The sequence below is a fragment of the Microcaecilia unicolor genome, chromosome 1 (genome assembly GCF_901765095.1).
Source record: "Microcaecilia unicolor chromosome 1, aMicUni1.1, whole genome shotgun sequence".
NCBI lineage: Eukaryota > Metazoa > Chordata > Amphibia > Gymnophiona > Siphonopidae > Microcaecilia > Microcaecilia unicolor.
The window spans coordinates 490,794,162-490,866,250 of NC_044031.1; the positions used below are offsets into that span (position 1 = coordinate 490,794,162).

The 72,089-nt window shown below is 42.5% G+C and overlaps 1 protein-coding gene across 1 annotated transcript; it reads right to left on the bottom strand.

The window, feature by feature from the left end:
* Positions 1 to 12,556: 12,556 nt before the first annotated feature.
* Positions 12,557 to 60,230, bottom strand: ALKAL1 (ALK and LTK ligand 1). Its single transcript, XM_030190141.1, has 4 exons — positions 59,939 to 60,230; positions 19,542 to 19,592; positions 17,499 to 17,579; positions 12,557 to 12,621 (listed from the first exon to the last, which is right to left on the bottom strand). The coding sequence occupies exons 1-4, from the start codon at positions 60,228 to 60,230 to the stop codon at positions 12,557 to 12,559; spliced, it is 489 nt and encodes a 162-aa protein (XP_030046001.1).
* Between the last annotated feature and the right edge of the window lie 11,859 nt (positions 60,231 to 72,089).

Below are 72,089 nucleotides of genomic sequence, written 5' to 3' on the forward strand. Positions count from 1 at the left end.
ATTCTGTTTTCTTCAGATTTCTTTCAAATAATTCCTAATAATCTATTAACTCTTTTGCCCAGTGCCACACACACTGAGGATTTCAATATATTACCCACAATGACTCCAAGATTCTTTTTCTAGGTGGAGACATCTAATAACGAACACAGCTTCATGTACCTATAGTTAGGATTATTATTATCGTTTTGTGATGCATCATGAACAGCACATTTCTTTTTTTACTTGTCTCATCTCAAAGGATGAGCAAGGTATATATGCTACCTTACTCTGCAATTCTACAGGATGCAGTCATTTATATAGGGTACTTCCTTCTGCAGTAAACCATAATACCAAGTCATACCGCACATGCTACAAATACCCTCATCAGGATGGGAACTCACCAGACCCTACCAACAGTCATATAGGGCCCCTTAGGCGCCTACGCACGCCCAACGTGTGCCAAAATGGACTTACCGCCTGACTACCGCGTGGCTGTTGTGGTAATTTCATTTTTGGCATGCGTCTGATATGCACGTCTAAAAATATTTTTTATTTTCTGGCGAGCGTAGTGGATGCATGCCAAGTGGCATGTGACACACGTAGGTCATTACCTCCCAAATTCTTTACCACTAAGTCTATGGTTGGCATTAAGGTCAGAGACCCAAAATGGAAACGTGGCAATTTTGATTTTGCCGCATATCCATTTTCGGGGGGAAAAAAGAGGGCTTTTTTTACAGGCGCACAAAAATGATTCTGCGTGTGCCCAAAACTTTGCCTACACTACCGCAAGCCACTTTTCAGTGCGCCTTTGTAAAAGGGCCCCATAATTTATATTTTGACTTGTCCCACTAGCCATTCTTAACACAAAATTGCCCATGTCTTCTCCAATGTCAACTAATGCTACAATGCTAACCCAAGCCTAAGTGTTAAGCTTCACCCTGTTCTATGGTTTCAGTGTTTATTTTTATAACATTATTTTGTATAATGTTTATTGTCATAATGTTTTGTTATGATGTAGCCGCATTGAAGCAAACATGTTTTGGATAATGTGGGGTACAAAAAACAAATAAATGAAAATGAAATGAAATATGATATGAAAACTACCATCCAAAATGACTTGGATTGGGAATTGCAGGAAGTGTTAAGTAATTTAGAATTTTTCGTTTTAATGTAAATTTTAGGCCTGGATGTTGAGCTGTTTGGGATGAATGTGTCTTTTCTTTTATATTCCTTTAGAATAGGCTCAAATACTTAATAATGTACGGGGATAATGAAATCAATCAAAATGAAAATTCCCAACAAAAAAAAACCATCCGTAGAATCATGTCTATAGTTGCAGAGCCACAGTCAATCACCAGACAGTCCCAAAAACCTCAAAAATTTTTCTTTTAATATTTTGTGGACCCTCAGAACAGCATGTTTCATATTTAAGAGTCAACTCGCTCATCGAGTACCTCAAATCTTCACTGGTCCTCTTTTTTGAAGCAAAACAGCAAAAGTAGAGGCTGACAAATGCGGAAACCAATAGGGAGATAATATCAAAAGCCAGTTTATTCAGAATATTCATATCAATATCAAGGACCCGACACGGTCCGTGTTTCGGCGCCAAAGCGCCTGCCTCAGGGGGTCACAATCAACTTTCTCTGAGAAGCTGATAGGCTTGAATTCCTTTATGTATGCAAGTTAATCCACAGAGAGAACAAAAGAACAGCCAACCGATCACCAAACACCATGTGGCACATGGTGTTTGCTGATCGGTTGGCTGTTCTTTTGTTCTCTCTGTGGATTAACCGTGTCGGGTCCTTGATATTGATATGAATATTCTGAATAAACTGGCTTTTGATATTATCTCCCTATTGGTTTGCGCATTTGTCAGCCTCTACTTTTGCTGTTTTGCTTTGACTTTCCGTGGAGGCTCTTCCTGTCTTCTTGGATTTCCTCTTTTTTTGAAACCATAATAATTTTTAAACATTGCTTTTCAAAATGAAAGAAAATCAAGTTTACTTAGCTTTTGAAACAAAAAATGGACACACTGCTGACATGGCCAAGATTCACTGATTTCTTCAGGGAAGCAGTCCGTTAGCAAATTTAGGGCCCTGTTTACAAAGTTGCTGTGAAAAACCAGTTATAGGCTGGTAAAATGTGTTAGATATTTTTTTGTTTTAATTATGTCCTGAAGTGTATTTCTCCTATTTGGCCAGCAGGTAGTGTTTCTTTGCTGTAAAGCTGTTATAGAGAACTGAGGAGCCCTTTTACTATGCCATGTAGGAGCCTACACTTGCCCAACACGCATCAATTTGAAGTTACCACCCGGCTACCGCATGGCCCTTTCGGTAATTTCATTTTTGATACCCATCTGTTACGTGTGCCGGAAAATAATTTTTATTTTCTGGCACGTGGCAGAAACCGGGCGGTAATCATCATTCTATGCATGTAGATGACTACCAAGAGGTTAACGCGTGAGACCTTACTGCTAAGTCAATGGCTGGCAGTAAGGTCTCAGACCCAAAATGGACGCGTGCCAATTTTTATTTTGCTGCACATTCATTTTCAGCAAAAATTTTTAAAAAGGACTTTTTTACAGGTGCACTGAAAAATAGATCTGCGCACGCCCAAAACATGCGCCTATACTAGCATAGTCCATTTTTCATCGCACCTTAGTAAAAGGTCCCCTGAATGTTCTTTTTTTTTTAACACAAGCAGGAAGCAAGCAGCAGTATACTTTTAAAACTTGTTGACTGGACTCTGATTGGCCTGGAGTTTGAAAATTATACAGCATCACTGGCTGTTGCTTCAGTCTTAACCTGGGAGAAAAGAGAGACAGATCTCTTTGCTGAGGCTTGGTGAATTATATGTCCTGATCTTCCCAGGTACTGTTTAGACAGTATACAAATGTTTAGTTACTGTTATAATTGATCCATATTTCAGTTAAATACATAGTAACGTGGAAGGGCATAATCCAACAGCGCCGGCCATCTATATGGCCGGCCATCTTCGGGGCCGGCTCTGCAAAGGGGCGGAGCCAACCATATTTTTGTAAAAAGATGGCCGGCCATCTTTTCTTTCGATAATACAGTTGGGGCTGGCTAAATCTCAACATTTAGGTCAAATGTTGAGATCGCCGGGTTTAGAGATGGCCGGCTTTGGTTTTCGGCCATAATGGAAACCGGGCCCGGCAATCTCAAATCCCACGAAATGCAAGCCCTTTGGTCGTGGAAGGAGCCAGCATTTGTAGTGCACTGGTCCACCTCACAAGCCAGGACACCAACCAGGCACCCTAGGGGGCACTGCAGTGGACTTCACAAATTGCTCCCTGGTGCATACCTCCCCTACCTTGGGTGCTGAGCCCCCCAATTCCTCCACAAAACCCACTCCCCACAACTCTACACCACTACCATAGCCCTTAGGAATCAAGGGGGCACCTACATGTGGGTACAGTGGGTTTGGGGGGGTTTGGGAGGGCTCAACATTTACCACCACAAGTGTAACAGGTGGGGGGGGGGTTGGGCCTGGGTCCACCTGCCTGAAGTGCACTGCACCCACTACATACTGCTCTAGGGACCTGCATATTGCTTTCATGGAGCTGGGTATGACATTTGAGGCTGGCATACAGGCTGGCAAAAAAAATGTTGTTTTTATTTTTTTAGGGTGGGAGGGGGTTGGTGACCACTGGGGGAGTAAGGGGAGGTGATCCCCGATTCCCTCCGGTGGTCATCTGGTCAATTGGGGCACTTTTTTGAGACTTGGTCCTAAAAATAAATAGACCAAGTGCAGCCGGCGAAATGCTCGTCAGAGTGAGCCATCTTTTTTCCATTATCGGGCGAAGCCAGCCATCTTGTAACCACGCCCCCATCCCGCCTTCTGTACCCTGCCTTGAAGTTTGGCCGGCTCCGCGACGGAAAGCAGTTGGCACCGGCCAAAATCGGCTTTCGATTATACCGGGTTCAGGAGATCGCCGTCCATCTCTCGATTTCTGTCGGAAGATGGCCGGCGATCTCCTTCGAAAATAAGCTGGATAGTAACATAGTAAGTGACGGCAGAAAAGACCTGTATGGTCCATCCAGTCTGCCCAACAAGATAAACTCATATGCTACTTTATATGTATACCTGACCTTGATTTGTATCTGCCATTTTCAGGGCACAGACCATAGAAGTCTGCCCAGCACTAGCCCTGCCTCCTAACCACTAGCCCCACCTTCTAACCACCGGTGCTGCCACCCAATCTCTGCTAAGCTTCTGAGGATCAATTTCTTCTAACAGGATTCCTTTATGTTTATCCCACACTTTTTGAATTCAGTTACCGTTTTCATCTCCATCACCTTCCTCGGGTGGGCATTCCAAGTATCCACCACTCTCTCCATGAAAAAATACTTCCTGATATTTTTCTTAAGTTTGCCCCCCTTCAACCTCATTTCATGTCCTCTAGTTCTACCCGCCTTGCCATCTCCAGAAAGATTCGTTTGCAGATTAATACCTTTCAAATATTATCTGTTATTGTTTGCTGATTACACTTTTTCTGTTTCACTGTCCAATATTTTTATAAGAATAAAGTCCAGTGGCATAGCCAAGGGTGGGCCTAGGCCCACTCACTTTGGGCTCAGGCCCACCCAGTAGCAGCACACCTATGATGTGACTGGCAGGGATTCCCAAGCCCCTCCAGCTGAAAACTCTCAAGACTGTTCCTCCTTCATACCTTGTAAATAGCAGATCTTTGCCTGCAGCAGCAGCAGCAGCAACTGATATACATACTCACAACGGCCCCACAGCCTTCTCTCTAACGTATTCCCACATGTGCGAAACAGGAAGTTGGTTAAGTGGGAAGGCTGTGGAGCAAACATGAACAGTGTGTATTAGTTGATGCTTGCTGCAGGCAAAGATCTGCTATTTACAAGGTATGCGGGAGAGGGGGGATGTATGAAAGACCATATGGCATGCAGGTGAGAGAAGGAGAGACCAAATCACCTGTGGGATGGGGCGGGGTTCTTCTGCCCACCCATCTTGGGCCCAGGCCCACCCAAAATTGGGTGTCTGGCTACGCCCCTGGAATAAACATAATTGTTTTTACACCCTGCTTGTCTGGACTGATTAAGAATCATAGTGGTTTGTGTGTTGGGTCTGTGGATGCTTCCTAGGAACTGTGGGACCATTGGAAGTGTGGTCCCAGTAACCTAGAAATCACTGGGGATAATTTGAGAGCGGGAGACTCACCCAGAGGCAGTTGTGACTCAGTCGGTGGGAGGAGGGTACAAGTGTAGAGCACAAGCAGCAGGTGCAGATGGACCTGAGCTGTGCTGGGGATAGACCCTCTAAGTGGCCATGGGGAAACCCTAGGCGGGTGGTTAAGCATTTCATGACAGGCGCGCTAGCATTTGTTAGCGCACGCTAACTGTGTAGGTGCCCATTGGAATATTGTGGGTACCTACACTGCATGCGCTATTTTTTAGCATGTGCTAACAAATGCTAGCATGACTTTATAAATAGGGCCCTTAGTTTACTTTCTTCACATCTCCAAAACATCTGAGAGTTCACAAAATATTAAAAGAAAAATTGTTGAGGTTTTTGAGGCTCTGATGATTGACTATGGTTCTGCAACTAAAGAGATGATTATATAAATGTTTTGTTGCTGGGAATTTCATTTTGATTGTTTTCTATTATGTTGGCATTCTTTTCTTTTAACTTTTTTGTAAACCAAAGTTTTTTCACATCTATTTTTTGCTACCAACCAAATCAACATCACTCAGTCTCTCACTGATAAAGATGGCGGCGGTGTTTTTTATCAGCTGATTTATATGAGAGATTTAAATAGTCAGCCAATCAGGACCCATTACCTATATCAGCGTCATCCATTCTAATTCAAGGTTCAGTCGCCTCGGGGTAACGGTATTCAGTGTGACGATCCAAAATTGTTCTCTGTAATTTAGTTTCTGGTTTACATCCAAGCACACTGAAACTATACTTCATACCAAAGATACACAAGGATTTAACTCAGGGGCGTATCTGGAATCCGGCGGTAGGGGGGGCCAGAGCCAGAGAGGGGGAGCACATTTTTGCCTCCCCCCCGCCGCCGCCGCCGCCTCTCTCCACCCCCTCCCCGCCGTCAACCCTCCCCCGTTGCTTACTTTTGCTGGTGGGGGGCCCCAACCCCCGCCAGCCGAGGTCCGACCCGCAATCTCCATATTTCGTCTTCCTCCGTGGCCATGTGCTTCAAGGAAGTAACGCTGCAGTGCTGATTGGTTGAATCCAGTTCGGGTCTGACGTCGCAGCTTTTTGCTTTGTCACACACTAATTTTCCCATTAGCACATGCCCTTTAGTAAGTGAGCCCCTAATGCTACCTATTTTGTAGGCAATAAGGACTTGTGCGCTAATCCCATGCTAACCGGTTAGTGCAAGGCAGTTAAGCTGCGCTAACTGATTAGCACAGAACATGCCTACTCTCTGCCCCGACCCACCCCCAGTGCTAAGAAATAAATGGCCCCTTTTACCAAGCTGTGGCAAAAGGGGGCCGGTTCTGATGTTGTCTGTGTTTTACACGCGTGCCAAGGGCCCCCCTTTTACCACAGTGGTAAAAGGGAAGTCTCGATGTCCTGCAGGAAGTGGCTGTGCAGCAAGTAAAGCACTTGCCGTGTGGCCATTTCGAGGGGGAGCCCTTACTGCCACTCATGAGGTGGCGGTTAAGGGCTCCTGCGTTAACCCGGCGGTAACCGGGGCACCGTGTGGCACTGCCTGATTACCACTGGGTACACTCCAGCGCAACACAAATAAATAAATTTTTGTAGCACCTGAAATGACAGTGTGCTAGGGGTGGGAAGCACCTCTGGGCTGCTGCAGTAGACTGGCAGCACTTCCTGTGTAGTGAGCAGTAAGCCTGCATTGGGCTTACCACCACTTAGTAAAAGGAGCCCAAAGTTTATTTTTAAACTCATGGGAAGCGTATGTAGAGTGCAAAATTACCTCAGGGTACCAGAGAGGGACATAATCGAACAGGGTGCCCAAGTTTTCCTGAGGGTGTCCTCGCAGGATGTCCTCATGAAGGGGTGGGGAAACCCGTATTATCAAAACAAGATGGGCGTCCATCTTTCATTTCGATAATTCGGTCAGGGACGCCCAAATCTCCACATTTAGGTCGACCTTAGAGCTGGTCATCTTTAGAGATGGTCGTCCCTGGTTTTCAGCGATAATGGAAACTGAGGACGCCCATCTCAGAAATGACCAAATGCAAGCCATTGTTCATGGGAGGAGCCAGCATTCGTAGTGCACTGGTCCCCCTCACATGCCAGGACACCAACCGGGGCAACTTAGGGGGCACTGCAGGGACTTCAGAAATTGCTCCCAGGTGCATAGCTCCCTTACCTTGGGTGCTGAGCCCCCCAAAACCCACTCCCCACAACTGTACAACACTACCATAGCACTAAGGGGTGAAGGGGGCACCTACAAGTGGGTACAATAGGTTTCTGATGGATTTTGAAGAGCTCACATTTACCAGCACAAGTGTAACAGGTATGGGGGGGGGGGGGCCTGGGTCCTCCTGCCTGAAGTGCACTGCACCCACTAAAACTGCTCCAGGGGCCTGCATACTGCTGTCAGGGAGCTGGGTATGGACATTTGAGGCTTTCATAGAGGCTGGCAAAAAATATTTTTAAAGTTATTTTTAGGGTGGGAGGGGGTTAGTGACCACTGGGGGAGTAAAGGGAGGTCATACCCGATTCCCTCCAGTGGTCATCTGGTCAGTTTGGACACCTTTTTGAGGCTTGGTTGCAAGAAACAAAATGGACCAAGTAAAGTCAGCCAAGTGCTCGTCAGGGACGCCCTTCTTTTTTCCATTATGGGCTGAGGATGCCCATGTGTTAAGCATGCCCCAGTCCCGCATTCACTATACTTCCGACACGCCCCTGGGAACTTTGGTCATCTCCGCGATGGAAAGCAGTTGGGGATGCCCAAAATCAGCTTTCGATTATACCGATTTGGGTAACCCTGTGAAAAGGACGCCCATCTTCCGATTTGTGTCGAAAGATGGGCGTCCTCTTTCGAAAATGAGCCTGATAGACACCATATAAAGAATACCAGTACCAACCAGGATGTCACCTATGTGGGTCAGCACTTTACAAAACCAGAACACTGTACCAGTGATTTTATGGTAAGAATACTGAAAGGGAACTTTAAACAATACTGGAACGTAAGATATTTGAAGTCTGAATGATTCAATATTTTGACACCCACTAGACAGGAATTAAAGATTTTGGTTTTCTAGCCCATTATAAACCATAAAATTGTACTGCTTTGTCACCCTCCTATCTCCATGCATACCTCCCTGTCCCTCATCCACCCAGCTCTCCCTGTCTCTCACCTAACCCACCCTCATCCTGTTAGAATGTCACTGAAATGCTTTGATGTTTCACTTATATATACTGTCATCTACCAACATTTGCTTATTTCCGATCTGACAAAGAAGGGCTACCTTCGAAAGCTAATCAAAAAATGTATTAAGTTATGTCCAATAAAAAAGGTATCATCTTATTTTCTTTTCCATGTTTATTTTGTTTTATTTATATTGATACCTTTGATCATATGGGATTTGATTGTCATTGTGGAGTGATTTCATTATGTTTTTGTCTTATTTTGTATAGTGTTGTTTATATATTATATATGTATTTATGGAAAACCACTTAGTTACAGGTGGTATATAAAGTTTTAAGATAAATAAATAAATAAATGAAATGTGCTTAATATACTGTAACAGGTCAAAATGTAGCTAGTTTAGGGGCCCTTTTACTAACCTATGGTAAGGCTAAAATGCACTACTGCAGGGTGCGCTCAGATGTCCCGCGGTAGTTTTGGAATCGGTGCAGGGCATGTTTGGGGGCAGAGAGTGAGTGTAGCTATGCTAATTGGTTAATGTGCAAGCATTGTGTGAGCCCTTTCCACCTTCAAAATAGGTGGTGGCGAGGGTTCACACACTAATGGCCACATGCCAATGGGGATGTTAGCATGTAGCCACTATTAGAAAAGTAGAAAAAGCTGCCTTTTATTAGCAGCATTAAAAGTGGCCTTGGCGCGTGGGAAAGGCCCGCATTTGGGCTACCGCAGGCCACTTTCTAGCGCTGCTTGGTAAAAGGGCCCCTTAATCAAAAACCCTCTTTTCAGTCATATTAACTGATTTAACTGCCCACTGTTCGTCGGCTTCCAGTTTTCAATCAGCTGTTTATCGTTAAAAATACCAGAGAGTGAACGGATCGCTGCACCAGTTGTCTCGGGAGCTGGAGTAGACGGATGAAGAGAGCAGATTTCAACTCCATTCCCACCATACAAAATGAACATGGTTTGTGCAGACGATTCACATTTCTTCTTACAAAAAATCACCTTTATAAATGTAAAAGTTCTAATCGTGGCAAGCTTATATCAACTGGACTGGATGGATATTACAATAGCATCCAATTATGGAATGCCTTGCCAAAAGCTGTCAAAACCACTCAAAACCATCTCAGCTTCAAGAAATTACTTAAGACCAGCCTATCCCGGAAAGCCTACCCCAAGGATTCAACATAAAACCTAAAGTCCTTCAAAACAGCATGTTCATGGACCATTTTGGACTCTTATCTTTACCCTTTTTCCTTCTTACCCTGTTCCTTCTATCCTATCTGATTACCACAATTTTATTGTATTTGTATAACCACTGGACTGGCGATAGCCTTTTCAGTACATTGTAAGCCACTTTGAGCCTGCAAACATGTGGGAAAATGTGGGGTATAAATGTGCTAAGTAAATAAATAAAAATATTAGAGCTTTGTTTACGCATAAATGATTTGCTCCAGAAAAAAAACAATAAATACGTAAGCATATCGTCTTCATATTTTTTATTCCACCTGTACTGCATTGCAGTTTTCCAGTCTTTTTTTTTTCTTTGTATTATTTGCAATCCTATCTGTAAGTGCCAGAACTAAAGTCATTGATGAGAACCCAGGATAGCAATACACATGTTTCTGAAAGTGAAGGGCAGTTTAGGACTGTTCCACCAGATGTGTAATTTCATATCATTACCAAAGTTTTATAATGCTGTATCGAATACTTTGTACTGATAAGAAAGCACCCAACTGTTCAGCATTCAGTACAGAGGCTTGTGCATTTCAAGTTAGTGTAAACAATGGGCATAACAGCCTTGGCACAAAACAACAAACAGAACACCTGTGAAGTAAAACAGAACAAGAGACTCAGCAGGAAAAATAAAGTAACTTAACTCCCTGCAAATGATTAGAACATTTAATTCATATACCACTAGTAATTATTATATACAATGTAGTAAATAAATAATTGGCTTATGGAGTTCTAGGCAAACACATTCATAAATTAAAACATGACTTTTATCAGAGAAATATGGAATGTTCAACATACAGGAAAATAAAAACGCAGCTCTGCAAAATAATGCTGTACATCCAAAAAGTACAGTTGTCTTGGGAAACTTTTCAAGGCACTTTCATGGCAAATCAAAATTCTGGCCTTCTTAGACTTAATCTGAAAAATAAAATAGCATACAAGGATAAGCTTATATTTAAGTACAATAGTGATGACAATTTTAAAAAGGAGCCAAAACATGGTCCTGTGACAGGTTCTTTTGCTTTCTAATAAACGACATTCTTGAGAGTCCATCATATACATGTGTAAGTGTGATCATTTGGAACACTCATCTATTAACCTTACTGTTTGACCTTCTTGTGCATTTTTACAATAGCACGTTGGTCACTGTACAAATTCCAATTTCTTTTGTTTCAGATTCAAAGCTAACTAGGCAGAAGTAAAGATTTAGGAGTGTAGTTATCAACGTGGGTGACCATTAAGACATGCTATTTTACTGTTAACTCCAGTTATTAGTAACTCCGTAGCCCTTCTATTAAAGGGTGTTACTCCCTAATGCATTTAATGCGAGGGAAACAGGCTATTGCAAAATGTGTTACAACATTTTGCGGTATTTTGCCTGTTTGTGCACTGTAAGCACATGTTAACTATTTTTATGTCATGGGCAGAGAGTGGGCATTCTCACATTATCCAGCTAGCATATTCACATTAGCATATAGTAAGGGGTAGCTCCCAAAAATCAGCACCAAAAATTTAACACGCTTAGCGTGATTCTATAAAGAGTATGTGCCAGAGGTTGAATTGGGGGGGAGATGGTCAAAGCCAAAAGTGGATGAGCACAAAACCTTGATTCACCACCCCTTGCTGTCTGCCCCTGCCCTGCTCTCTATACCCCCCTTCCTGTGACCCCCCCCCCCCCCAATTCAAACTGAAAATACCTGCACTGGAAGAGATCCCCAAGACCTGCCAGCTGAAGAGGTCTTCCTCCAACAGTCAGAAACTCCTAAGACTCACAGTTGGTGACACTTTACAAGGGCCACCACCATGCTGGCCCCCTCCCTATAGATGCTTAGGTTTCATGTATGTGTGAAAACTAAGCATGGGGGGAGGGCAGCAGTGGCCCATGGAAAGTGACCTATGGGAGTTTCTGGCGCCCAGAGGAGACCTCTTCCACTGGCAGGGCTGGGGATCCCCACCAGCTATTGCAATGGAGTGTGCCACAATTTTGAGGGGGCCTGAGTTCAAAGTGGAGGGGTACAGGTCTCCCAGCCATCCCCCGCCCCACCATGGCTATGTTGCTGCTGCGGGGTTATGTACTGGCTCAAAAAGTGCTTTGCCAGGGTTTTAGATTAAGGATTAATTCTCCTTAACCCTCTGTTTATTTCTGTCTCTAAAATGAAAAGCAATAAAAATGACAGCCTCTGTATTAATTGGCACCACTTTTATGTATAGATTTGTAAAATTAGCAAAACTGCCACTTCCACATGGAAGCTGCCAAATTTATGCTGCTCATTTTTTCATGTATATTTGCAAAGTGTCTTCTTCCACTGCACATGCAAGTAAACACGTTTCCTCCTGCACATCCAAAATATATAGCAAAACCCCTCTAAGCTGGGCAGGATCTTCCGCCTACAGTCCTGCCAGTGTGAGTGTGTGTGTGTGTGGGGGGGGGGGGGGGGGGGGGAGGTGGAGGAGGGTGTTTCACTATGACATTTTCAATAGTGAGGGGCAGGCAAATTTTTCCAGACTCCAAACCTACCTGTTCCTAATGATTGAAAATACAATATTGAAGCACCACCTGCACTGCCAACAATGTAAATGAAGGACTCTCTCTCTAAGTTTAGAGGGAACAGTGACATCTCAATCCCAGTCTCAACGTTCTAGGTAAAGTTAGCTTTTTAATCTCCAAGGGCCCCTATCAAGCCACACCAGTGTCTTCCGGTGCAATAATGCCGACAAAGAACATTCACTTTGAATAGGCTCTGTCGTCACTGCCATGTGGGAACCGCTAGCACAGCTTGATAAAAGAGGCCCTTAATTCATGAGTAATTTATCATTACTCAAGTCCCTGCACCCAGAGCAACAGTAGCATTGTATTCTAGTATGTGTCCTCAGCATTCCGTCTCCTTACCTCACAGTAATGACAAAATCAACAGAATATTAATCAAACCTTGAATGCAGATGAGAGACAAATGAAAACAAATTAGATCTACTTACATATACGGCCTTCTAGGGCTGTGTACACAATGGACTCATTGCTAGCCTCGTTAGCAATCTCGCACATCTTTTGTAATCTGTAACAAAACATTAAAGGGGATATAATTAACCTTACTCCATCTGTTAACAATGAGCTTTCAATTGCACAGCAAAATATGCTTTCATTACAGGACAATGAATCATGGGTCTTTTTCTCAGCTATTTATCAGTTTATACATTTAAATACATCTCAGTTTTTAATGGTAAATTGTTTTAGAGCTTTTGTTTTTAATATAAAACCTTCAATAAAATTGTTATTTTTACGTTGCATCAATGGAATAAGCTTTTGATAAATTTATAGCATGCCACATGGACATGTTTGAAAGATAAGTGTTCTCTCAAACTTATTCTAATCACCATATTCCCGCACATCAATGTGTAAGAGTTGTACTTGGATGCAAGATTTATATCTATTGTTATTTTATTGAGGATATTATAACATGTACAACTGAGAAGGTTTTTGGCCAATGATGAACAGAGAACACGCATGAGGTTCATTTAAGCTCCGATGGAGGAATACTGTCCAGGAGCTCTATGAGGCCTTTTTTCCTTCTTATAATAAAGACCGGGAGAATTGTTGATTAGTACAAACTTTTTTCATACAGTGGAAATTTTTTCAGGTCATCAATAAATAAATCAAGGTACTGTGGGTACAATTCCTGTTCTTTCTCTATTACTAGTAAAAAAAAAGGCCCATTTCTGACAGCAATGAAACTGGTGCTAGCAAGGTGTTCCTCGGAGTGTGTGTGGAAAATTTTTCTTCTCTGGGCCAGGGGAACCCAGCATTCACCCTGCCTTTCAAAACTGGTAACAGGAAAAAAGAAATAAAAATGCTGTAGTCCACTCAGAGTCAGTGCTCCGTGCAGCTGTAGGATGTAGAAGGGAAAGAGGCTGTGCTTCAAGGGCGATTGTGATACTTAATGGGGAGAAGTTTGCCAAAGGGAGAGGGGGCTTCGTCTTCAGTTTCATTTTCTGTGTGTTTACCTTTCCGAAGATCGGCTGAGAAGTGGAGCTAGCTAAGGCTTCATATTTTTTTGAACTTGCTGTGTGCAGGTTTAGAGAACACAGAAATGCACAGGATGGGTAGGCTCACCCGGTGTAACGTGGACTGGTTAGGAAAGGGATACGCTGAAGACCTCCAGGTTAAAACAGCTGACATTGGACGGAGAGGGGGGAGTGGCGGCGATCTGTGCTGGAGGGTTGAGTAGCGGGTGGGGCAATGGGATTCGCGGAGTGTCATAGCCCCACCCTTGACATCATCACGTTGTGATGCAAGGGCGGGGCAGACAGTCATGGGGAAAAATTCCAATCTACACCACCATGCAAGCGGAAGTTGCATCTTCATTAGAATGTTGGGGTTGCAAATTATGTGCGGAAGGGGCGTGGCTGAGGGTGGGTCTATGAGTGACAGTGAGTGGTGCTGACAGCCTCAACAGTGCAGGGCTTCAGTGTTTCCCTGCCACAGAGTGAGCTTCAGAATGTTTGAGGTGAGAATTATTTATATAGATATGGGGGGTGGGGTGGTGGGAGTTGTATTTTTTTAAAACTTTTGGTAGAAAACAGCTGAAGGGATGCTCTGAGGTTCAGAAGGGGGATTAGTAATATATCCACCATGTCCAAGAATCATGACTGCATTTCCTTGGTGACAAAAAGAGCAGAGCAGTGGGGGAAAGAAGCAAGTGACATGAGAAAGCCTTGCCACTTGTCTGAAGGTCATCCCAATAAAGGATGAATAGGCAGGTAGGGGTATGCTCAGCCTTAGATTAGAACAACTGTCCAGTACTGGACGCCTGTAAAGCTTGCTAAAGTAAACCACAGTACATCAAATCTGTGTTGGTCTTGTCAGTCTGAAGTGGTTCACTAGATCATTTGCTTTTTTCCTGTTGTAACTTGCAGTCATACTGGCGTTCGGTTTGGGACACTATTCAGAAGCTATTTGAAATTCAAGATGCTCTGTCCTTCAAAATACTAATCCTTAAGGCTTCCACCCCTGGCCTGTCAATTCCGCTAAAATATGTTAAACTGTTCAATTTAATGATTTCATGTGCTCTTCATCTGATTATTTTTCCAATGCAAAACAATCAGCTTGTTTCGTTTCATGAATGGTGGAACTTGTTGTGTTCATATAGGCGTTATGAGGAAATAGCTGCTGTAAAATTTGGTCATATTTCGTAAAGCATGGTCACTGTTAGACAGCTATGTAGCTTTGTAAGATGGAATTAATTCCTTTGAAGTATGCTGCATACACTGTTTTGCTTTACTTCTTACCAACCCACTGTTTGTTGTTTTCAGTTTAACGATTTTTGTGTTTCACTTTAACATTGTATGTTGATGTATGTTCCTATAAGCATGTACTATTCTAAAATTAATAAATAAAGTTTGGAAAAAAAAACAGCTATCCAGAAGTTCTCAGGCTCCTAGCCACTCAGGATAGATACAAAGTCTGGAAACAAGTGGGCAAATGTCAGCAAAAGAATCAGGAGAAAAGAGATGTCATAATCAAACCACCCATCCACACATATACAAACTAGTGCACAAGAGTGGCATGAGTTAGTGAAATAGATTCATTGAAATTCATCTGATGAATTCAAGCCAAACCAGCTTCCTTATAGAAGGCTGAAGTCCATCTGTGCCCAATCACCTGTAGAGACTGATAGCCCTGGATTTTCAGTACTTGGCCACACCTCATCATCATCTGTCTTTTACAGTGGGCCACAGCAACCAGTACTTCTCTCCCATTAATGGTCCCCTAACTATAAACTCTAGCCTGTTTGCTTTCAAAGTAGATGGCCACCACCCATGGAACTAAGGGAGTAATTCTTAAAGAAGCCACCTGGATCAAAGAACCAACTATATCCTTCTTTTGAAGCCCCACCAGAGCATGACAATAATCCAAAGAAGACAGTACTAAAGATATGTAACCATCCTCAAAGCTTGAAATAATGATAGGGATGAAGACCCAGAACCCATTGTAACATTCCATGTGATTTTTTCACTGACATGGGATTCCATAATAAAAACTGTTCTGTCATACTAATTCTCATATTTTTCATGGCACATGATCATTTTCACAATAGAATCCATACCATCCCCTAGAACCTTGCCTATTCTTAATACCTCTGTTTTTCCAGGATTTACAATCAAACCACTCCTCTTAAATCAACTCACCAGCTCATTAAACATAACCAGGCATTACCTAGAGCTTCACCACTCCCCTTTCCTAATGGTGCCATCAAGTTGATATCACATCCATAGATATGCCCTTCCAAACCAAAATTCCTGATAAGACATCCCAAAAATTAATAGTATAAGCAGAAATCAAATTCTAGAACAAGAAACATCATGCAACTTGTATTCAATGTGTCAGATATAAATTGTTATTTGGGGAACCTTCTGAGGTGGACAATTCAAGGTGAGCACAGAAGTCACCCACTATCACTCCATGCCAGCTTTGTCTTCATCGATCACCACAAGATGAGAAGTGCTCAAACTCATCAGTGCAACTAATTTTCGAGATTATAAATTCCATAAATATTGCAGCAATTATCCATAATCTTCTTATAAATTGAGTACTTAGATTTACTCAGGGCCCCTTTTACTAAGCTGCATAGGTGCTTACGAGTGCCAGAATGGACTTACCGTCCACTACTGCATGACTCTTGCATAATCTCATTTTTGGCGCAAGTCCGATATGTGCATCTGAAAAATATTTTTTATTTTCTGCTGCGCATAGCAAACATGCGCCAAGTGGCATCTGATGCACATAGGTCATTACCGCCCAAATTCTTTACCGCTAGGACTATGGCTGCCAGTAAGGTCTGAGACCCAAACTAATGCACAGCAATTTTGATTTGCCGCACGTCCGTTTTCAGAGGGGGGGGGGAGAGGGCTTTTTACAGGTGCGCTGAAAAATGAACCTGCGTGTGCCCAAAACCCGTGCCTACACTACTGCAAGCCATTTTTCAGTGCACCTTTGTAAAAGGACCCCTCAATTTGGACCAGATTCTAAATATGGCACCTAAAACATCCGCACGGAAACATTTTCACCTAAGAGTATTCTGGTATATAGAATACGCTTAGTTGATATGTTGGTGCCTAAAACTACTTGCTTCCATTTACACCAATGAAAACATGGTGTAAATTCCTGCATGTAGATTTACGTGCATTGGGCCATATTCTATAATTGTGTGTGTAAATTTCAGAATGCCCATGAAATGCCCATTTCCCCATCCATAATTACCTCCCTTTTTTGCCTGCACGCATTAGAATTTAGGCGGTTCATTACAGACTACATTTAGCAAGTTCTGCATGCAGATTCTAATTATTGCCAATTAGTGCTCATTATCGCTTAAGTACTGTTATCAACACTGGATTAGCTGGTTAAGCCAATTATGTTTTGAGCATTGTTATAGAATACGCCTGGATTTCCACGCAGATCTCTAGGTACAATATACAGAATCAGCAGTTTATGGAGCATTCCACTGTACATAAGTACATAAGTAATGCCACACTGGGAAAAGACCAAGGGTCCATCGAGCCCAGCATCCTGTCCACGACAGCGGCCAATCCAGGCCTACGTTTCGATCCCTTCTTCAGGGAGTTTGATCCATATTAGCCAGAAGTATAACCAACTGATCATGTTTATATGATGCATTGAATACAAGTTGCATGATGCTTCTTGTTCTTAGAATTTAATTTCTATTTATACTATTGATTTCTTACACAATAAGGAGGAAAGATGATAAGTTTATGTGGTTATCAACACTGGAACTATCTGAACTATTGAAGCCATGGTTTATCTATAAGCGGAAGAAAACTGCTAATTTTTTTCGTTCTTATATTCTAGTAAAAACTGTATTGTGATGCCCTTTTTGTTAAAGTTTGTGCAGTATATAGCCATGTAAAATATACTTACACACTGGTATTGTACAATCCCTTGTGTTGTGATAGAGGCGATGGAAATGTTGACTGCACTCGGATGAAAATTCAACTGTCCCTGTTGATTTGTAAGAGTTTGTTATTATCAACTGCTGTTGACATTTCTCTTTGCCAAAAACACGCACCCACACTACCGTAGGCCACTTTTACCACAGTTTAGTAAAAGGACCCCTTAATCCCTTAGATAAAGCCTTGGCCAAAACATGCACTTTTTAAAAAAATTATACATTCCTTTAAGCTAGTGTAAAACCTAATGTGCAAATTTTTCCCCAGACATGTGTATTCGCTTGGTAAAATGGGGAATACACATGTAAGTTGTGGTCCTGCTCAAACCACACCCCACCACACCCAAACTACACCCACTTGAAATCTCTGCATGGTGTTTGACCCTATATGTGAAATCACTATTTACACATGTAAGTGATATTATTTGTTACATTTGTATCCCACATTTTCTCACCTTTTGCAGGCTCAATGTGGCTTACATATAACCGTTAACGGCATTAGCCGATTACGGTCTGAACAAATACATGGTATAAATGAATACAAAGTGATATTCTGGTAGAATGAGGTACATGTATGATAGGTACAGTTGGGGGAACTTAGAGAGGAAAAGGGGGAAGAAGAGTCAGGTAATGTTCGTTACAGTCTTTGGTTGCATTGCATTGTGATATATGCATATCTAAATGCTTCTATTTATAAGTGGGTAGATTTCTAAAATAATAACCAAAATCTTTAAAATTGATACATTAAAAAAATGTAGAACAATTGAAATCTACCCACGAGAACAATTTACAGGGTCATAATCGAACGGCACCGGCCATCTATATGGCCGGCATGGTAAAGCTGCGGCCAAACCATATTATCAAAAAAGATAGCCGGTTATCTTTTGTTTCAATAATACAGTTGGAGCCGGCCAAATGTCAGCATTTGGGCCGGCTTTAGAGAATACCGGCATCGGTTTCCAGCGATAATGGAAACTAATGCCGGCGATCTCAAACCCGGCCAAATGCAAGGCATTTGGTCGTAGAAGGAGTCAGCATTTGTAGTGCACTGGCCCCCCTGACATGCCAAGACACCAACCGTGCTCCCTAGGGGGCAGTGCAGTGGACTTCAAAAATTGATCCCAGGTGCATTCCTCCCTTACCTTGTGTGCTGAGCCCCCCAAAACTCACTCCCCACAACTCTACACCACTACCATAGCCCTTAGAGATGAAGGGGAGCACCTATATGTGGGTACAGTGGGTTTTGGGGGGTTTTAGAGGGCTGAACATTTACCACCACAAATGTAACAGGTAAGGGGGGATGGGCCTGGTTCCACCTGTCTGAAGTGCACTGCACCCACTAAATACTGCTCCAAGGACCTGCATACTGCTGTCAGGGAGCTAGGTATGACATTTGAGGCAGGCATAGAGGCTGGCAAAAAAAAAATATTTTTTTTTGGGTGGGAGGGGGTTGGTGACCACTGGGGGAGTAAGGGGAGGTGATCCCCGATTCCCTCCGGTGGTCATCTGGTCAATTGGGGCACTTTTTTTGAGACTTGGCCCTAAAAATAAATTGACCAAGTGAAGCCGGCGAAATGCTTATCAGGGCCGGCTTTCTTTTTTCCATTATCAGGTGAAGCTGGCCATCTCATAATCACGCCCCCGTACCGCCTTCGCTACCCTACCAAAACGCCCCCTGGAAGTTTGGCCGGCTCCATGATGGAAAGCGGTTGGCGCCGGCCAAAATCGGCTTTCGATTATACCAATTTGGCCGGTTTCAGGAGATCGCCGGCCATCTCCCGATTTGTGTCGGAAGATGGCCGGCGATCTCCTTCGAAAATAAGCTGGTTAGTCAGCTGCCAGTCCTCCTCTATCTCTATCACCTTCTTGAAATCATATCTGGGCACTTTTTGTGCTATTTTCTAGCTTTTTATCTTTCCTTCTTCCTCATCTCATTTGCCAGACAGAGGCCTCACCCCATACCAATATAAAATTATATATATATAAGTCAGGAATACAGTAATGCACAATCTTACCTGTAAAATGCCTTATGAATTTATCTTTTAAGCTATCATGTGATAATATTTCTGAAAATATAAGCAGAATATATATATTTTAGCTAGGTTAGAGGAAGCAAGATACATTCATAAATTTTGCATATATTAAAGTACTCTACCTTACATTCTGCATTACATGTATTAATTATTTCTTTATTTCTAGTTTTCTTGATATCTAATGTACTTTAATTGTAACAACACTTTGTTCTTATCATACTGCTTATGACAATTGTCATTGCTGCATTATAAAGCACGCCACATTGAGCCTGCAAAGATGTGGGAAAATGTGGGATACAAATGCAGCAAATAAATAAATAATCTAATTCAAAAAATAAAATAGCAGATCTTAGCTTCCTTCTCTTCCCTTATGGAAACAAATTAATATTTTACCTTACCCGCACTTAGATGCTCATTTGCAAAGCATACAGGGGCCCTTTTACTAAGCAGTGGTAAGCCCACTGCATGCTTGCCACGTGGCAATCTGGAGCTATCGCTGGCCCAACGCCGGCGCCGGCAGTAGTTCCACCCCCAGTGCGTGACATTTCTGGTGCTAGCAGAAATATTTGAAAAAATATTTCCGCAGGGGGTTACCTGGTGATAATTGGGCAGTGTTGTATGCTGCCCAGTTACTACAGGGTTAGTGCATGAGCCCTTACCGCCACCTCAATGGGTGGCAATAAGTGCTCCCCTGAAATGGCTGCACGGCAAGTGCGAACTTACCGCACGACCATTTCATTTTTGGCCGTTTATCCCCACTGCGGTAAAAGGGGCCCTAGTACACTGCAAAAATGGCTGCCACTGCTAGTGCAAAGCCCTTTTTACCGCAGCTTAGTAAAAGGGCCCCATGGACTTACAAAGTTACATGAAGGCGTATTTTCAAAGAATAGACGTGGAAGGGCATAATCGAAAGGGGTGCCCAAGTTTTCCTGAGGACGTCCTGGCAAATGGGCGGGGAAACCCATATTATAGAAACAAGATGGGCGTCCATCTTTTGTTTTGATAATATGGTCGGGGACACCCAAATCTTGACATTTAGGTTGTCCATAGACATGGTCGTCCTTAGACTTGGTCGTTTCTGATTTTCGGCGATAATGGAAACCAAGGACTCCCATCTCAGAAACGACCAAATGCAATCCCTTTGGTCATGGGAGAAGTCAGCATTCGTAGTGCACTGGTCCCCCTGACATGCCAGGACACCAACAGGGCACCCTAGGAGGCACTGCAGTGGACTTCAGAAATTGCTCCCAGGTATATAGCTCCCTTACCTTCTAATCTGAGCCCCCCCAAAACCCACTACCCACCACTGTACACCACTACCATAGCACTTACAGGTGAGGGGAGGCACCTAGATGTGGGTACAGTGGGTTTGTGGTAGGTTTTGGAGGGCTCACATCTACCACCACAAGTGAAACACGTAGGGGGGATGGACCTGGGTCCGCCTGCCTGAAGTGCACTGCACCCACTAAAACTGCTCCAGGAACCTGCATACTGCTGTCATGGAGCTGGGTATGATATTTGAGGCTTGAAAAAATATTTTAAAAAACTTTTGAGGATGGGAGGCCACTGGGGGAGTAAGGGGAGGTCATCCCAGATTCCCTCTGGTGGTCATCTGGTCAGTTCGGACACCTTTTCGTGGCTTGGTCATGAGAAAAAAAGGACCAAGTAAAGTCGTCCAAGTGCTCATCAGGGACGCCCTTTTTTTCCATTATGGGTCAAGGATGCCCATGTGTTAGGCACGCCCAAGACCCGCCTTCGCTACGCTTCCAACATGCCCCCAGGAACTTTGGTCATCCTCGTGACAGAAAGCAGTTGGGGACGCCCAAAAACAGCTTTCGATTATGCCGTTTTGGGCGACCCTGGGAGAAGGACGCCCATCTCCCGATTTGTGTCGAAAGATGGGCGTCCTTCTCTTTTCAAAATAAGCCTGCTAGTAAACCTATGTAACTTTCTAAGTCTATGTGCTTTGAAAATGAGCCTCTTTATCAACTGCTTCCTGCCCCTCCCTCCATGTTTACTACTATCCTTGTTTTGCATCTCTCTTCATGACCCTGGTCTGGTACCCTGTGACCTAAAGGAAATCAGCTCAAAGTCAACCGCAGCATTTAAAATATTCCCAAATATTCGGCCCCAGTCGCTATGCAGATAGCAGCACTGATCAATATTCAATACCTCGATCTGGATAACTAAGGACTGCACCCTTTCTCTCCTAAGTTATCTGGATAGATCTAGATAGTGGTGCTGAACGCCATCACTATCTGGAAATCATGGTCCACTTTCTCATTGCCCCAATAGCACTGGAACAGTCTGTAGTGATTTTCAGCAGCAGTATCCGGATAGCAGGTGCTGCAATCCAGATAAGTGCTTTAAAATATTGGGCCTATTGTTTAGTTCTCTTCTTTCTAGACTCTTTTGGAGAAGGGAGGGAGAGGTATGCTTTTTTTATATAACACTGGGAAACTGGCAAAAAAACTGGTTAGTCTCCATTCACACATATAAATATATCTACATAGGTACATAAGTATTGCTATACTGGGACAGACTGAAGGTCCATCAAGTCCAGCATCCTGTTTCTAACAGTGGCCAATTCATGTCACAAATACCAGGCAAGATCCCAAAACAGTACAATACATTTTATGCTACTTATCCCAGAAATATGCAGTGGATTTTCCCCAAGTCCATTGTTTCCCCGAAAATAAGACATCCCCTGAAAATAAGACCTAGTAGAGGTTTTGCTGAATTGCTAAATATAAGGCCTCCCCCGAAAGTAAGACCTAGCAAAGTTTTTGTTTGGAAGCATGCCCGCCGAACAGAACACCAGAGCCTGCAGCTGTGATTCTTTTTAGCCCGCCGCCGTTGTCCCCTACCTTCACCGTCTGTTGCAGAGCAGCTGCATGCAGGACATGAAGACCGTCACCTGCCGCCAACCCCGATGTTCCCTTCCGCGGCCGTCACTTGTAAATGTGCAGGCAAGGCATCAAGAGGCCCGTCGCCTGCCGCCATCCCCGTTGTCCCCTACCGCCAGATGTAGAACTGCACACAGTCTGCCGTTATCCCGTCGCCTGCCGCCATACCGTACGCTGTCCCTGCTGTGCGAGTCTGCTGTGATGAGCTCCCCCTGGTGGCCGGAAGCTGCAATACCGTCCCTGCTGTACAAGTGGTCCAGGAACTGCTGTGGGAGATCGTTACAGTCTCCAGACAGGATTCACAGTTTGTCTGGTTATGCTGGTTTGTGATGACAACTACTGTACAGTATATAATAAAATGTTCATTTTTTTTTTGTTCAACAATAAATGTGAATTCTTCTTCATGGAAAAATAAGACATCCCCTGAAAAAATGACCTAGCGCATCTTTGGGAGCAAAAATTAATATAAGACACTGTCCTATTTTCGGGGAAACAGGGTAATAGCTTATGAACTTTTCTTTTAGGAAGCTATTCAAACTTTTAAAGCCCAGTAAGCTAACTGCTTTTACCATGTTCTGTGGCAATGAATTCCAGAGTTTAATTACACACTGAGTGAAGAAATATTTTCTCCGATTTGTTTTAAATTTACTACTTTGTAGCATCATTGCGTGTCCTACTATTTTTGGAAAAAGTAAACAAGCGATTCATGTCAACCCGTTCCACTTCACTCAGTATTTTATATACCTCTATCATATCTCCCCTCAGCCATCTTTTCTCCAAGCTGAAGAGCCCTAGCCACTTTAGCTTTTCTTCATAGGTAAGTCTTTCCATCCCATCCCCTTTATCATTTTCATCACCATCTTCTGTACGTTTTCTAATTCCACTTTATCTTTTTTGAGATGTGATGACCAGAATTGAACACAATATTCGAGGTGCGGTTGACCATGGAGCAATGCAAAGGCATTATAACATCCTTATTTTTGTTTTCCATTCCTTTCCTAATAATACCTAACATTCTATTTGCTTTCTTAGCTGCCGCCTCACACTGAGCAGAGGGTTTCAACGTATCATCAACGATGACATCTAGATCCCTTTCCTGGTCGGTGATTCCTAATGTGGCACCTTGCATTAAGTAACTATAGTTTGGGTTCCTCTTTCCCATATAAATCACTTTGCACTTGCTTATATTAAATGTCATCTGCCATTTAGACCCCAGTCTCCCAGTCTTATAAGAGCCTCTTGTAATTTTTCACAATCCTCATGTGATTTAACAATTTTGAATAACTTTGTGTTGTAATTACCTCACTAGTTACTCCCATCTCTAGATCATTTATGTGTGACTTATTAAAAACAATCAGTTGAAGACTGTAAATCCACTATATCTGTGTTACTGACAAGATAGATTGTATTCGCCTATTTGTTATTTAAATGTTGTAAGCCACATTGAGTCTGTCAGCAGTGGGAAATTGTGGGATATAAGTGCTGTAAAATAAATAAATAGATATTTTCTCATACATACACAGATCCCACACATAGAAAAATATTTTTCTATTATTTTAAAGTAGAATCCTCCATGATACTATGTAGGTAAACCTTGCTGTCTCCATTTTTCTTTGGTTTAAAGCAGTGGCGTAGCAAGGGGGGATGCCACCCGGGGCGAGGCGGTTCGCCGTTGCACCCCCCCCCCCCCCGGGTGCAGCACGATGACACCCCCCCCCCCCGATCCAGTGCCTACCCTCCTCCATCCAACCAGCTCCCGCACCCTACCTTTAAAAAAATATCGGAATCTGAGGCAAGGCGCAGCACCTCGTGCCTGCACGTAAAAGAAACGTGGACCGTCTCATTGGACCTTCTCTCGCTCTGTCTGTCCCGCCTTGCGGAAATAGGAAGTTGCGTCAGCGGAGGACGGGACAGATAGAGCGAGAGAAGGCCCGATGAGACGGTCCACATTTCTTTTACATGCAGGGGCGAAGCGCTGCGCCTCACCTCGGATTCCAATATTTTTTTTAAAGGTAGGGTACGGGAGCTGGTTGGACGGAGGAGGGTAGGAACTGGGTCGGGGGGGGGTGTCATCGTGCTGCACCCGGGGGGGGGGGAGCTGGCAGGGAGCACCCCCCCCCCCTGAGCTGACACCCGGGGCGGACCGCCCCTCCCGCCTCCCTTGCTACGCCACTGGTTTAAAGAGTAACAGGGATCACATGCTATTTGATACTCCTATATCTGATTCTCATTTACAAAAAAAAAAGTGGCCAAATTCAACTTGGTATGCTTTCCCCCATTCCTAAACACATTTCTAGCTTAAATCCTTTGAAAACTCAGCCTGGTATCTGAATAAATAGTTTTTGAAGGTCGTGCTTCATATTAGGATGCAAACCTTACAAAACACATATTCATCCATACGTGTTGCAATTCTATAAACTGGTGCCATGATTTAGCCACCTCAGTGTCACATGCTAAGTGTCAATTCTATAACAGCTTCTTGGCACTAAGATTCCATTATAGAATATAAGTATAAAGGGGTGTTGATGCTCTTAAAGTTAGGCGCCAACAATTATGCCAAGTCAATGGCAGTTGTAACTGCTGGTGTCTAATTGTGCCCTGAAGTGCATGTAACATTTAGAGGGGCATTTTCGATATGACGTCTAAGTCCAACTTTGGACATTTTACAAAAAACATCCAAAATCTGAAAAGGAAAGAAAATCATTTGCAAAAAAGAAAAATGTCCATCTTTTTTTTTTTTTTTATGCTGTTTTGAACAAGGCTTTGTGATTTGGGCGTTTTATTTTTTGGTCCATTTTCAGAAAAAAATGTCCAAGTGCAAAACGCACAAAATCAAGCCATTGGGATGTAGGAGGAGGAAGCATTTTAGTAGACTGGTCCCCCAGACATTCCAGGAAAGGAACAGGGCACCCTAGGGGGCACTGCAGTGGACTTCAGAAATGCTCCCAGGTACACATCTCACCATTGCTCCCTTATCTTGTCTGCTGAGCCCTCCAAATACCCACCCAAAACCCACTACCCCCACTGTACACCACTACCATTGCCCTTACGAGTAAAGGGGGAACATATATGTGGGTACAGTGAGTTTCTGGCAAGTTTTGGAGGGCTCACAGTTTCCTCCACAAATGTAACAGGAGGAGGTATGGACCTGGGTCCACCTGTCTGCAGTGCACGGCACCCACAGCTAGAGTACTCCAGGGACCTGCATGCTGTTCGAATGGACCAGAGTATAGCACATGAGGCTGGCAAGTAATGTTTTTAATCACATTTCTGGGGGGTAGGATGGCGCTAGTGACCACTGGGGAAGTAAGGGGAGGTCATCCCTGATTCCCTCCAGTGGTCATCTGGTCATTTAGGGCACCTCTTTGTGCCTTACTCATTATGAAAAAAGATCTAGCTCAAAATGTCTTAGCTTTAGTCCTGGACGGTTTTGTATTGTTCTATTATGGCTGAAAAACGTCCAAGTGTTAGGAATGGCCAGATCCCACCCTTAACATGCCCCTGACTTGCCCCCTTGTGATTTGAATGCACTTCTGACAGCCCTCATAGAAAAACATCTAAAAATTGGTTTTGAAAATACCAATTTGGATGTTTTGTGAGAAAAACGTCCAAATGCAGATTTATGCCACTTTTTGTGTACATATTTCTCTTTGAAAATGAGCTCCATAGTGTTCTAATATTCTACCCATGTTTACATCCTCCTCCCACTTACACACTAACCCCCAAATACTATAAAAGTCACTAAAAATTGTGCACACAATTTAATTGAATAATGAGAATTGAAACATATGCATGTAAATTTAGGCACAGAATCTGCTCCTTAAGTTTACACACAAATTTAGAAAGGGAGAGCAAAAATGGGAGGGTCATGGGAAGAATGGGGATGTTCCCAAGATTTATTCCCATAGTTATAGAATAAGGGGGATACATGCCTAAGGGCTCCTTTTACTAAACGGAGGTAAGCCCAATGCGGGCTTACTGCTCGCTATACAGGAAGTATCGCTGGGCTACCACAGCAGCCCAGCAGTACTTCCCACCCCTAGCATGCCATCATTTCTGGGGCTACAAAAATGTATTCATCTATTTTTACCAGCTGTGGTAAAAAGGGGCCTCAGCGTGCATGTAAAACACGTGCCAACACCAGCGCTGGCCCCCTTTTGTCACAGTTTGGTAAAAGGGACCCTAATTTAGGTGCAATGATTTGCACCACACTTCAGTAGGTGCAATTCCAGGGCATAAGAGTTATTGTGTAAACTGGGCCTAACTTTAAGCGCGGTTTAGAGAATAGCACTTTTTCGGTACTGAGGTTTTGGGTGTTAGGTGTTGCTGTATATGTTACAGATCAGCATCAAGCACTTACGCCCATTATTTACAATTAGAGGGGCATAATCGAACGGGGCGCCCAAGTTGTCATGAGGGTGTCCACACAGGATGGCCCCGTAAAGGGCTGGGGCAACCTGTATTATCAAAACAAGATGGGTGTCAATCTTTCGATAATACAGTCGGGGACGCCCAAATCATGAAATTTAGGTCGACCTTGGAGATGGCCATCCTTAGGTCGTTTTTGAGATGGTCATCCCCAGTTTTCGGTGATAATGGAAACCGAAGATGCCTATCTCAAAAACGACCAAATCCAAGCTATTTGTTCATGGGAGGAGCCACCATTCATAGTGCACTGCTCCCTCTCGCATGCCAGGACACCAACCGGGCACCCTAGGGGGCACTGCAGTGGACTTCACAAATTGCTCCCAGCTGCATAGCTCCCTTACCTTCGGTGCTGAGCCCTCCAACCCCCCCCCCAAACCCACTCCCCACAACTGTACACCACTACCACAGCCGTAAGGGGTGAAGGGGGCACCTAGAAGTGGGTACAGTGGGTTTGTGGGGGGAGGTTGGAGGGCTCAACATTTACCACCACAATTGTAACAGGTAGGGGGGATGGGCCTGGGTCCGCCTGCCTGAAATGCACTCACCCACTAAAACTGCTCCAGGGACCTGCATACTGCTGTGATGGAGCTGGGTATGACATTTGAGGCTGGCATAGAGGCTGGCAAAAAATGTTCTTAATTTTTTTTTTTTTGGATGGCAGGGAGTTGGTGACCACTGGGGAGTAAGGGGAGGTCATCCCCGATTCTCTCCAGTGGTCATCTGGTCAGTTCGGGTACCTTTACTAGGCTTGGTCGTGAAAAAAAAAAATGGACCAAGCGTTTATGGCGTTTATGGAATTGCCCTTAGGTCTTTTTGTCTTATTAGGCTCTGACTTTAGATAATTAAGATGTCTGATACAGTCTTCTTGCTCTATCAAAAGTTTTTTTTCTAAACTTCTGCCAGAGGGATAAATATTTGGAAAATAAGTTGTATAATTTACTGTACCAGATTCTCTTATCCTGAAATCATACCAGTGAATATTCAGTGGGACTTAACCAGGCAGGAGCTGCTCTGCTGACTTACTTAATTAATCTCCGCACAACAATCATTGTACCTGACATCCAGGACTAACTGTACTAACAAAACTATGTAAGCCACTATGAGCCTGCAAATAGGTGGGAAAATGTGGGATACAAATGCAATAAATAATAATCTATTCCTGATATTCAGTGACACTTAATTGGATCGTTCCGTTGAATATCAGGTCTGATTGCCCCAGCACAATCCAGGCAATGCTGAGGCAGTCTGAGAGTGGAACACAGGCAGAGCCCCAAGTAATTCAAGTACTGCTGATATCCAGTGTCAGTGTCCAGATAATTTTCTGGGCACGTAGGACCATAGAAAAGGCTATCCAGAGTGGTCAAGATAGTGGCAGGTTGATTAACTGTTATTCTGTGCTCTATTACTGTTAGTAAGATTTACTTATGAGCAAACTCAAGGGAAGAGCTTGGGTCTTTCCCTCGGAGGTCCCTGCTTCCCCATTTTATGGCCCTATGTACTCTTTTGAGGTACATGGAAGAGCTCAACCAATTGGAACCAGTCAGAAGATGGGTGGACCAGCTGACTCCATGGTGCTTGATACCACTCATAGCCCAGACTTGTGAATGCTTCCTTTGCAGCCATCTGCTTCTCTACTGATTGGCGTCAGTCCTGAGCAATTGCATACTGAAGGGGTTGGCAGAGTTCAGATCCAAGGAGAGGACCACTGATTAATCTCACCTGAGGTGCTTTTGTAGGCAGGAGCTAATGAAGGCATTTCTCTGAATCAAATGGTTCCTACCAGTGGCGTAGCCAGACCTGACATTTTTTTATGGGGGGTGGCCCAGAGTTAACATGGGGGGGGGGCACTAGGCATATAGGTATGAGTAGTGCTTGGTATACTCCTAAATAATGCCTTAGAGTGTACTTGATGATGGATTTCTAAGTAAACAGTCTGTCCTGTATCAACATAAACCACATACACACTTATGGAAACTTGGAACTTCACTAACATTTTTCACATTATCTCATAACAAACTTTGCCATTAGAGTAGACTTGCATCTGGTTCTCAACACACATCACAGTATCCTGCAAAATAATTACCACAATGACACATATTCTTCAACTTTTCTTTATAAAATAAAATATAAATGCTTTATTCCTCAGGAACTCACCATATTAAAAAAGTTCTGATTTTGGTGTAATGTTTGTAAAAATATACCACCCCCCTAGTCCCAAGTATATTGTGAAGTACCTGTAATACAAAACCTACAAAAATCACTCAAGACCTATAGAACTCATCTAGTTTACTATAACACCACTAACATACCGAAGTAACACAACAAGGACCCTACCTAGGAAAAGCAACACAGTAAATATTGCAGTGGAACCTAGAACATCAATACACCTATTGGGAAACTGAACAAGCTGAATTATTAGAGATGCTGAAATAGAAACTACATGCAAACGAGTTCCTGGTCTTAGTAACAAATACCAAGCACAATAGACCCTTGCCAAGTACAGAATACGTGACCACAAGCTTAAAATATGAATATGCAGACAGAAATTAAACTTCAACCCCAAGAAGCCACATTCTGCAGGCAGTACAACACTAGAGAAGAGAAAGAGAAAAAGCGCCATAAACTCTGCAAAATATAAATAAAGCAGTGTAAATCTACTGCAAACTGACATTTTCCATTCACTGAATGAAAATAAAATTATTTCTACCTTTGCTGGTCATTTTAGGGTTTCTTTTCTGATCATGTTTGTCCCAGTCTCTGCTTTCCTCTGTCCTTTAACTGTCTTTCCCCATCTGCTACTTCTTCTCTCCCTTCCTATCTTCTTCAAAGTCAGAGGTGGATATAGAAGAGGACATGATCTTTTCTTTTCAGCTTTCCTTCATTTATTTTTCTGCCTCTCTATCTGCTCAGACTTCATTCATTCCTCACATTTAGTTCTTAGTCTTCTCCTTTTCACATCTCATCTACCAACTGGCTTTTCCCATTTCCCTCTCCAGCACTCCTGTTGGACCCTCTGTCTCTCTCTCCTTCCCCAGTCTCCTATCCTCCCCAAATTTTTAACCCACTCCCTAGTCCCTTATTTCTATCCTCAGTACTTACTCTCTCAGCCCCTCACCAGCCCCATCTCAGTCCCTGTCTTTCCTTCCTTCCCTGCCACTAGGCCATTTTTCTCTTACCCTTTACTCCATCTCCTATTGTCTCTCTTTCACCATCTTTTTAACACCATTTCTACCTCACTCAACCCCTTCAGAGACCTATCCCCTTCCTCTCACATCCCTACCCAGTACCAGTACCCCCATCCCATTTCAATGCCTCTCATCCTCCTCACTTAATTCCATCACTCATTTCCCCAACTCATCAATATACCCCCACTCCTACCTACCAGTTGCCAAGTACTCACTATCCCCTCAAAATTCCCACTGCCTCTCTCCTTTTTTCAGATATGTAAGTGACAAGAGGAAGTGCCATAATAGCATTGTGAGGCTCAAAGCTGAGGGAGAGAAATATGTGGACGATAAGGATAAAGCTGAACTGCTTAACGATTATTTTAGCTCTATGTTCACGAATGAAAAATCAGGAGTAGGGCTGCAGAAAACAAAGGCTAAAGGGGATAGATATATGGTAGACCAAGACCCGTTTACAGAGGACTGTGTTCGTGAGGGGTTTGCCAAACTAAAAGTAGACAGAGCGATGGGGCCTGATGGGATACACCCGAGGGTGCTTAAGGAACTCGGAGAAGTTCTGTCGGCTCCACTGATGGACCTCTTCAATGCTTCCTTAGAAACTGGAGTGGTCCCAGTGGACTGGAGAAGGGCAGATGTGGTTCCTTTGCACAAGAGTAGAAGGAAGAGGTTGGGAATTACAGACCTGTCAGTCTGACCTCGGTGGTGAGTAAGCTAATGGAAACACTTCTAAAAAGGAGGATTGTGACATTTCTTGAACTACATGGAATGCGAGACCCGAGGCAGCATGGCTTCACTAGTGGTAGGTCATGTCAGACGAATCTGACTGTCTTCTTTGACTGGGAGATGTGGGAGGGACGCTTGATGTGGTATACTTGGATTTCAGCAAAGCCTTTGACACGGTTCCACACAGGTGACTGATAAATTGAGTGCCCTCGGTGTGGGACCTAGAGTAACTGCTTCGGTAATAAATTGGTTGAATGGTAGGAGACAGAGGGTGGTAGTAATGGAGCTTGCTCTGAAGAAAAGGAGGTAGTCAGTGGAGTACCGCAGGGATCGGTCCTAGGGCTGACTCTTTTTAATGTCTTTGTGAGTGATATTGCGGAAGGGCTGTCTGGTAAGGTTTGTCTGTTTGTGGATGGTACTAAACTCTGCAACAGGGTGGACACCCTGGAAATAGAAATAGAAACTACCTGGAGGGTGTGAATGACATGAGGAAGGACCTAGCGAAGCTAGAGGAATGGACCGATATTTGGCAACTAAGGTTTAATCCCAAAAAAATGCAGGGTCATGCACTTGGGCCGCAAAAATCCGAGGGAACGGTACAGTATAGGGGGTGTAGTGCTTTAGTGTGTGAAGGAAGAGCGGGACTTGGGGGTGATTGTGTCTGACGACCTGAAAGCTTTCAAACAGGTAGAAAAAGTGACGGCCAAAGCCAGAAGGATGCTTGGGTGCATAAAGAGAGACATGACCAGCAGGAAAAAGGAGGTGATAGTGCCTTTGTATAAGTCTCTGGTGAGGCCTCATTTGGAGTACTGTGTGCAGTTCTGGAGACCGCACCTACGGAAAGATATAAACAGGATGGAGTCGGTCCAGAGGGTGGCTATGAAATTAGTAAGCGGTCTTGAATGCAAAAATTATAGGGACAGGCTTATGAACCTCAACATGTATACGCTGGAAGAGAGGAGACATGATAGAATCAGTTAAATATCTCAAATGCATTTATGTACAGGAAGAGAGCCTTTTTCAAATGAAGGAGAGCTCTGGAATGAGGAGGCATATGACAAAGTTGAGAGGGAATAGGCTTAGGAGCAACCTGAGGAAGTATTATTTCACAGAAAGGGTGGTGGAGTCGAGGACTGTTCCAGAGTTTTAAAAGGCATGGGATAAGCATGTGGAATCGCTTAGAAACAGGAAGAATTAGGGGTTACAGAGGATGGGCAGACTGGATGGGTCATATGGCCTTTATCTGCCATCATGTGTCTATGTTTCTATTCCCTGTTCCTGGTCCCTAACACTCTCCCATTAAATTAATTTATTTATTTAGGCATTTATATCCCACACTTTCCCGCCCATGGGCAGGCTCAATGTGGCTTACATTAGTTCAAAAAGGCTAACGGCAGTATTAAAGGACACTTCAATCTAGTAATAGACAGACACAGTAAGGGCGAGGTAGTTGGTGGGGAGAGACAGAGGGAGAGAAGTGAGAGAGGAGGTAAGGAATGCAGTATGGTCGCACAACATAATGGGTCAGAAAACATTAAGGCAGTGCTCAGCTGCAGAGTAAGCTGTCCTGAATAAAGCGGTCTTCAGGGAGATTCTGAAAGCCTGTTGTTCAGCGGTAGCTTTTACTGAGTTGGGCAAATCATCCCATAAACATGCACTGATGTAGGGAAAGGTAGATGCGTGGCTGGTTTTATAATTGAGGCCATTGCACGAGAGGTAGTGGAGACGTAAATAGGATCGGGAAGATTTGCTCAAGTTCCTTGGTGGCAAGATAAGATTATCCATATAAGCTGGAGCTTCGCCGTGAAGGATTTTGTGCACCAGGGCACAAATTTTGAATGTTATACGTTCCTTGACAGGTAGCCAGTGCAGTTTCTCGCAGTGGTCTGGAGCTGACGAACTTTGATTTACTGTAGATCAGTCTTGCAGCGGTATTTCGGGTAGTCTGTAATTTTTAAAGAAGCAGTTCCATGCACCCTGCATAGATACCATTGCAGTAATCAAGATGACTCAAAACAAGAGATCGCACTAAATTGCAAAACACTGCTCTAGGGAAGAAAGGTTTTATATTCAGTTTCCAAAGAGAGAGAGAATCACCCAGTCCCAGTCATCTTCTGCTCTATTCCCCCCCCCCTCTACGAGTCCTAGTAATCTGCTCTATTCTCCCTCTTCCCCTAGTCCCATCCATCTTTTGGATTTTTCCCTTCCCCCCCCCCCCCCCCTCATATTCATCTTCTGCTCTGTTCCCCTTCTTCCCCACCCACCGTGCCATCCATCATCTGCTGTTTCTAGGGTCTCCTGTCCATCATCATTCTCTCCATGTCCCTGTGCCTTACTGTGCCCAGTTTCTCCCCCTTTGTTCCTTTTCTCCTGCACTTCCCACTCATGGGCCCCATCTCCCCTTGGTCCAGTCTCTTGCTCTTTTCTCTCCACTCAAACCCCACCCCCATCCCAGCATCTCTCTCTCTCTCTCTCTCCCTTCCTCTCCACTCAGTGGGTCTAGGGTCTTTCCCCCTCTCTTTCTCCCCCCACCAATCATTCCAGTTCTTGCTTCTCTCCTCTTCCTCCTCCAGCCCCCATGATCTGGCATGTATCTGCCCTCCCCCCCCCCCCAGCATTTTTTTACCCTTCCATTCCTCGAACAGTGGCCACAAGAAGAAAAGACACCAGGCTGCGAGAAAAGCAAAGGAAGAGAGATAACGGAGTGGGGAGGCATGCATGCCAGCCACAATCAAGGTGGGGCCTGAATCAGGAATGGGGGAGCCTAGGCTTCCAAGGCCCCACATAGCTACACCCCTGGTTCTTATGATGGCATATGGAGAGGCAAGTCAGACAGTGTTGCTTACCTCAATAATTTTTTCACCTTCAGCATTTGGAGCATTTCATCTTGGAGTCCATTTGGATTGTGATATTAGAGCTTCATCAGGTCTTGTGCCCTCAAATAAACGGTTTTAACCCAGTGGTTCCCAAACCAGTCCATTTTTCAGGATATCCACAATGAATATTCATGTGAGAGAGATGCTTACAATGAATGGGTGCAAAGTATCACAGAGATAATACAATTGTATAGAGAATGACAAGAGAAAGATGCGGGGGAAGGATTTAGGCATGGTTAGTGTTAGTGGTGTGGATTAGGGTCGTAAATTAAGTTGGGTCGTTTGGATGGGCTTGTTTGAAAAGGTATGTTTTCAGCAGCTTTCGGAAGTGTAGATGTTCATTTGTTGTTCGGATGAATCTTGGTATGGCGTTCCAAAGTTGGCTGCCTATAACAGAGAAGTTGGATGCATAGTAGGTTTGTATTTGAGACCTTTGCAATTGGGCAGGTGAAGATTGAGATTTTTACTATGGTTGTCCTGTCGCTGACAATAAGTCTAACATGACTAGCAAGGCAGCTATCCTAACTTAACTGAGAACTAGTCTGAATATTGGCCAGTGTCTGTTAACTTCAGGGTCGGTGGACAAACACAGATATTCAATGTCGTGAGCCATGCATCTGGGGTTAGCTCAGCCCACAGCAGGTCGCTTACCACTGTGGGCTGAATATCACCCCCTAAATTTTTAATAAATGCTTTCTTTTTGTCATCCTGCTAAGATTTCTGCCACTTATGCTCTCTCTCTTAAATACATGCTTCAGTTTTTAAGTTTGCATTATACCAGTGAGCACTATAGTCACAATGATTTGGCTTTCAAATTTCTCTCACAAGAAGCTAGACCATAAACTTCAGCTAGGTGTTGATACCAAGTTTACAACATTTCCTTTTAAAAGCAAGAGTCTAAAATTTTATTTCTAATTCATGATTAAAGTGCTCTTCACCTACTTCTCTAAATGTCTGTGAAGAGGCCAACAGATGCTTAATAACCTTTTAGGGTGTGTAATAACACATCTTAAAACTGAACGATCAGTGCAAGGGACACAATGTCCTCTGCCAAAATTTTTGTAACAAAAATAAAGCTAATGTATGACCAATTTGAGTCGTGACAACTAACTTGCTGCTCAAACCTCAGTGAATTTATGGCTTCTAAAAATCAGTCTGCTGGTCTATGGTACAATTAAAATTGCCAGTAATTAACACTGGATGTGACCGCATCTTGAATACTGTGTTCAGTTCTGGTCACTGCATCTCAAAAAAGATGTGATTAGAAAAGGTACAGAGAAAGGCGACAAAAATGATAAAGGGGACGGGACGACTTCCCTATTAGGAAAGGCTAAAGCCGCTAGGGCTCTTCAGCTTGGAGAAAAGATGGTTGAGGGGAGATATGATAGAGGTCTATAAAATAATGAGTGGAGTGGAACGGGCAGACGTGAATCGCTTGTTTACTCTTTCCAAAAATACTAGGACTAGGGAGCATGCAGTGAAGCTAGAAAGTAGTAAAATTAAAACGAATCAGAGAAAATATTTCTTCACTCAACGTGTAATTAAACTCTGGAATTCATAGCCAGAGAATGTAGTAAAAAACAGTTCTCTTAGCAGGGTTTCAAAAAGGTTTGGATGGCTTCCTAAAGGAAAAGTCCATAGACCATTATTAAAATGGACTTGGGGAAAATTCACTGCTTATTTATAAGCAGCATAAAATGTATTGTGCTTTTTTGGGGTCTTGCCAGGTACTTGTGACCTGGATTGACCACTGTTGGAAACAGGATGCTGGGTTTGATGGACCTTCGGTCTATCCTAGTAAGGCAGTACTTATGTACTTATGTTCTATCAATTTGAGCAAGTCAAATGCTGACCAGTCTGCAGGATGGTAGACCAAAACGAAGTAACCAGCCTCCAAAAGACAGAAGCAGACCCTCACCTTTCTCAGAAAAACTCAGAATAGTTTTGAATGCAAATCTTTCAGTTTTAGGAAACAGTGTTACCCTTCTCCCTCATTTAATTCTAAGCTGACAAATTAAGCTATATGAAGGACAATTTAATTTAAAATAAATACAACATCAACATCAGAAAGGTCTCTGTTACACAACAAATACTGGGCTTGACATCATACAGTAAGTCATGAATGATCACAAATTTATTCTTTAGCGATCGTGCATTCATACGTAAAAGTTTAATCTCAGCTCTATTCACATTATTATCACTAGAGATATAATATACTCCAGTGGATGTTGCCTTCTGCTCTCTTATCATATGCTTTCTTTTCTGAAGCACGAACAGTTGCCATACTGTATACACCTTAACTAATTACCACAAGAATCATTAACTATACTGTATCTTATTTGATTTCAACACCAACATGCATGTTCCTACTAATTCAAGCAATAAAAATGAAAAACTACTTGCTGGTAATGTTCTAAGTTAGGAAACCCACCCAATCAAAAAAGATTGCCTACCTAGTAAGGGTGGATGCAAGAGCCAGGGCAACACCTCACAAATAGTCAAAATAGTTAAAATACTGGTATTGCCACATTAAAAACCAAAACAAAACATTGGCATACAAAGCTTGAACACAAATGCTTCACACAAACCCGTTGTAGTTAGCAGCTGTAATATGTTGAAAGCAGGAATTCCATAATACCAAATAATCAACACATTCTTTGAGTTGAGTAAATTAATTAATTGACTTCTATAATTTAAAAGCAGTATTCCGTTCATACTCTTCTTACCGACTTACAAGTGCATTCATTCTGCAGCTCCTCAGTATCTCTCCTCTCTTATCTTTCCCTACACCCGACTCCAGAAACTCCATCAAGTAAGTCACTCCTATCTGTACCCTTCTTCTCCACCACCAGCTCCAGATTCTATCCCTTCCATCTTGCTGTGCTCTATGCCTGAAACAGACTTCCCGAGTCAGTATATCATTGTGCCTATCCTGATTCAAATCTAGGCTAAAGAGCAGCCTAAAAAAGGTGGGCTTTAACTATTAACCCCTTATTCACCTGTTCAGTACCCATCTTGTTTAATCATTCCCATAATAAAAGTTAACGCTCTAATCTATTATTTGTCCTGTTTGTCTTGACTAGACTGTACGTTCTGGCAAGTAGGGACTGTCTCTTATGTGTTTTGTGTACAGTGTTGCATATATCTAGTAGTGTTATAGAAATGATTAGTAGTAGTAGTAGTATCATGTATTAGTTTGCTATACTGCCTCTAATTGAAACAAATCAAAACGGTTTACAACTAACAAATAGTTAATACAAGAAAGAAAGGAACTCCATAAATTGATGGAAAGATCAGCCAAACCAGAGGACACTAGCAAAACAGAGACAACCATACAGCTTTCATCATAATCTTATGTATGTGCAATTCTTCTCATCTAATATTCATTCATATCTGACCATTGTTCAAAGGTCATCCCCCCAACACAGGAACCACCTGATAGGATATTAATTGTCAAATGCCAACTGAAAAAAGTAGGTCTTTAAAGATCCACGGAAGACAGAGTAAGACTTTTCCAGCTGAAGATATTGCAGAAGTGAGTTCCATAGGGCAGGGGACAAAAAGTAGAAGGCAGTGGATTGAGTTGACTCCCATCTCACTTTAGTGGGATGTGGTAAGACGAGCCTATGATCAGTTGAAGACCGGAGGGTACATGTGGGCGTAATACTTAAGCAAAGCAAACCAGTGAGCTCAGGGAATGTGAAGGTGCAGTGTTAAATGATATTTTTGTGAAAGAGCGCATGGTGGGTTTAAATAGAACCCAAAGGCTAACTAATGACAATGCTTTAGTATCACAAGAGGACTTTTATGCAGGCAGTAAAATTGGTAATAGTGGTGTTCAGCGGCACCCCCCTTAACTTGCTCCCTAGATTAAAACAGCAAGGCGATTGACTGCTTAGTTCTGGTTAACTGATGACAAGTGATGGACCTCATTTACCTAATACCATTCATGCAGATGCCTAAGCTAAATAGATAGGACCAGATTCAGTAAATGGCACCCAAAATGAGGTAAAAAGCAAACAGAGAGGGAAATACAGCATACACAGAAAAAAGCACAACTGGGCCTTCAAGACTGAGACAAAAAAAGTCCTTTATTGAAAAGAGACCTGACATGGGCCGTGTTTCGACGTCAACGACGCCTGCCTCAGGGGTCCAATTTTAATTGCAAAGTGTGCAAAGTTGGAAATTCAATTCCTATAGAGATAGGAAAATATCAGCAGGAGCCCAATCAGAAGAAGTAAAGTGTTGTTGCAAAAACGTTGTCTCAGCTACAGCAGTCAAATACTTCGTTAAGCTCCTGTGAAAACACCGTCGGTCAGATAAAAACCCACCAAATTTCCAACTATGCACACTTTGCAATTAAAATTGGACCCCTGAGGCAGGCGTCGTTGGCACCGAAACACGACCCGTGTCGGGTCTCTTTCAATAAAGGACTCTTGTTGTCTCAGTCTTGAAGGCCCAGTTGTGCTTTTTTCTTTGTAAACCCAAAATGAGGTGCCATTAAGATCTGCACTAAGCTAACATTCTGTAAAGGAGCGCCTTGTATGGAATGCTAGCTGAGCACAGTGCTCATGCCTAATTATGGGCACGAACAATTACACCTGCCAAAAGCTGGTGTAAATGCTTGTGCCCAACTGATGGCAGTTAGTCACACAAATGCTGGTATTCTATTCTATAATATCGCATCTAATTTCTGGGAACATCCTTGACCTGTCCACGCACCTCCCATGGTCACATTCCCTTTGACTTTCACACTATGATATTTAGGCACGCTTGTTATACAAATGGGCATAAGGCATATGCACGCATAAATACTGCCAATTAATGTTAGCACCTAATTGACTATTTTATGCATGCATCTGCAATCTGTATTCAAATTTGGGTGGTCTATATTGAATCTTTGAGATAATGCTAACAGGATAACAGCACTGTCTAGATCAGCTCTACTGCTTATACTTGTGGAAAGCAATTCTATAAGGAGGGAGCCAACATTTAAGCACCAAGAACACACAAAAATTACCAGAAAAAAGGCATATGTCTGGATACATGCACATATAAACATAAATGCCAATGCTCCGAGTACATGCTATTCTACTAAATGGCTCCTAAATGCAGTGCACTTTTTCTAGTGAAAAAGATGCCGGTACTCAAATGCTAGGCCACCCTTCAGGGGTGGGGGTAACCACTGAGGGACCCTCCCCACAATAGCCAGGCCCCCTGCAACCAGTCACAGAACCTATAACAAGGCAGAATTGGTGTGTAGAGCCTGAGCTCTTTCATTAAAACTTGGAGACCATGGGTCAATTTTAGCAGACAATGGAAAAGGTGCCGGTACTCAGTACCCCCAAGTACCCCCTCAAAAAAAAGCCCTGCCTAAATGTGATGACATGTTTTGAAGGAGGGCAAAACACATGGGCGGAGATGATAGAGCTTGGATAGGGCACACAGCTATGCACGTAAATTATAGCAATCTATTTGCAAGCATCCAACCTGATATGCTGGTATTCTGTGAAAGGAAACTAGGTTCCAAATAGGCACTGAAGGGTCCTTTTGCTAAGCCGCAGCAAAAAGTAGCCTGCAGTAGTGTGGGTGCGTGTTTTGGGTGCACGCCAGGCCAGTTTTTATCGCGTCTGGGAAAAAGGAGTTTTTTCAATGGGCCGGGAAAAGAGCCTGTGGTAAAACTGAAATCAGTGAATTTACAGCCTGAGCCCTTATTGCCACCCATTGATCTAGTGGTAAGGGCTCAGAAGCTACACATGTGGTGACCAGTCGGCATGCGCTAACTGCTGATTAACGCCAGAAACGCTGTGCGTGGTAGGAAATAAAAAAATAATTTGTCCCGATGGTATGGGCGTGTGCCAAATCCAAAATTACTGCCAGGGTGACGTGCTAGCCTGGTGTAGTCTCGTTTTGGCACACGCTGCACACATGTACAGCCTACTGCGCCTTTGTAAAAGGGCCCCTCAATATCTGGAACTAATTCTGCCTATGGCAGACAGTGCTGCCAAAAATACTGACTGTTACAGGTGGATTACAGCTGGTGGGCATATGCTAAATTGATGTAATGCAATGAACCTATGAGTTAACATATGTGAGGTCAAATAAAATGTGTTACAAAGTTCAAATATATATCAAATTTTTTTTATTAAAGCAAACATGTGAAAATATATTACCACTAGAGGTCAGGCTTCCACACATGTAAAATACTAATCCTGTATATGAAAGCCTGATCAAGCATTAATATCGCATTGCTACCATTATAGTCTCAATGGCCATTTTCAGCGTGGAGGAGAATTGTGGCAGCAGTGAGTGGGCATTGCTCCTGCCCCTCTAGACCCCCAAAGACCCCCAGTAAGGCCAGGGTTATCATCAGGGGGCAACTTTAGGGGGAAGGAACCACATGGTAAGCACATTCTCACACATGAGAGGGGTCTGGAGTGGGGCCTCCTTTGAGGCTGGAATTCCTTGGGGGGAGCTACCATTGGGGGGGGGGGGGAATTTCCAGGTGTGTGCATCAGAGTGGGGAAGGAATACTGCTATTGAAGGTACACTTGGGTGGGGACAGGCTCCACTTAGGGCCATTTGGTGAGGAAACATCAATTCCCATATCTAGTTGGGAGGGAGGAGAACATTTTTCACTCTATGTGCAGCTTTCTAGAAAAACTGCTGCTCTCTCTGGACATGAAGAGGCTGGGGCATGCAGGTCTTCAACTATCTTACAAGTAGCTCTACATTTGGCATAGACTCTTGTAAACTACTGTAAGGATTCCACGTACCCTGATCATACGAACTCCTCTCTCTATGTCCTGCCTACACACACACATATTAGACAGATAGATATGTGTGATCCGCAGAGTGAAAAGATACCAGAAAGTGGGGTACGTGACTTATTTATACCACAAGATAGATGGATATCAACTGCATAATTCTGGAAAATTTCAGCCTCAGATATGGACTAATGACATCTTCAAAAATGAGAAATGCTTACCAATGAAAAATTAATTAACCGCAGATATCACATACTTGCAGTTTTTAAGCTGTAGAACATGAAAAACATATTTACCCCCCCCCCCCCCAAAAAAAAAAGAGTTAGAGCTACAGTATGGTTTGATTGGTTTATAGTCCACTATAAACCAATCTGTGTGGCCATATTTTTGAAAATAATGCCAGACAGACGTTTATGTCCCTATTTTTGTCATTAAAAAGTTGGATGTTTCACTTTGGAAAATGTTTATTCATTTTGGAAGTTTTCAGTGCAAAAACATCCATCTCACAGCTATAATTAAACAGGAGATCTAGATGTTTTCCTGTCGTATTATGGCTGTGAGATGCCTGGTGTTTTTGGACGTTATGATCAGACCGGGATTTTTTTTTGTTGTTGTTCACTTAGACTTTTTTTGAAAATGCCCCTCCTCATCTGGAAAAACTAAGAAAAGCTGGTAGAGTAGTCAGGAAATCAAAGATGCAAATGGAAGAAAAAAAAATACCTAGTATAGTAAAATGGATATTTTTTTAGATTTGGTAATGAAAGGAGGAATTTCAAAAGTGGCATTGTGAGATTCAAAGATAAAGGAGAGGAATATGTAGAGGCTGATAGGCACTGTTCCCTCTAAGCTGAGCAGTAGTCCTCCATCTACATTCTTGCCGGGGGGGGGGGGGAGGGGGCAGTTATGTTTCACTATCACATTTTCAATAGTGAGGGAACGGGCAAGTTCTGCAGGACTCTAGGAAACCTGCCTGTCCCTATAGATTGAAAGCACAATATTGAAACACCACCCCCTACTGGTAGCGATGCAGTTGGTGGACACCTGCTCAGCTTAGAGGGAACAGTGCTAATAGGGATAAGGTGGAATTCCTTAACAAATATTTCTGTTCTGAGTTCACAGATGAAAGGCCAGGTGTAGGACCGCAGAAGACCAACACAAATAGAAATAGAAGCATGGTAGAACCTGGACGATTTTCAGAAGACTCTGCTCATGAGAAGATAGATAAACTAAAGGTAGACAAAGTGATGGCGCTGGACAGGATACAGCCATATGGTCTTACCCTCCTTTCTGACCTCACCCCTATAAGCAGCCCCTATCCCAGACCCCTAGCTCAATGCCTAGTAGGTCCCCCGAGTCTACCTTAGGGTCCCTGGTGGTCTAGTGGGTAGTCAGGGCAGAAGTGCCTTTCTCACTCCTGCCCATGCTGGCTCTGAGCTCTAAATGGCTGCCGTGACCTGTAGTGGAAGTCTCACGGTTCTGCACAAGAGGTCATAGCAGACATTGATTATCAGAAAAACTTCACAATAGCTGCTGAAATCACAGCTAAAATGCAACCTCATACATTTACACATGCTCAGGAACAGGTGTAAATGTACATCCTTAGTGATTAACATAGATCAATTTTTTACTCTTTCAAAACGTACAAAGACTAGGGAGACTCTCAAGGAAGTTACATGGCACTACTTTTAAACTGAACAGGAGGAAATATTTTTTCACTCAACGAATAGTTAAGCTCTGTAACTCATTGCCAGAGGTTGTGGTATGAGCAGTTAGCGTATCTGGGCTTGAAAAACGTTTGGATAAGTTCCTGGAGGAAAAGTCCATAGTCTGCTGTTGTGATAGACATGGGGGAAAACACTGCTTGTCCCTGGGATTGGTAGCATGGAATGTTGCTAGTATTTGGGATCTTGTCAGGTACTTGTGACCTGAATTGGCCACTGTTGGAAGCAGGATACTGAGCTAGGTAGACCATTGGTCCTACCCAGTATGGCTGTTCTTATGTTCTTATTTTATAAACTACTAGCCGTTGAGCCCGTAAAAACGGGCTGGTATAGAGGTTTTCCTCCCCCCGCGGTCACCACCGCTCCCCTCCCCCCCGCGAAGTCGCCACCGCTCCCCCCCCCCCTCGAAGTCGTCGCCGCCACCCCTCCACCTGGTCCGGGCCCTGAACTTACAGATCCATTCGCCGAACGCAGCAACGCACATCAGCTGAGCTGCCCCTTCCTTCTCTGCCTGTGTGTGTCCCGCCCTCGCTGACATTCCGTCACAGGAGGGCGGGGCCACAGGCAAAGAAGGAAGGGCTCACTGCAGCTCAGCTGATGTGCGTTGCTGCGTTCGGCGAATGGATCTGTAAGTTCAGAAGGGAAGAGAGGGCTCGGGCCGGGTGGAGGGGTGGCGGCGGCGACTCCGAGTGGTGGGGGGAGCGGTAGCAACCTCGGTGGCGCAGTTTCCCTCTCTGTCCCGCCCCCCCCATCATCACGTATTGACGCGGGGGCGGGACAGAGAGGGAAGTCTCTACTGCGCATTTGCGAGTGAGTACGGTCACTCGCCATTTATATGTTTGATGGGGCCCTTTTTACAAAGGCACATAAGGGCCTATGCGCGTGCAGCGCACATCAAATCAGCATTACCGCTCGGCTAGCGTGTGCGCCTGATGGTAATTCTGAGTTTGGCACGTGCCAAAAACCTGCGGTAGAAAATAATTTTCTACCGCGGGGGCATTCCCAGCGGTAATCGGCAGTTGGCATACACTAAAGAGTTACCATGCGGGTAACGTGTGAACCCTTACCACTGTCAATGGGTGATGTTAAGGGCTCAGGCCACAAACAGATGCATGCTGGTTTTCATTTTGCAATACTTCTCAAACATCCAGTTTGTATTTTTTTCAACACTCTTATTCACTTGAAATCTCTCAAGCACTGCCCAATTTATCAATCTATAAATCTCCAGTCATATCCAATTCATCAGCGATTTCAATAATCTTTTTCCCGAGTGACCTCAGTGATGTTCACCATCTACCACCCTTACAGGATTTACATGGCGGTTTCTAGAACATCAACCTCTTCATTGGTCAACTTATTTAGAAGCATGAACCTTCTTTTATATATATATACAGTGGTGGAAATAAGTATTTGATCCCTTGCTGATTTTGTAAGTTTGCCCACTGACAAAGACATGAGCAGCCCATAATTGAAGGGTAGGTTATTGGTAACAGTGAGAGATAGCACATCACAAATTAAATCCGGAAAATCACATTGTGGAAAGTATATGAATTTATTTGCATTCTGCAGAGGGAAATAAGTATTTAATCCCTCTGGCAAACAAGACCTAATACTTGGTGGCAAAACCCTTGTTGGCAAGCACAGCGGTCAGACGTCTTCTGTAGTTGATGATGAGGTTTGCACACATGTCAGGAGGAATTTTGGTCCACTCCTCTTTGCAGATCATCTCTAAATCATTAAGAGTTCTGGGCTGTCGCTTGGCAACTCGCAGCTTCAGCTCCCTCCATAAGTTTTCAATGGGATTAAGGTCTGGTGACTGGCTAGGCCACTCCATGACCCTAATGAGCCACTCCTTTGTTGCCTTGGCTGTATGTTTTGGGTCATTGTCGTGCTGGAAGACCCAGCCACGACCCATTTTTAAGGCCCTAGCGGAGGGAAGGAGGTTGTCACTCAGAATTGTACGGTACATGGCCCCATCCATTCTCCCATTGATGCGGTGAAGTAGTCCTGTGCCCTTAGCAGAGAAACACCCCCAAAACATAACATTTCCACCTCCATGCTTGACAGTGGGGACGGTGTTCTTTGGGTCATAGGCAGCATTTCTCTTCCTCCAAACACGGCGAGTTGAGTTCATGCCAAAGAGCTCAATTTTTGTCTCATCTGACCACAGCACCTTCTCCCAATCACTCTCGGCATCATCCAGGTGTTCACTGGCAAACTTCAGACGGGCCGTCACATGTGCCTTCCGGAGCAGGGGGACCTTGCGGGCACTGCAGGATTGCAATCCGTTATGTCGTAATGTGTTACCAATGGTTTTCGTGGTGACAGTGGTCCCAGCTGCCTTGAGATCATTGACAAGTTCCCCCCTTGTAGTTGTAGGCTGATTTCTAACCTTCCTCATGATCAAGGATACCCCACGAGGTGAGATTTTGCGTGGAGCCCCAGATCTTTGTCGATTGACAGTCATTTTGTACTTCTTCCATTTTCTTACTATGGCACCAACAGTTGTCTCCTTCTCGCCCAGCGTCTTACTGATGGTTTTGTAGCCCATTCTAGCCTTGTGCAGGTGTATGATCTTGTCCCTGACATCCTTAGACAGCTCCTTGCTCTTGGCCATTTTGTAGAGGTTAGAGTCTGACTGATTCACTGAGTCTGTGGACAGGTGTCTTTCATACAGGTGACCATTGCCGACAGCTGTCTGTCATGCAGGTAACGAGTTGATTTGGAGCATCTACCTGGTCTGTAGGGGCCAGATCTCTTACTGGTTGGTGGGGGATCAAATACTTATTTCCCTCTGCAGAATGCAAATAAATTCATATACTTTCCACAATGTGATTTTCCGGATTTAATTTGTGATGTGCTATCTCTCACTGTTACCAATAACCTACCCTTCAATTATGGGCTGCTCATGTCTTGTCAGTGGGCAAACTTACAAAATCAGCAAGGGATCAAATACTTATTTCCACCACTGTATATATATATATATATATATATATATATATATAAACAGACTTTCTTCCAATATATTTTATTTTACTTATCTTTTTAAAGCCTTCTTTAGTCGGACCCAGGGGCGTTACTGTCCGACATGTTTCGCTCACTCACGAGCTGCCTCAAGGACATACCCCCTGCGATCTTTACTAGCGCCAGCTCTGCATACTTTCTTAACAGCAAAGAAAGCTTTCATTTTGCTGCACGTCCATTTCCCAACCCCACAAACCCCCCCTTTTTTCCAGACACAGTGGAGAAATGGTCCAGCTCGCGTCCAATAAATGCACCCACAGTAACGCAGGCCACTTTTTGGCATGCCTTTGTAAAAGGCCCCTATGTGCAAACTTCATGACACTGTCTGCTGTGCATAAACTGCACCCCTGAACATGCTTATGCGTGAGCTGCATAAAAGTGTATACCTTCATGTCACTGTACATGCTTTTAGGAGTGTAGTCCATTGCGCAATTTTATGAGGTGTTCTACACATGTAAAACTGGGTTTACATGCAAAAAAAATGACTTCTCCTCCCCAGTGTCCACATTCTTTTGAATGCGCCTGACAACAGATTTCAAAAAGTAGTCTGCAACAGCTTTCATGCATCATACGTGGCACTTTAAATGATTTCAAGCATTTACCAACATTAACCCCCCATACACACATATAGAAGAGAAGGGAAGGAAAGGGACTTTGTATTTAGCTCATGCCTTTTTGAACTGTAGCTCAAAGTGAGTAACATTCAGGTACAGTAAGCATTTATTAAAGTATTTTTAAAGGTGTTTCAAGAAGCAATATCTCATGGTTTTAAACAAGCAAAGTCTGCTTTAAACACAAAACTTGCAACATGCATTGCAATCTTTTGTAAAGTGTTGTACGCACTCCCCAAGTGTTATGACCCTCAGCTTTGTTTCATGAAAAATAAATGCCTTATTATTCTGCATTAATAAATCAGGTTAAATACTGCTGAAGTCTTCTTTTCTTTTTTTTTGCAGCTATTTCAGCTTATAAATACACAAGAAAGAATATCATATGAAAAGAAAACAAAGAACACATTATAGAAACATCAGATCTGATCAAGAATAAATGTACAAGTTCATTAGTCCTTTTTATGGAACTCTCCAGGCAGACAGCAAAATAGCTACAAAAAATGATAATCTATAAAATAAGTGTGATAATTGTAGAACAGAACTAAGATGCAACATGCAAAAAAATTATATTCAGGTTTTGGTGTCATCTCCATTAGAGAATTGCAAGGACAGATATTTCACCCATCCCCATCTATCCCTGCAAATAATCTCCTCCATTCCTGCCCGTCCCCACAAGTAATCTCCTCCACACCCTGTGCTAAAATAATCTGACTTGTGGTAAAATAACTGAACTTAACAGTAGCCTGTGTTGATAACTTCCCCTGCCAGTGCTTATGGGGATTTCAATGCTATCAACCATATCCATAAAATTTTTTAGTGCTATTACAATTGCCATGGCACAAGGAAAGAACAGGTAGGCTGGACCGGCACTACGCTTCCACAGGAACCCTGCAGGACCTGCATCCATCCCCATGGGATTCCCGTTAATCCCGTTCCTATGGAGATATCTAATCTCCATTACAGCAATGCAAGCTTCATCCACTACCACATACCTGTGAAACCCTGCATTTCATAAGAGCATAAACTCCTAGGACTTAAACAACAGCAACCCTAGCTAGACAAAGGTTACAAATATTACACTGACCCTAGAACATGAATTCACTCGTTAGAAAACAAACAAGCTGGACTACTACATGTTAGCAGAATGCCTCACACACAACAGAAAAAGATCTTCATCAAATACTGAATAAGGGATACAAATTAGAAACAGAAGCATGCAAACGAAAACCAAAATGGAAAACCTGAAAAAGCAGACTCTTTCAGCACTGAAGAAAGAGAAACAGAATTGCATTTTATTCTGTGGCGAGCAAAATACAAAGATACATCCTAATCACTAAAAACTCAAAAGTAAATTGCCTCTTTTTTTCTTTTTACCTTTGTTATCTGATCCTTTAGGTTTTTTTTTATAATGGGATTGGTCTTGGTCTCTTTTTCCTCTTTCCTTTTATTGATTTTTTTCATTTTCTGTTTCTTCTCCCTCTTCATCTTTATCTGACAATGATTTTTCATCTTTTTTCTTCATTTCCTTAGTCTGTCTATCTATCCATTCATAGCTAGATTTTATTCCTCCTTCCTCCCTTTTCTTTTTTCTTCTTGTCGTCAGTCTTCCTGTTTTGCTTTCCAGCTACTTTGCACCTTTCCATTCCTAATCTCAGTTCTGCCATTCTTCCTTCTGGTTTTTCACTCTATCCCCCTTCTTGCATCCACTTTCAAATCCTCCATTTCCACTCATTGCGTTCACCTTCTCTCCAGTCCTCACCTACCATTCTTTACTTGTCATCTCCTCCCCTATCACTCAACTTCTCTCATTTGACTTATGGTTAGAGAAGTGGCCTGAAAGCCAATGAAGCCAAGTTTCAAATCCTTCTGACAGTCCCTGTGATCTTGGACATGTCACATAACCCTCCATTACCTCAGGAAAAAAACGTATTCCCCCGACATTCAGCACACAGTAGTTAATTAGGAGTACCAGTTTAAATGGATTGTTAAATCTTTAGTTCTTATGACAACTAGACATTTGTAATGTGGTTTTTATGGGTTTTTCACAAAAACAGATATGTAGACTGCAAGCAGTTCAAAATGCTGCAGCTAAATTTGTAGTGAGTGGTAGCAGATTTGATCATGTACCACGCATCTTGTCTTTATCTATGTATCTGAGTTTGGCCCTTCAACTATATAGTAAGCTGTATTTTAGAAAAAGCATAGAAATGTTAGTTGCTGTACTTATTAGATATTTTATTAGTATTATGCTTACATCGTATTATATCTCTGTTATTTGAATTTCAGTGCTGTTACATGTGTATATTTTTGATCCTGTTTCAAGGTAGTCCTATTGTTATGTTCCAATTTGCTGTATTTATGTTTACACTTGTACATTTTCCTATTGTTATGCTGTTAACAAAATTGTAAGTTTGATGTTAAACTGTGCCTGCTGTACACCGCCTCGGGTGAATCTCTTCATAAAGACAGTTAATAAACCCCTTATTTGATTCTGTTACATTAGCTACTTGTAAGAGCTAGAATTGAGTTCAAGGTGAAGCTTTTGGTTTTTCAAATCCTTTATTTTAGCCCTCTTTATTTGACTGATTTTGTTAAACTTTATACTCCCTTACAAACTCTGTGCTCATTGGCAGAAATAATATTGGTTACTCAATCTAAGGCCCTTTCCAAATTAAAAACCTACGGAGCAATGAATATTGGTAGTCAAAGGACCTGAACTTTGGAATTTGTTTCCATCCGTTATTCATGATATTAAGGACTATATGACATTTTGATGCAGTTTAAAAATGTGGTTGTTCAACAAATATCTGGTCGGGCCTACTTAATTGATATTCCTCACTATGGGGTCCTTTTACAAAGCTGCAGTAAAAAGTGGCCTGCAGTAATGTGAGTGCATGAAATCTGTCGCACACCGAGGCCACTTGTTACCACAGCCGGAGTTTCAATTATTTTAAATGGAAGTCGTAAATAACCATGCACTAATAAAAATATTGGTGTGCGGCAATTACCGTCACCTATTCAATAGGTGATGATGGATCATGCACTTACCTGGCAGTAATCAGACAGTGCAAGGTGATGGCTGATTGCTGCCGGGCACCCCCTGTGCTAGAAAATGGAAAACTACTGCAGGGCATCTTAGTAAAAGACCCCTTAAATCCCATTTGCATGTCCAGTCTTCCAACTTCCTAAGGTCTTTCTACAATTTTTCACAATCCACATGAGTTTTAACAACTTTGAATAGTTTTGTGTCATCTGCAAATTTAATCACCACACTCATTGTTCCTATTTCTAGATCATTAATAAATATATTAAATAGCACCAGATCTCTGGGGATCCACTGAGAGAATTGGTCATTTAATCCTATCCTCTGTTTTCTGTCCATCAACCAATTCCTAATCCACAACAGAACATTGCCTCCAATGGGTTTTTAATTTTCTCAGGAGTCTCTTATGAGGCACTTTGCTAAATGCTTTCTGAAAATCTAGATGCACTACATCAACTGGCTCACCTTTATCCATGTTTTTCACGCCTTCAAAGAAATGAAGCAAATTAGTAAGGCCAAGACTTCCTTTGGCTGAATCCATATTGACTGTGCCCCATTAAACCATGTTTGTCTATGTGTTCAGTGATTTTATTATTTATAATAGTTTCCACTATTTTGCCCAGCACTGACGTCAGGCTTACCAGTCTATAATTTCATGGATCACCCCTAGATCCCTTTTTATTAATAGGCGTTACACTGGCAATGCTCCCATCTAAAGGTACTATGGACAATTTTAAGGACATGTTACAGATCGCTAACAGCAGATAAGTGATCTGTAACATGTCCTTAAAATTCATATTTGAATTCTTTCAGTACACTAGGGTGTATACCATCCAGTCTAGGTGATTTACTACTCTCTAATTTGTCGATTAGGTGAAATTCTGTGGTGCTGGCATGATATCAGAAAACACTTGATCTCTCTGCTGAATCATCCTATGCTAAGTTTAAAGCTGCACTTAAGATGCACTTATTCAGTGTTGTGTTCCCTTCTTGAATGAGGCAGCCTGGTCAGTCCATTCATATAAAGGTGGCACCTAATTCTTTCCCTAAACTTTGTGTTTATGTTATAAAATTATATTCTACTTATAATCTGTACTGCTCTCTCTCTCTCTCGTTCTATTTGATTATGACATTCCTTTCATTAACTTGTACATTTTTTACGTTGTTCAACATTTTGATGTGCCCTATTAAAGGCAGTATAGTAAATGCCAAAGCAGTGGAAGACAGAAGGTCAAGCTTCAGCTGCTTGGGTGGCAGTTGCAACTCCAGCTCCAAATTGCTTCAGCTGACAGGTTTTAGGGCAGTGGTCCCCAAACCTGGTCCTGAAGGCACCCCAGCCAGTCAGGTTTTCAGAATATCCACAATGCATATTCATGAGAGAGATTTGCATACAGTGGCAGCAGTGGAACCACTGACTTAGGGGATCCTTGCCAGCTATGTATGACCAGTATAACAGTCTGGCTGAGGGGGCCTGAACCCAAAAGGGAGAGGCCAAAGTGCCATAAGACCCTTGCATGGAACAGGGTATCACCATAATCTAAACATTCAAGTATAAGTGCATGAAGGAGGGTCTGAATGAGGAAGAACTATCAGAAAAGTTTTGTCCTTTTGCGAATGAGACCAAAATCTGTGATAGAGAAGAAATGCTAGAAGGAATGGAAAACAAAGAGAGATCTAGAGAAGGGGTGCACAAAACATTTGGACTGAGGACCACACTGAGAGCCAACCCTCTCCCCATCAGATCCTAATATCCCTCCCCCCCCCCCCCCCCCCCATATTTCCATGGGATTACACAGTTCTGGTGGAAGCTAGCTTTTCTGTTTATCTGCATAGCACTTAACTTTTGGACACATGGAACACTTTACTTCAGCTGCTTTGGTGACATCTTCATCTAAGACCCCAAATGGCCACCTTTGACAATACATCAATTCAGGATTTCAGGGATGATTTCAGGACAGCTGGGGAACCAGTGTTGATAGACAATCATATGTAAGATTAGAACATAGGAAGTGGACTGTAAACTATGACCTGGTGGGCTAGATTTGGCCCATGGACCATAGTTTGCCCAACCATAGTCTAGAATTCTGTAGCTAAGAATTAATACAAAAAAAAAAAAATCAGGGTTATGCATTTGGGCCTCACAAACTAAAGGGAGTGATATAGTAATGGGGGTAAATTTTTGAAAGGAGAAAGGAGAAGGATAGCAGCGTAGCCAGGAATTTTTGACAAGAAAAAAAGAAGGACAAAGGTCTGCCATGAAACGCCTAGCCAACCACCTGGGGCTACCCCGTGGCCACTTAGAGGGTCTATCCCCAGCACAGCTGAGGTCCATCTCCACCTGCTGCTTGTGCTCTACACTAGTACCCTCCTCCCACTGACTGGGTCGCAACTGCCTCTGGGCGAATCTCCCACTCAAATTATTCCCAGTGATTTCTAGGTTACTGGGACCACACTCCCAGTGGTCCCACGGTTCCTAGGAAGCATCCACAGACCCAACATACAAACCACCATGATTCTTAATCAGTCCAGACAAGCTGGGCGAACAAACATTTATGTTTATTCTCATAAAAATATTTGAACAGTGAAACAGAAAAGTGCAATCAGCAACCAATAACAGGTAACTGAAATATGGATCAATTATAAAACTAAACATTTGTATACTGTCTAAACAGTACCTGGGGAGATCAGGACATATAGCTGCTCACAAGTCTGAAGCAGGATCTCAGAACAGATGTTTCCTCTCTGTTCTCCCAAACTGAGACTGAAGACAAAAACCAGTAACTCCTGGTTAATTCAAACTCCAGGCCAATCAGAGCCCAGAACAACAACTGCAGCACTTCCCCTTTCTCTGTGTTAATTAAAGAAGAAAAGGTCAGGTTTTTGTAACAGCTTAAATGTAACATTCACCACCTGCTAGCCAAACTAGAGAAATATACTTATAGAAATAAGTTATAGTCTTATTTCGTCACAGGGTGCATCTGCATTTCCCTTCCTTCTCCCTCCCACTGCATCTCTTTCTTCCCTTTCTGGCCTGGCCCCACAAAGATCTGGTAATTCTCTCCCTCTCCACCTCCCCCCCACCATACATTAAAGTCACTATCCATGCACTGAATATAATGATTAAGTAAAGTAGAGACACAGGCTGAAAATGCACCTCATTTCTGCAGTTCGAATTGTAAAGTGGCCCCAAGATTGGGGGTGGGGGAGGGGGGTCTCAAAAGCAAATGTTTACTCAGGATGCCACAACTCCTTGAACTAGCCCTGATTATCAGTGTTTTCATTCCTTTTATATTATAATCAAAAGCAGAGAGAAAAAGACAAGAGCATTCTAAGCAAAAAAAGGAAACAAGAACAAGAAACAAAAACAAGAAAAAATCCATCAATCACAATAAAAGAGTCAATAATCAATGGTAAAAAAAAAAAAAAACCCACTAAACACGAACAGATTTGTTGCATACATGAAAAGGTAGCTTGCACAGATTTTACAGCTGAAAACTGGATTATAAAACTCACCGCAATATGTACATATAAAAGGATGTACAGAGAAGTGAAGTATAAAGTAAGTATTCCATGAGACAGAGTTGGGCACACTTTCTCTCAGATTATATACATGGGGTCTGAAAATCCGCACGGAAACCGAAGCGTATTCTATAAAAATGTGCATAACTTAATTGGTTAACTAGTTAATCAGTGCTGTTAATTGGATGTTAACAAGCAATTATCAGCACTACTTGGCATTGAGATTTACACACCTAACTCACTAACCAGCTTATTTTTGAAAGAGATCGCCGTCCATCTTCCGACACAAATCGGAAGATGGCCAGCGATCTCCAGAAATCGGTCAAATCGGCATAATCGAAAGCCAATTTTGGCTGGCTTCAACTGCTTTCCGTCGTGGGACCGGCGAAAGTTCAAAGGGGGCATGTCGGCATGGTAGCGAAGGCGGGACAGGGGCATGTATTGAGATGCCCGCCCAATAATAGAAAAAAGAAAGCCCGCTGTCACGAGAATTTGGTCCGCTTTATTTGGACCCTTTTTTTTCAGGTCCAAGTCCCAAAAAAGTGCCCGAACTGACTAGATGACCACCGGAGGGAATCGGGGATAACCTCCCCTGACTCCCCCAGTGATCACTAACCCACTCCCACCCTCAAAACAACAACTTTAAAAACTTTTTTTGCCAGCCTCAAATGTCATACCCAGCTCCCTGACAGCAATATGCAGGTCCCTGGAGCATTTTGTAGTGGGTGCAGTGCACTTCAGGCAGGAGGACCCAGGCCCATCTCCCCCCCCCCCCCCACCTGTTCCACTTGTGGTGGTAAATGGGAGCCCTCAAAAAACCCCCAAAACCCACTGTACCCACATGTAGGTGCCCCCCTATGGTAATGCTGTAGAGTTGTGGCCAGTGGGTTTTTGGGGGGGGGGGGATTTGGGGGACTCAGCACCCAAGGGAAGGGTGCTATGCACCTGGAAGCTAATTGTTTTCTTTTTAAATTTTCTAAAACTGCCCCCTAGGGTGCCCAGTTGGTGTCCTGGGATGTCAGGGGGGCCAGTGTACTAGAAATGCTGGCTCCTCCCACGCCCAAATGCCTTACATTTCGCGGGTTTGAGATGGCCGGCTCCGGTTTCCATTATGGCTGAAAATCGGAGTCGGCCATCTCATCTAACCCCGGCGAGCGATTTGGCCGGTGCCAAGCGTATTCTGAAAATACGCTTTGCTCTGCCCCTTCGCGGAGCCGGCCCCGAAGATGGCCGCCCATCGATTTGGCCGGTGCCGTTCGATTATGCCCCTCTAAGTGTATTCTATAACATGGTGCGCCTAAGTTCTAAGTTACAGAGTTGAAAAGGGAGCATGGCTATGGGCATTTCTAAAATCTATGTGCATTATTAATATATCAACCTAAGCGTTTATTGTACTTCTGTATTATGTACCAGACTTCTACCAAACTAAATTTTGTAACCGCCTTTTTAGCAACATGTAAGCCACATTGAACCTGCCATACAGTGGGAAAATGTGGGATACAAATGCAATAAATAAATAAATTATTATAGAATACATCTGCTCTGTGCCTAATTTAGGCATCAGGATTTATATGAAGAAAAACATGGCTAAATGGATGCGATCAAATTTAGTTGAGTGGTAAGTCGCTCGGCGTATTCTATATAACGTGCAGAAATTTAAGTCTATTCTAGGAAATTCTATGTCTATTCTAGAAAATTCTATAAAAGGTGTACTTTACAGAATACGCCTAGGCGTATTTTTTAGCCTTGCAGATTTTTCAGGCGCCATATATAGAATGTAGCCCTTTGTGGTTTGCACACGTAGGACTAGATTCGGTGAATGGTGCCAAAAAAACTGTGTGCTATTCTATAAATGGCGCTCTGACTTTGGTACTGCTTATAGAATAGCGTGTAATGCTGGGATCTGTGCCCAACTTTTGGCACGAGGATTTACACCAGCTGAAACCTGATGTAAATCCTTGTGCAGATCTCCCAAATTCTACAATGCTGCGTGCGTCTTTAGTGAATGCCCCTGGCCTGCCCATGTCCCTCCCATGGCCACACCCCCTTTTTGATTGCACGCTAAAAGATTTAGATGTGCATCTTTATAGAATAGCACTTAGCAAGATGCACACATAAATCCAAATTGTTACCAATTAACGCCAATAATTGTTTACACCCTATTATTGATGCTAATTGACTTGTTGCTTAATTAAACTGCATGTGTGAACTAGACACACCCAGATTTGCACGTGCAATTTTGAGTGCCATATATACAATCTGGGGGATAGAATTAGATTGTAAGCTCTGTCGAGCAGGGACTGTCTCTTCATATTCAAGTGTACAGCACTGCGTACGTCTAGTAGCGCTATAGAAATGATAAGTAGTAGTAGTGTTTGGGATTCTGGAATCTTGCTACTCTTTGTCCTTATCCCTTATTTGTTCTGTTTGTCTGTCCTAATTAGATTGTAAGCTCTGTCGAGCAGGGACTGTCTCTTCATGTTCAAGTGTACAGCGCTGCATACGTCCAGTAGCGCTTTAGAAATGATAAGTAGTAGTAGCAGCAGCATTTTAGAAAGGAGGTACAAATTGGAACTGAAATGTCCATGATGGGATGTCTCATGGTTCATTAATATTTTTAGAACAATGTCTGCTGCTGTAAAGCTTGTTTTAAACTATATAGAAAAAAACATTTATCTGCCAATTATGTGCGGCAGGAGCAGTATAAACATCAATGTCGAATACATCAGCAGGGTCAACACAGACAAAAAAAAACTATTTATGTGTCATTGCATACACATGTATGTGTCTGAACACATATGTTTATGTCAGTTGTTTTAAAAACATATTAGGGCTGTACTAAAATCACAGTTAACTCTGCGATTAATGCCATAGGCAGTCGGTGGCCCAACTGTTTGGGGAGGCTAAATGGGGCGGGGTTAGGGGTGGGACCAGGGGTGGAGCTTAAATCCATAATTGTCTGATAACACACAGAAAAAATAAATAAATAAAAGTCACAATTAATACCTTTTATTAAATTTAGATATTAGCTATGTATCATATGTCAAAGAATAAAGTGGTTGCTCAAAGCATATACTAACCACAATCGCTCAACTGCAAAACACTATGCACAACTTTGTGCAAAAACACACACAGAACCTTACTGTACCATAAATATTACACTGGGCAGAACCTAATACACCAATATACCACCCATACGGAAAATGCAGACTGTCAACAATATGAAACAAGGGATCATAATATCACAATTCTCATGTAGAGCCACAAAACATCCTAATTCATGTTTAATGTGGGATAAAATGCCATACATAAGTAAATAAATATAAACTTTTAATGTTGAGCACCTGATTCTCAAAGTGGACATATTCCAAACACTATAATGAAAATAAAATGATTTTTTTCTACCATTGTTGTCTGGTGACTTTGTTTTTCTGATCATGCTGGCCCAGTATCCGATTCTGCTACTATCTGTCCTCTTAACTCCGTTTCCAGGGCTTCCTTTCCATTTATTTCTTTTACTTTCCGCCTTTCTTCTTCATTTCTGGTCCTCAGCTTCTGCCTATTTTCTTCATCCATGTGCAGTTTTTCTCCTCTCTTCCTTTTCCCTCATCTCATCTCCTTCCTCGCTTTTCCCTCCCCTCCATCCATGTCCAGCATTTCTTCTCTCTCCCCTCCTCTCCCCCTGCCCTCCATCCACCCATGTCCAGCGACCCTTCTCTCCCCTGCCCTCCATCCACCCATGTCCAGCAGTGACCCTCCTCTCCCCTGCATGCACCCATGCCCAGTGACCCTCCTTCCCCTGCCCTCCATCCACCCATGTCCAGCAGTGACCCTTCTCTCCCCCTGCCCTGCATGCACCCATGCCCAGCGACCCTCCTCTCCCCTGCCCTCCATCCACCCATGTCCAGCAGTGACCCTCCTCTCCCATGCCCTGCATGCACCCATGCCCAGCAGTGACCCTCCTCTCCCCTGCCCTGCATGCACCCATGCCCAGTGACCCTCCTTCCCCTGCCCTCCATCCACCCATGTCCAGTGACCCTCCTTCCCTTGCCCTCCATCCACCCATGTCCAGCAGTGACCCTCCCCTGCCCTGCATGAATTATTCTCCTCCCTTCCTCCCTCCGAATCCTGACTCTTCAAATTCTTCGGGGCGGGCGCCGGGTGGGCAGGCAGTTTTGCCTGCCCACTGCGAGCACTGACTCTCCCCCACTAGCACTGCCACTGCCGGTGTTCACGCTTCAAAATAGCCGCCGAGACTTACAGAAGTCTCGCAAGGCCGCTGGAAGTCTCAGCGGCCATTTTTAAAGCGTGAACGCTGGCAGCACAGCGCCAACGGGGGAATCAGCGCTGGCAGCGGGGCGGGCAGGCAGGCAAGACTGCCCCGAAGAATTAGCACACCACCGTCGCTGCGGCTGGAGAGGCTTAGCCTCCCCAAGCCTCCAATACCGAGCGCCTATGATTAATGCATTAAATCCTTCATTGTGATTTGAAAAATGTAATTGCAGTTTAAAAAATCTAATCAGACTGCAATGTCTCCTGCCTCTTCCAAACATCTCTTCTGCTCTCTTCCACTCCCAACCCTTTGTCCTCAGTGCAATCCAACATCTTTCCCCCATGTGTGATTCAACATCACCCACCCACCTTCCATGCCAGTCTACCTTAAAGGTGATTTTTTTGTTCACCATCGCCAGCAGCAGCATTGCATATATGCTGCCTGTTCCTCAGCTTTCCCTCTGACCACTCCTGCCCAGGCAGAAAAAGGAAGTGATGTCAGAGGAGGTGGGACAGGCCAGAAGGAAAGCTTCGGAGTAGGCCACAGGCAACATATGTGCAACGCTGCCATTCCCAGGACCAGCAGAAGACCACCTTTAAGGTAGACTAGCGGAGGTATTGGGGGGGCATATGCTGAACCCTGGGTGGGGGGAGAAGTGTGAGCTGCAGAACTGCAAGCAGAACTGGAGGGGTCACCGATAGAAGTTTTGGCTGAGGCAGTGAGCTCCAGAAGTCATGAGAAGAGCTTGGTACTGCTCACCACCAAGTCTGTGTCACTGCTCATGGGGGTGGAGTGGAGTGGGGGAGAGGTGCTAGACAATGGGAGGGAGGAAAGAGAGATATTGGACCTGGGGGAAGAAGAGAGGGAGTGAAGGTTGAGAAAGGGAGAGATATTGGAACTGAGGGTGGGAAGAAGAGAGTTTATCAGTCCTATAGGGAAGAGAAGGGTGATGAGATATGATATACTGCTTGTCTATGGTTATACTCAAAGCTGGTTACATATTATATACAGGTATTTATTTTGTACCTGGGACAATGGAGGGCTAAGTGACATGCCCAGAGTCACAAGGAGCTGTAGTGCGAAATACACAAATAAGATACCTTTAATTATGTGATTAATCGCAATTAAACTTTTTCATCAAAATGTAGCCCTAAAACATACACATGTATTTTCTCCCAAAGCTGCCATAGAACCTGGTATTCCTTGCCAGTTTCACTTTTGTGGGAGGACGTGAACATCCCTTGTCCCTCCAGTAAAGTGCTGCTCAACAGGAGCGCTTTTCGGAAAGATATGTGTCTCGGGTAATAGGTGTAAGTCTCGACGTAGACATGTATTTCCCTTCTGAAATGGGGGATACTCGTTTATTTTTTAGACCTGCACTAGTCCTGCCCAAAACACACTCAGACCATGCCCCTTTGCCATGTGCACCTTATTGCATTTTAGATGTGTATATCCCAGCTTTGAAAAATCAGGATTTAGATGTGTATGCAATATACAAGTGTAAATGCCGATTTATGCACATCTAAAATGCGAATAGTGTTTCTTTAAAAACGTCTACATTGCAAAATGTAATGCACATGTATATAACCGGGTCATGTGCACCTTTCTTTAAATTAGTCACTTTATTTTCTAACTCTTCTTACTCTCTTACCTATCTATATGTTCCATCTTTGCTTTACCCTTCACTATCAATTCAAATGTTCTATTACGTATTGTGTAGACATTGTAAGTAGTATACTACGCCATACTTTATATTGTTATTTGAATATTTTTACTGCTGTAATTGCCTATTGAGTACAGTAAGAATAAACGTGAGGCAGTAAATAAAACCTAATAAATAAATATGAGGCATGTGTGCCTGCTGGCTGCTGGTTTCATATATGGATGGCAGTTTTAGAAAGGAAGAGGTGCATGTTTTCCCTTTACAAAATTGTCGCTTTCTCTATGAAGACTAGCCACATACACTCACAGTGATTGTTTATAAAATTATGCAATCCAGTTGTAAACTAGCACAATGAAACTATAAGGAAACCCCAGACTTGGAGCAAAGTAGAAAACAATTTAAATAGGACAGATAAAGTCCTCAGATGAAATCTTCCTACCCCCAGGAGCCCCAGCTTAACCCTTACTTTAATAGGATCAAAGTGCTCAGATTTCAGATCCCTGCCCTTCCCACTACAAAATAGCAAGGTTCCACCAAAGCAACAACCTGTATCTAACAATGAAACAGAATGACTAAAGGCTTATGCCTGCCTACCAATTATTATTTAGAGGGTATATACTGAAAGATTCAAAGAATGAAAACAAAATTACATTTAATAAATAATCAAACCTATTAGTGGGGTGTACTAACCTGTGAAGCAGGGGAACCGGGTTCAATTTCCACTGAGCATCCTTGTGCCTCTAAGGAAGTCGCTTAAGCCTCCTTTGCCCCAGGTACAAAATAAGTACCTGTATATATATAATAAATCAACTGCTTTCTTTGCAACCAGAAAAGGTGGTAAATCAAATCCCTCCCTCTTTTCCCTTCACCTCCCAGTGTAGTAGTCACAATAGTACCCCATGCTTGGAATAAACTCCCTGAGCCCATACCCCAGGCCCCCTCCTTGCCCATCTTCAAATCCTTACTCAAAGCCCACCTCTTCAATGTCGCCTTCGGCACCTAACCACTATACCACTATTAAAGAAATCTAGACTGCCCCAACTTGACATTTTGTCCTATAGATTGTAAGCTCCTTTGAGCAGGGACTGTCCTTCTTTGTTAAACTGTACAGCGCTGCGTAACCCTAGTAGCGCTCTAGAAATGTTAAGTAGTAGTAGTAATAGTAGTAGTATACTGTAGTTGCAAAAGAATCTTTTCTCTCTCCCTAGTCAATGGGACAGTGGAAATGGAACATGAACATAAGGAAAACGTGTAGTCAGACCGAATAAACCTCCTCCCACATAAAGTAAGCGTCATATGCTAAACTATGCAAAAAGCACTTTGCAACAGTTTTGATTATAATTGTAAGCGTGGTGTGATCTTTTTCTGCACAGAAAAGCAGGATAGACAACTGAAAATATGAAATGAAATGCAACTAAAATACAAGCCATCAAGCATCCACCTCTTGTTTCTTGCAGCAGCAGGAATAAATAAATTTATCCTAGCGATTACAATTCTTTTCACTACTACTTTGTGCAGGGGGGGGGGGGGGGGGGGAGGGGGTCATCTGTACTTTCCTGTTCCTGGAAAGCCTAGCCGTGCTGAGAAAAAGATTCCCACAGATCGTGCTGGAATTTGAGCTATTTACATCAGAAGCTTACCTATATGTCCCCTGCCCTCCGGCCGTGGGACCGAAGCACTTCTCTCCCCAGAAGCTGGTTTCTGAAATTCTTGGTCAGCCAAATAGCCACTCCTACTGTATCTCCTGGAAATCACTTTGCTGCCGTCCTTGCTGTGACGGTTACTCTCCCCAATGGTCTGTAATAAGTGGTCTAAGAGAGTCCTCTGATCGTTCTGCTCCACGTTTCTGTCCGTGTGGCTGCCCCAAGCTGGAGACGCCAGAAGCAGTAGGAAGATGATTAACCGAGCATCCCATTTCCTAGATCCCTGCATCGCTCGCTGTCAGCCTTGGGAAGAGAGGGGGGGAGAGAGAGAGAGAGAGAGACGGTTACAGTAGCTAGCTCCTAGCCACGACAAACTCCAGGGTTTCCCCCATTACTTGGACCAGTCACTCTGCCCCCTTTTGAAAACTATAGGTGAAAAAGTAAAACAAAAAACTCTTGCTTATAGGTAAGTTTGTCAAGAGGTTAGGACTGAAGAACAGATTCTGGCATTCAAAGGGCAATCCTTAGAAAATTAGCACCTTTCTCCTTTTTCCATCCTCCTCCTCAAGCAGCTACAGTCCATCCAACCAGCCAATACCCCCTCCTGGGGCACATTTATTCAAAGCCACTAATGACATGGCAAGGACTCTCCACCCACAGGGCTGCTTCGTTCTCATCCACATCTCCAAAATCCCTTAAGGATACATTTACAACCACATATTTAAAAACAAAAAAAAGTACTGAACAAGCCACTGGGTTTTCAAAGATTCTCAAGGACTGCATGCAAGCGAAAACAGCATAAATACAAACTTCAGTGCTGTACACATGCAAGCCCTCTTCTCTCCTCCACTGAGAAATTCAGATTAAACTACAGATTTGCCTCAGTTGCTAATTCTTCTTAGACTCTAGACATTTCACTAATCTTGCAACCTCCCGTGAGTTTTATTTGAGGCTTAGAAGGGAACACGCTACAATCCGTGCAGTTTAAAAATCGTCCTTATAAACATTGCACCATTTAGTGTATATTAAACATAAAAAAAAAAACCTCTCAGTTTGATACTGTAGTTAATAGATTTAACTGTACAACCGGTTGCATAGAGCTTTGGACAGCATGTTACAAAAATAAGATTTACCTTTATCTTAAAAAAAAATCGAAATAAAATAGGGCAACTTTCTAAACATTACAAAGATGTAGTTAATGTGTCTTTACCGTTTCACACTCTTCATTAATTTGTTCTGATAGTTCTTGCTTAATTTGCTTAATTAACATATTTTTAAAAAGTGCATCCCAAACCACAAATAGCATTGGTTGCTTGTGATTGTTCACCTGTCTTTAAAATTGTTTACGGAAAACTTACCTTTAAGTCCAGTGAAAATCCTCTTTGGATCCTGCAAAGCTCCCCCCGAGCTCTTTTATCCTTCACGGAAGGGGAAGGGACAGGAGATCTCTCCAGGATGGCTCTTACTTGAGTGATGCTTTAGCTTCCATACACCTTGTCTTATATATCCGTTCAGTATGTGCTTGTTCAATTGAATACTATCGACTTTAGGTGGGTGGGTGGCTGGCAGTGAAAACATCTTCAGTAATTCATCCTTCGACTCACCCATGGTTCTTCCTGGCATACTCACCTTCACCCTCTTCCCTAGTGGATCACACTGAAAGCTATCAATTAAAGTGGTTCTGATTTATTTGTAAAATTAGGTTTCCTTGTAGCTGGAGATGTGCGTATGTCTCAACAACAGACTCAGTGAAAGATAATACTTGGGAACTTACCGGAATCCCCTTGACCTGGCATCACACATATGGATGAGAGAATGTGGGGTTTTTTTCACCATTTTAAAATCAAAAGGTAGCAAAGGCAGAGAACACAGATGTCATAATCTTCAAGGGGAAACTCAGACTTGCTGGCACAAGACTGAAATGACCTGTAGGAGTGGCTTGTCATTTCTTTTAGTCATTAAATGAGTCTATATATGTTTAAAAATAAGATTTCTTTTGTGTTAAAGCTGTCAGCAGCATCACAAGGAATACATAGATCCTATTTATGTGAGGCAATTTACTTATTATGAGATTATTATAGACGTGCAAAACAGAGCAGTTGTAAGGTACAGAAGAAAGACGTCTGTTGTCCAAAAGTCCCCATCCTGTGCCAGAAATTGGATGTGATCAGGAGGAAATCACGTTCTCTGAGAATATTACAGTATTATGAACTCCAGAAGGGGGCTCTCTTTGGAATAATGAAGCATTGAGAGGAGCTTAGCAGTGAATCTGAGAGGCTGAGATCATATCCAACATGCCCTGGCATAGGGGTGAAGTTCATTCCTGGCATGGTATAAGCAAAATTACCTATTTAGAGTCATTACGCTATAAGAACAAACAAGATGTTTTAGTTTTTAACCACTAATACCCTCATGATCAAAAGCCTCACGCTGTTCCAAACAGCGCTCTAAAATAGTGCTGGAACAGCGTGGGGCTTTACCGCACCGATGATCAGAGATAAAGCATGCAAATTTAAGCAGCGCAATTATCTCTGATCATGGGGTAGAAGTGCGGGCGAATTGTGCCGAGCATGCGCTCAGCACAATCCTCCCGCACTTGTTTGACAGGTCTGGGCTGTCAAAAGCCCAAACCTGTCAAACACAGGGGCTGGAGGTCCATGGGACCACCAGGCCCTGACTACCCCTGCTGCCGGCGATTGCTTTAGATCATCTACCTGAGGGTCTTTTACTTAGGCGCACTGGCGTTTTTACAGCGCTAAAAAATAGGCATGCACTAAACGCTAAAGACACCAATGTATTCCTATGGGTGTCTTTAGCATTTACCATGCGCCTATTTTTAACATGCACTAAAAATGCCAGTGTGCCTAAGTAAAAGATCCCCTAACATTCCTATGTAATTACTGAAGCTCTTCTTCCTTTTTGATTTTTTTTTTATTGATCTAAGTTCTCAAATGTTATCTCCATAGACTCTTGCACAACTCATATTGGAAGTGTACATTTATGTGTAATTATGTATTAGTAACATTAAAGTTCTGGCTATTTCAGGAAATATGTTTATAGAAGTATAGGACTGATTTTCCCTAAAGTATGTTTCTCTCACAATATATAATAGGCAATTAGTTGGTATAGGTGTTCTTTGTCGACTAAACGTATTGTGAAGTGGTGGTGGTGGAGGTGGCCAAATACTATATAATAATGAAAATACCCCCCCCCCCTCCCACTGCTATTTGTAAGAAGGCAAGGGTATATAGTCCCTTAGTCTTATTATATATTTTTGTTTTAAAACTTCATGGGGAAAAAAGCCTCAAAGTGCCTGGAATAAAACCAATGCACTGGTAATAGATGATCCTGTTGACCAATTTCTGGTTGCCGGTTAACCAGGCAGGAGTCGCCACGATTTATAGATGCCATTGGTTTTCCTATAAGGACCCTGAAGCAACTAGAGCTTGCTGTAAGCACAGTGAAACGCTGGCCAACGTCGGTTGAAGAAGAAGAAGCTGTGGCAATGATGTCGACAACGGATAAAGGAGAGCTAAGTGTTTTAATATTCATCTGTTGCCGAAACATAGATATGAGGATAGATATACACTGAGTATGAACCTACACTGTGGCAGGAAATTTGATAAAGAGTAGATCCTCTTAAGACAGAGAAATTGGTCAACAGGATCGTCTATTACCAGTGCATTGGTTTTATTCCAGGCACTTTGAGGCTTTTTTCCCCATGAAGTTTTAAAACAAAAATATATAATAAGACTAAGGGACTATATACCCTTTCCTTCTTACAAATAGCAGTGGGGGGGGGGGGGGGTATTTTCATTATTATATGTTATTTGTCGACTCCAGTGCCCTGTGCACATTCACAGCTATGTGGCATGTTGCATATAGCATGGAGTGTTTTGTGCTGTGTTTTGTGTCCTTTGCAGGTGCGTGTTATATATAATTTCTTAACAGAGGTGGCCTTCATTTGAAGATACCATCATGATAGGTGATTGGCATGGTCCATGCCCTATTGTTGTAGTTGTGGCAAACCCCAAAGAGAGAAAGTAGAGGCTGACCCAAAAAACAATCCAACGCAGGGGATGTTGCTTGGAAGCACTTTATTCAGAGCACCAGTAGGAGGTTGCAGCATCTGCTTGAGGCTTCACGTCTGATCAGTGCCTCTTTGCATCCTTCATGCTTTACTAGTGTCTCTGCACCAGTGACCATACACTCTCTTTTTGCATATAGAGATACTTGTTGTGACCCCTGAGGCAGGTGAGTTTTTCCCACCGAAACATGGCCAGTGTCGGGTCCTCCTACTGATGCTCTGAATAAAGTGCTTCCAAGCAACATCCCCTGCAAGGGATCATTTTTGGGGATCAGCCTCTACTTTCTTCTGTGTATGCTGCCTTCCCTTAGAGGTTTTCTCCTGTTTGCTGTGTCTGCAAACCCCAAGAGGGAGCACACAGAGGTACCATCAGGGTACCGCTGGCACCAACTAATTAAATATATGCAAACAAATGTGAAATCAAATGCAAACTGAAAAGATTTCAATCTAAGGGGCCCTTTTAATAAGAGTGGTAAGCCCAACGCGGGCTTACCAATCACCAATTGGAAACTACCGCCAGGCTACCACAGGAGCCTGGTGGTAGTTCCTACTAGCTTCTGGCAATTTAAGAAATTATTAAAAACACAGCTTTTTGTTCAGGCATACTATTGATATAATGCAGTTTTTGAAGCTATGACAGCAGCAGCTTATGTTTTGGATTATGTTAGTAGTATTTTATGTTATATTTCTGTTCATTGATATTTTGTTTTACATTGGTGTGTATGTTTTATGGAACCCGACTAGTTTATAGGCAGGTTCAAAGGGTTTAAAATAAATAAATAAATAAATAAATAAATAAATAAATAAATAAATATAGGTGCCCCCCTTCATCCTTAAGGACTATGGTACTGGTGTACAGTTGGGGGTAATGGGTTTTGGTGGACTCAGCAGACAAGATAAGGGAGAAATGGTGAGATGTGTATCTGGCAGCATTTTATGAAGTCCACTGCATTGCAACCTAGGATGCCCTATTCTTTCCCAGGATATCTGAGGGACCAGTCTACTAAAAATGCTGGCTCCTCCTACATCCCAATGGTTTGATTTTGTGGGGTTTTGCACTTGGACGTTTGTTTGTTTTTTTGAAAATGGACCAAAAACCAAAACATCCAAACAACAAAACCTTGTTCAAAACTGTATTTTTGAAAAAAAAAAAAAAAGATAAACATTTTTCTTTTTTGAAAATTTATTTTCTATTCAGATTTTGGACGTTTTTTGCAAAATGTCCAAAGTCGGACTTAGACCTCATATCGAAAATGCCCCTCAATGTCAAATAAACGTTTTCTGTAACTGTTGATTGATCTCTCACACCACCTTTAAAATATTTTGTCCCATTCTTCCATTCATAACTCTTATCTTTGAGGGCTTCCTTGCTTGAACAGCTTATTTCAGGTGTTGCCACAATATTTCTATAGGGTTTAGGTCAAGACTTTGACTTGTTGAATCCAAAGTATGAACTCCCTTCTTCAGCCATTCTGTTGAAGATCCATGTGAATAGTTAGGGGTTCTTTTAGTTTAAATCTGTTTATTGACGTATTATATGAAACATATATACATAATGTCCAGGAGATAACCTTACTAATACAACAGACAACTTGTAATCCGTCCACATACATCAAATCATTTTCTTCTTTTATCCCTAGACACCTCCTCCCCCCGCCCTCCCTTCCTTGTAGTTTAAAGTTCAACAGTTTTTATTGATGACACTTCAAAGAAAACACCGTTAACCTGGTGCATATACAGAAATTCAGAGTATATAAACAAACTCTTTTTTAACCGTATGATACAACTCGTTATCAAACTTTTAACATATTATTTCTACCCCTCCCCCCCTCTAAGTGTTGGTCAACTTGTGCATGCTTTGACGTTCCATGTTGAACTAGCTCCCTCCCATCCCGGAGAAGGTCCTGGGTCCTATACTCTGATGACCCCCTCCCCCGTTCTGGAAGGTAATACTCTTATTAGGCCGACTTAGTCTACTATACCAAGCTACCAAGTGTTATGATTTGTTCTGTTTACCATGTTTGTTCTTTAGGCATAGCTTCTAATCCGCCTTAACCGCTCTCCCATACACTTTGAAATTTAATAACCCCACCTGCTCCCTTTGCCCACCCACTCCCCCCAACCTGATATTCAAAGAGAAAAAAAAACAAAAACAAAAACAAAGGATATGGCCGCTTTATAGTCGGTTCAGAATAAAACTTCTCGCCCTGGGCGCCAGGGACTGGATATAAGGTTCCCAGATCCTCAGGAATGCCTTCTTTCCTTTAGGGGAGGATCCCACCTCTCTCCTCTCCATCATCAGCAGTTCATATAAATTATTTCTCCAATGCCAATACTCCGGCGGTTCAGAATGTACCCAAGCCTGCAAAATCAGTTTCTTACCTACTAAACTGGCTTTCCTGATGAACTGTCGGGAGTTAGGGGTTCTTTTAATAATGCATGTGAAGGGCAATTCTATAAAATGGCACCTCATAGGAGCCTGTTCTTTAAAGGAATGAAGGTGCCTAAAGGATAATTCTATAAAATAAGCACTAACATTTATGCACATTGGACTAAATTCTATATAAGACGCCTAAAAAATCCATGCAGTAAACATTTCTATCTAAGCATATTCTATAAGTGGCACCTAGATTTACATGTGGTATATATAGAATACACTTAGTTGCTATTCCAGCACCTAAAACTATGGACCTGCATGTAGATTTACATGCACTGGGCCATATTCTAGAGAACATAAATTTGGGAACACCGATGGAATGCCCAGTTCCCTGCTCATAGTCACGCCCCTTTTGAACTACATGCATTTAAATTTAGGCGCAGTTGATGACAGAATATGCTTAGCGAGTTGTGTGTGTAAATTCTAATTATTGCCAATTACTGCTCATTATTGCTTGTGAAGTGCTGTTATCAAAGCTGATGTAATGCATGAGACCAAAAATATTATAGGAAAGGATAATGGATGATACTAGGAGGTAGAAGGCAACGGGTTGTTATGACGCAGTCTTTGGGAAGAAAAAGGTCTTTAGCCTCTTCCTGAAGTTGGGGTAGCTGTTTTCTGTTCTAAACAAGCAGCTTTGAACCTGACTCTTTCTGCTATGGGAAGCCAGTGCAGTTTGTTTAGATGAGTTGAAACTCTAGTATATCTATTAAATCTGTATAATAGTCTTGCAGCTGTATTCCGTATGATTTGCAATATATTGACACTTAATACCAAAAAATAGAATGTTACAGTAATCCAAGTGAGGTAGACTAACATTTGGTCTAGTAGTGCAAAGGCTTTTTGGTCGAAGAATGGCCCTTTACAACTATTCAAAAGACATTGTCATCTTTTAGCAAATATTAACAAATTTACTAAGGTTTATAACAATTTTTTAAAATAGGGGGAAAGGGAAATGATATATCACCTGTCTGAGTTTTTTTTTTGCAGCTACATTCAAAGTGGTTTACATATATTCAGACACATATTTTGTACCAGGGGCAATGGAGGGTTAAGTGGCTTGCCCAGAGTCACAAGGAGCTGCAGTGGGAATTGAACTCAGTCCACCAGGATCAAAGTCCACTACACTAACCACTAGGCTACTCCTCTAGTAATAATTCTGTTCAGATCTCATAGTCATTGGCAATTAATGCCACCAAAGGGTAGCTTGCTATAAGAAATGTGCTATAAATAATCTTTTGTACTTAATAAGATCTTGCCAAGGCTCAACTCTTTCTAGTGGGCAAATCAAAAGTTTCAACATATAATATGGAGCTAATCCCTGTAAAATTAAATGATTTAATAAGCAGACTTTAAAAACAACACACGCTCTCACTGGAAGCCAGTGGAGTTTCAGGAAAAGCGTTGTTACCCTTTCAAACTTGGAAGATTTATAAATCAAACATGCAGCTGTGTTTTGTAACATTTGCAGTTTTTAAACAAATCAAATCATTAGCTCCAATATAAACTGAATTACAATAATCTAAATGGGCAAGCACAGCAGACTGAACGATCATGTGAAAGAAATATTGGTCAACACTTTGGTAGCAATTTCAGATGTCTGATGTTCGAATAACTGCCCAGAACAACCCCCAATATTTTAAATTTAGATAATCTGATTGGTGGGTTTTGCCTGACAGCATCTTTTAGAATGGCTACTCTAAAGAGATTGCACTATGTTTTTTGCCAGTGAGCTGACGTTTTGCTGCTTTCTGCTGAAAGACAAGTTTTATAAGTGCTTTTTGGTAATTGAATTTCTTGTTCACAGATCATGTTCAAACACACCTAATTCTGATGTTCCCCTGAAGAAGCCATTTGGTGAAACAGGACCCCATTGGGAAAAAGATTACTGGAAAAGATTGCAGCTTTAAACATTGTTTGGGAGAAGATTACGATTATAAAGCTAAGTGTGCTTGATTTGAATATAAATTTGAACAGGAATGGACATTGAATATTGAATTTGTTGTTCACACTTTTGCACTTTTTGGAGGTTTTTTGGCCAATAATTATGAGAAGGGTGAGACACAGAGCATAGAAACTCTTTTGGTCCGCAGGCTGTCTGTTCAGACAAAAGGTATTGGGGAATTTTTCCCTCTCTGCAGACAACTAGTCTTTTTCCTCCATTAGCACTTTTAAGTTTCATCCATTGTTTTGTTGAAGCTATATACCTGTGTGTATATAAAGGCGTAAATGCCACAATTCTGCCTAAGCACTACACATAACTTACATAGCATGTATTTGACAGGTGGGTGTACATATGGGTGGAATCTGGTCAGGACTCTCAAGCATGTAATTCATAGAATATTATACATTAGATTCATATATCCAGCATTTGGGAGTAAGTACTTACACCAGCTCTATGGCTGGCACCTAGTTTTTACTGGTGTATCTAAACAGTTATTATTTATTTGGATTGGATTTGGCTCACACTTTTTTCAGTAGTAGCTCAAGGTGAGTTACATTCAGGTACACTAGGTATTTCCTTGTCCCTGGAGGGCTCAGAATCTAAGTTTGTACATGAGGCAGTGGAGGGTTACATGACTTGCCCAAGATCACAAGGAGCACCAATGGGATTTGTACTGGACACCTCTGGATGTCAAGACCAGTCCTGTAACCACTAGGCCACTTCTCCACTCTCCATGTCACTCCTCCATCAAACTAAAGTAGAATAGGTTCCTGCCTGGTGCCCTCTAAGCATCTAATTGCAGGTATCCAATTACAGAATTGCTCTCCACGTGTTTGGGAAGATACTAGACAGGATTTGCAGTTACTGTGTATTTATTTTTGCAACTAACATGTGGTAATCTAATCTAATCTGGCAATTAAAATAATGCTAATTCCTCCAAACGGTCCGAAGCAGTGCACAAAAGTGATAACTAAACATACAGTTAAATAGTTACCAATACAGATTGTACAGTTCCATTAAAAAGTAGACATATCAATTAGATAAAATTTACAACTAGATATTCATTAAATAGCAATGTTATAAGGTTCTTTCGAAATAAATCATATGAACTTTCAAGTCTTAAATCTGATGACAAAGAGTTCCAAAGGCAAGTTGCCTGATAAGAGTATGATTGTTCATGATTGCATTTAGATGTTACATATTTAACGGCTGGATACATAAGAAGGTTATTATCCCAGTTTCTGGATGTCAAATGAAAAATAGAGTGATTTGATAAGTTATACAAGTAAACAGAACCATGACCATACAAAGGCTTAAAAACCAGGCAAGATATTTTATACATAATACTGGCTTTAACTGGCAACCAAATTTTTACCCCACTGAAGGGCCCTTTTACTAAGCCGCATAAGCGTGTATGCGTGTCCAACATGCGTTAGTTTTGAATTACTGCCCAGCTACCGTGTGGTCTAGGAAGTAATTTCTTTTCTACGCACGCCCACTATGCACCCTGGAAAATTTCTGGCATGCAGCACTAACCAGGGGGTAATCAGCATTGTATGCACGCTGATGATTACCACCTGGTTAATGCGTGAGCCTTTACTGCTAGATCAATGGGTGGCGATAAGTTCTCAGACCCAAAATGGACGTGCACCAATTTTTATTTTGCCGCATGTCCACTTTTGGCTTAAAAAAGGCCTTTTACAGGTGCACTGAAAAATGAACCTGCGCACACCCAATACACGCATCTATACAAGCGCAGGCCATTTTTCGTCATACCTTAGTAAAAGGACCCCTTAATTAAAAGGGCTCAGTGGCATTTTCTTGCTGAATAACCCACTTTCAGCTCATCTTCAGCTTACATATAGATGGTCTGGTGTTCTCCTTTAGAATTTTCTGATATAATGCAAAGTTTATGGTTCCATCAGTGATGACAAACTATACAGGGCTTAATACAGCAAAGCAGCCCCACCACCATGTTTGGCAGTCAGAATGAGGTACTTTGGAAACTAGAGCTTGATTTTTGCCATGCAACAATTCTCATTATGAGTGAAAAGGTCAATTTTGACTCATATGTCCAGAGAACATTATTCCAGAAGTCTTGTGGATTATCTAAATGCTACTTGGTAAAATATGTTGGGTAGAAATATCTTTTATAGAGAACAGTGGTTTCATACTAGTTATCTTGTCATGAACACCATTCCCATTCAGTTTTTCCCTAATGGTTGATGTATGAATCCTCACATCAGCCTCAGTGAGAAAGACTTGCTGAAATTCCACTACAAAGAAAATGTTCCACTCAATGTGGAAACTTAAATGTATAAAACATTTCTTCCCACAAGACGTATTTTGCAACCTAATACAATCAATGGCACTAAGCCATTTAGATTACTGCAATGGAATCTATGCAGGTTGTAAAGAACAACTAACAAAGAAACTTCAGACCACACAGAATACAGCAGCCAGACTGATATTCGGAAAACCAAATTTTGAAAGTGCCAAACCCCTTCGCGAAAAACTGCATTGGCTTCCCACCAAGGAACGTATTGCCTTCAAGGTTTGCACTCTTGTCCACAGGATTATTTACAGTGAAGTTCCTGGATACATGTTGGACCTCATAAAACTACCACCCAGAAACAGTACCAGCCTATCCCAAACTTATTTAAATCTGCATTATCCAGATTGCAATGGACTTAGATACAAATCAACTTATGCGTCCAGCTTTTCTTACATAAGTACACAACTGTGGAACGCTTTGCCCAAAACCGTGAGATCTATCCATAACCATCTTAATTTCAGGAAACTACTGAAAACCAACTTGTTTAAGAAGGCCTACACCCAAGACCCAAATTAACTTTTTACTTCCTGTGACACAGCAAAATATGGACCATACTAGACTTCTATCACCATCCCCTCTTTATTTCTTTGTTGCTTTATACTTATGTTTCTTACATGCTTACTACTATACTATGTATTTGTATTATTGAACCGGAGCCTACCTCTACGGTATTGTGTAAGCCACATTGAGCCTGCAACTAAGTGGGAAAATGTGGGATATAAATGTGTTAAATAAATAAATAAATAAACTTTAGATGTTAGTCTAAGATTCTTTGTGACTGGTTTGATTTTAAGATGATCATAGTCAGAAATCTGTAGCTTTTCACTTGTTGATTATTTGTCTGATAGGGAGCTAGAACTCCACATGTTTAGAAATGATCTTGCAAGCCTGTCTAGACAAATGAATATCAACTACTCTTTTTTTTTTCATGGGTTCTGACCTGAAATATATTGTTTGTGCATAGAAGCACTCACTGTTCAAGTTATGTATTCAATAGGGTTATCTTCATCTTTTCATAGAAGCACTCACTGTTCAAGTTATGTATTCAATAGGGTTATCTTCATCTTTTATCACGGTGTAGTTTAAGATCTAATCATGCTTTGGGTATAAACTGTTGTAAAATACAGACCATCTTGGGATTCACAAACTTTTTCATAGCACTGTAGGTCAAATATTGCTTCTTTAGCACTGGATAGGCTACAGTTTCTTTTTCTGTAGACGGGAAGGCGGTAGAACTAGAGAACATGAATTGAGGTTGAAGGGGGGCAGACTCAGGACTAATGTCAGGAAGTATTTTTTCATGGAGAGGGTGGTGGATATGTGGAATGCCCTCCTGCGGGAGGT

Coding starts and splice junctions, on each gene's coding strand:
- ALKAL1 (XM_030190141.1), bottom strand. CDS start 60,230: ATGCAGGGATCTAGGAAATGGGATGCTCGGTTAATCATCTTCCTACTG. Junction 17,580..19,541: donor ATTCATAAGGCATTTTACAG/GTAAGATTGTGC, acceptor ACAAATCAACAG/GGACAGTTGAATTTTCATCC. Junction 12,622..17,498: donor GGATTGTACAATACCAGTGT/GTAAGTATATTT, acceptor GTTTTGTTACAG/ATTACAAAAGATGTGCGAGA.